Raw genomic sequence first — 59,781 nt, 5'->3', positions numbered from 1 at the left:
ATTGCCAGCAATGGGGAGCCATGCTGTAATCATGGACACCAGGGTATTAATGTTAGCCCTTCTCTGTTGGTTTTTGTACTGTTTATAACACTACTTTGGGGGTATGTAACTTCAAACAGAAAGAAAAGCCTCTGTGAATCTGAGGTTTCCTTTAAGTTATTTTAATATTACTGTAGTTGTAAGTAATTTTATTAGTAGTCTCTCCAATTTCATTACACTTATGTACCTGTATCTTATCTGAACCAGTTAAGGATTTTCAGTTTGATTTTAAAAATAACAAATCATTTAAACTTAAAATGCTGAAATCAGATTGTTTTCCCTGAATGATATGCGTTTGCAGTTTCTATACTCATGCTCATATAGTATGAATTACTCTTACTAAAGAGTAATTATTAAGAGTAATTACTAAGTCTTACTCTTAACTAAAAACCTTTAAAAAAAACATGATTTGTATCAGATAAATGAATATTGTATAAACTAAACTTGAAGACATTTAATCATTGCTGCTTTTGTGAGAAGACATAATATGAGCGTTTTCCAAGTTCCATGGAAACAGCCTTTTATAAAAACAAAGGTTAGATTTGAATTTTCAATGGATTAGTGATCAAGTATCAGATAGTACTAATAATTGTAGTGAAAAGCCTTACGTAGCAAATTTTGAAGCAACAGTAATTATAATTTTATATTGCTATTTGAGACTTGTTGCAAAATTTACATGATACAGTGACTGTTAATGACTGAAATAGTTGTCTATCATGTTACTAGTGAGATTTCTAAATTAATGAGTGCAAACTTAAAAGTAAGAATCCCCATCACTTTTATCATGGATCTAAAGATTCAGAAGCCTTTATACGAAGGTAATATAAATATATGCAAATATATATACAGTAGCATGGCCACCTTTGTTAGAATGCCTGTAATAGAAGGGATTACCCTTTGATTTTGATATAGGTGAATAATTCAGCTGGACTGTACTAAGGTAGAATGTATTTTTATCCATTCACTTTTACGATTTTTTTTATAATTGTCAGATTAATACTTAAGTGAAATTTATCCTGATGCTCATAACCCTGTTCTTACTGAAATCTCCAGTAGCATAGCTAGTAAGTAGTCCTGTGAACAGTAAAACATGATTCCTAGTGAAATGTAGAATTTATTTGCTCTTATTGGAAATTTCATCTTGCCACATAAGCACTGCTTTGCAGCTATCAGTTCACTGAGTTCTTATGTGCACTGCATATCATCAGGGTTCTGGTAAAGCAGATCTCTTAAGTTGCTGCTCATAGTCAAATTTACTTCCAGAGATTATCTTTTCATGAGTTCCCACTGAAAGAAGGAGCAAAAAGAAACTGATTCAACTCTTTTATGGTCAGTGACACAAACAATATATCTATGTGCCAAGGCATGTTTGAAATGCTTTGAAAACATACCATGCCAGTAACTATTGGACTTCTCTGGTCACAAGAAATAAATGCTTCTGTAAAACCAAAATGTCAATCACAGTAGACCAAATAGTGGTATAAACTCCAAAGGAAATAATGTAGTTTTCCCAAAAATGGGGTTAGCATATCTCATACAGTAGTTTCAAACACTACCTCAGGCTAGAGTATAAGAGATTTGTTTTAATAACTAGATGGGGTTACATCAAATAACTCCATGTTATTTTTCTGCAGTTAAAGCAAAATAAACAAATTTTATCACCTGTATTTAAAAACAAAAACACCTTTGTTCATTTATTACCAGTTTAATCCATAGCACTTAATGTAGAAAGTGCCATAGGAAGGCCTCTGATTATAAAAAAAAAAAAAAAGTAAGCAAAAGCGGTGTCAATATACTTTTGAAAGATTCTCCATCCTGAAATGCTTATGTGTTCTGAAGTACTCGCTTGTGTGGGGATCCATGACAACAGAAACTTGACATATGAATTATTGCTGCAAATTCAGTTATAAAACACATTTTCTTTCCTGAAAGTATATGAGTGTCAGTCAATTTCAACAAGTATGCATCAAGAATGTAAAGTCTGTACTGTACATAACATACAACATTTCTAGAATTAATTTACATATTTACACATTAAGCTCATGTGACTTTCATTTTAATTGACAAATGAAGGGATACTGTTATTGAAGGAATTTGATATTGGCCTAGTTATAAACTGTGAATTTCTAATTCTATCAATTTCTTTTTTAAAATATCCCTTTCAAAGTTCTTATTTTGGGGTTTTATTTGCTTCATGATAAAACTTCAAAAGAAAAGAGTAGTAAATAAAAATTGTGCTTATGTTAACCCTAACAAAGAATCCTTCTACTTCCCCTAGAAAGGGTAGCAAGGGAAACTGACAGACCACCTGCTTTGTAATTTTTGCAATTGTAACTATTTGTGATACTGTCAAACAAATGGTAAAGCATATAGCATTCATTTACACTGTATACAAATACAATTTGGTTGCTGTGGCAAAGAAAACTCCTGAATGATTAAACATGATAACACAAAATATTCAGACTGCTCTGAGGCGAAAGCCTTTGTGGGAAGGAGAGGCTGGCTGTGAAACCAATCGCATTTAGTCTACTAAATTAGCTGGCTAATTTTCTTAGTCTGCTTTTACAGTCAGTGGAAAGGGATAGCCCTTTCCAAAGGGCAGAGAGCTAACTGAAGGGCTCCTAATTACTTCCCTGAGGGCCTGTTTCTCTCCACTGAGTGGGGGGGAGGACAAAGCTGGGTGCTGTGAGTGTCCTTTTGGAGAGAGAGACCTTTTCAGCTGTCTGAAATTCAGAGATGCTGAATGCTCCCAGCTGTCATGGACATCACTTGGAGCTGGAGATGGTCAGGCTTTGAGGTGCTTAACTTGTATGTTGGGCCCTTGGCATGTTGTATTTGAAACAGTTGCTTTTTCTCATCTGACAGGTCTTATTTGACCTGACATATGTACCCTAAATGTGCTCTCATTGGGGGGCGGTGGTGGTTTTTCCCAAGACACAATGAAGTGCTAAAGTATTCGGTAGTTTAGGGCACAGTGGCTTGGCACACTGAAGTAAGCTGCCCTTATAAACATTTAAAAAGGCAGCAGTGAGAATACTGCTGGTCTTTTCGTCATTTTATTTCAAAACATATCTAGTGGTCTTGAACGAGAGAGTTGTAATTTGCAGTGAGAAGCTGAAAAAAAACAACCTATAGCACCTTTACTAGGTGCCTGAAGAGAAAGATAGCTATTTGAGAAATAGGTAATAATCAAAGCCTAGTGAGAGATGAAAGAGTTGTTGCTTCTTCTTAGTCTATGTCCTGGTCTTGGTATTTGGCTGTTTGGACTTCAGGAAGCTGGTGTTACCTTGTAAGTGTGAGCTCAAACTGAGCAATTGCAGTGGAAGAATTCTTGCCAGGCTTTGGAGCGTCTCTGAGGTTTCTGCTTGCCTCCTGGCAGGGCTGCACAGAAGTCCTGTTATTTGGGGCTTTGCTGTGGAGCCAGTTGAAAGCAAGTCCCATAACTTTTTTTTTTTTCAGTTACACTTCTATTATCATGTGCTTATTAAAGGTATACTAGGTGAGAGTAAAATCTGAGAACTGTAAAAGACCTTTGGGGACATGCTAGAAACCATGTTTGTATTTTGCTAGAAGCCTCACATCTCCTTGGCTTTTGTTTAAGTCCTGATTCTGGCTCCCTGGATAGTTTTATTTTCAACAGATTTGTATGTTCAGTAAAGAATGTGGATTTTCTTTGGACTATTTTTGTAACATAGATGGATAGCAATGCCACAGCATGCAGAAATTGCACATTTTGCTTGAATTGCTTTGTAAAATACACTATTTTATCGGAGAAATGTGATTTATGTCAAAAAGCGTAACATGCCATTTTACCACTGAATAGGGTGTTTTAGCACAAGATGCAATGTCTTGGGTGGGGAAAGGCAGATGTCTTCTAGATTTAATTGAAAAATTGTTCCGATGCTGGGCTGTCAGCATCCCTAAAGCTGCATTACAAGAGATGATGTAAATTAATCATTCTGAGGAGGGAAGGGATCAAGGAAAATCTCAAGACTTATTCTCCCTGTCCTGTGTGGTGGTTTGTTTTGGTTTTGTTTTTTTTTTATTTAGTAACACGCTGCTACATATTTGGAGGTTCTAGTGGTTGTAGGTCACTGAACAGACATTGAAATCTGATTTATATTGTATACCTGTAACATAGAAAGAAAAAGTATTTATATATTTTCCATAAGAATATTGCATTGAGCTGTGTATAATTTAAACAGAGGCTTGTCCCAAAATGGTATTGCCTGCCAATAATTAATTTTTTTGTGTGATTTTTTCCTTTTTTGTATAGTGTGTACAGTTCATCTCTATGCGCATTAAAAGCCTCCTGAAGCGTAATCTTATCAAAGGGGTGCATTGTTAATAAAATGTACTTAAACTTCTTAAAGTTGTTCTGCTCTCATATGTACCTCTCAGCACTAGAAATGGGTTGGAATTTTATTTATATTTGTAAGTTACTAATTAACTAGAACAACCTGAAGCTTTCCAAATAAACATTTTTTTTTTGGTCAAAAATACATTTTACATTAATGCTTTGTAAGATGTCTTATAAATAGTTTCATAGTTTGTACACCATTTTTATTTTAAAAATTTAGAGTACTGATACTGAGAATTAATCATTTTCCATTATGTGATGCTTGCACATTAAGTATTAGCATTTTGACAACAGGCATGAAAGTTGAATTATAAACAATATGACAGAAATAAACAGTTTTCAGATTTGAAATCATTCAACCATTAATGCAAGACAGATGTCTTAAAAAAAAAAAGTTATACATGCCCCCCCACCCATGCAAAAATCCTTTTCTAATCTTTAATTCTAGTTCTAGTGCCTGGACTGCATCCTTTGGCTTTGGCATTATGCTCCTTGGAATCCTCTGTTTGACTGTGCTTTTAAGCACAGGTAGTTTCATGAAACACCACCTGTCAGGACCAGCAAAGTCCATAGTAGTAGTAGTAGTAGTAGACTACCATAGCAGTTCTTAGCATCAGGCTATGAGGAACTGCTGTGATCTAACCCTCTACATAATATAGGCCACAAAACATTGGCCTGTAAATCTTACATAATGCCTGTAACTTGTGATGAAACCATAGCACACATCATTCCAGTGCACAAGTCAGTATTTTTAAACTAGTCCTGAAGCAACAGCTTTGTAGTGTTAACAGAAGCAGGACAGTTGGGCTTGTGAAAGCCTTGGTCAAAAAGAGAAGTTGTGGTTTCAGAAATTCTTGTTTATATTGTGTAACCCAAACACTGGATGGACTCAATGGAGGAGAGTACATCAAAGCCTCCTCCCTAGGCAGTGCACAGCTGTTTGTGAAATATATCTATCTCAGACTTGCCTTTCTGCCAGCTGTTTCTCTGGGTGATGCGGCAGCATCTTCATTAAAAATATCAAAGTAGTAGTGTGGCTGGTACAGCACTACTGACAGTTCGGACATGCTCGTTTCTAGTATCCCTGGTATTTGATAGGGGTCAGATTCAACTGCAAGATAAGAACAAGCAAAATTTTCAAACCAAGTATGAGTCTGAGGTGTAGATGTGGGTGTAAAGTCTCTCTCTTCATTTTCATTAGGGTAAATCCAGGAAGAGTTGTGACCATCAATCTTATCTTCTGTTGGCATTGAAGACAACTAGCTCCATGGATGTAATTTCTGGGCTTCGGCCTTATTGTCCACTGCTAGCATGTCAGGAAGGCAGTCACTTATTTTCAGTACTTTCTCAGAACCGATATACAGGAGAATCATAAAACAAAAAAAATATTCAGTGAAAGAAGCCCAGAGTAAAGGAAAAGGAGCGATTACTTCAAGCACTTCTAAAATTGTCTTGTAAATTTTTTTAGTTTGAATTTTTCATATAAATGAGCAGAATTTGAAGGAAAACATATGTACACAATGTTCAACGGAAGCTGTTTATCAAAGTAGTTAGAGATTTCTTTTTTAAGTAAGTTCAATATGACTACATTTGAAGAAAGAACCATGTCCCTCTGTTTTAAAGACTTTGCCAGGGTTTTGATCTGTGCAGTTTTTAGTCTGAAACACTAGCAACTGGAAGGCAGCAGCATGGGCTGTTAGATTGTACAGACTCCTCCCTCTGGTGCTAGTGTTCAGTGAACACCAGCAGCAAAAATAGCAGCAGCCCCATGTGTGCCAGGGGTAAAGACATGCTACTACTTTTGCAACCCCCTTGCACACGTCATAGAGGCAGCAGCTGTAGACCCTTTGAACCAGGAGAAGAAGCTGAAGGCCTTTTGCCAATCTTTTCCTCCCTGGCAGTGCCTGGCAGAGCCCCCTACATCCTCCCAAGGGCCAGCAAGTGCATCACTGCTGTGCCCTACAGCAGAGGGATGTGTGGGGCAGGAGGAGTGGGTGGATACAGTTCACAGGCTGCAGCAAAGTGCACTATCATATGGTATGGTCTGTTGTGTTTAGTGTCGTGTCTTGAACAATAATGCTGGAAGAATCACCTACTCTATCAAAAGATTTCATTTATTCTCTGATTATGCTTTCACTTTTTGCAGTAACAGACTGCAGAATATAAACTGATCACTGTAGAGTCACATGAATATTAAAAGGAGAGTTTTCCACTAAATGATGATATTAAATTATGTTAATTTCTGTATAATAAATGTCACTCATTTTTAAATGTAGCCAACAGGAAAAATATTTCTCTGAAACTTTACTAATCAAAGAATGGAAAATTTAAAAATAATAGATTTTCAGTGATCCTTTCAAATTGCAATCCTCTTGCATAGGCAACACATAAACATGGTAACCTCTTACAAAACCAGACTGTGACTCATTTGTGGGATAAGAATCCCAAGATTGTGTTACTGCATTGAAAGTCAGTTCAACTTTTTCAACAATAGGGTCAAGCAGAGGAGCTGGAAGACAGGAAATTCATGTTAAACTTGCCATTATTCTTCAAGAATGTTTATCATCTTCTCACTTGAAAAACTTCTAAATTCCCATGTGGTGTTTCTGTTTTTATATCTTACTTGTATTTAAAAGCTGAACAAAGCCAAAGCGCTCCAAAAAACCTGTCAATTTCACAGGGCCTTTACGCAGTCCACATTATACACAAAGCAGTGACTGCTAATCATAGCTTAGTTTAGCTACCCTAATTAATGTGGGCTCTACCTGGTAACTGCACTAGTCAAACATCCCCTATGTAGGCCATGTACGTTGGTTTATGACTTTTAAATGCTTCACTGATGATACAGAAACAACACAGCAAATACATGTTTAGCTAGTTGCAGGAGGAAGGCTGTGGAATTCCTCTGTTTGTGACAGATGAATTTAGCAAATACACAAACCCTAAATATGTGGTCAACTTATGTAGCTCCCTGAGATAACCAGTCTTCTCCAATAAGGAGGCTCTATTAGCAACAGAACCATAGATGTGGAAGTTGTATCTCACCCCCAGAACAAAAGCAGTTAGAAAATAGTGGAACTGATTACAAAAATAGGTTATGGTTTGTCTTTTGGTTTTGCTTTTACTTAACCGCTTTCTACAGAGGTCTATAATCCATTAGAAATCTTCTTTGTGTGCTATTGTGCTATTAAAGCAACTGAAGAAGATACAGAATAAGCCAATTCTTAGTGTACATAATGTGAATTGAACACATGTATTCTGTCTGAGAGAGAATTTAGGGTTAGTTTTTTTTAAAAATATTGTTGTTGCCCCAGAGTGTTCAAGATGAGCGCACAATAGACTCTGAATGCATCAAAGAGCAAGATAATTTCATTTCCATTTCTGGCACAGACAAAGGTCATCCTTTGGACTGTTTAATGTAGACATATACCCATTGTCGTGGTTTAACCCCAGTCAGCAACTAAGCACCATGCAGCTGCTCGCTCACTCCTCCCCACCTCCGCCCCGGTGGGATGGGGAGGAGAATCAAAAAAAAAGTAAAACTCATGGGTTGACAGAACGGTTTAATAATTGAAATACAATAATAATAATAATTGTAATGAAAAGGAATATAAAAAAGAGAGAGAGAAATAAAACCAAAGAAAGACAAGTGATGCACAATGCCATTGCTCACCACCCGCTGACCGATGCCCAGCCAGTCCCCGAGCAGCGATCCGCCCCTCCCGGCCAACTCCCCCCTGTTTATATACTGGGCATGATGTTCCATGGTATGGAATACCCCTTTGGCCAGATCGGGTCAGCTGCCCCGGCTCTGCTCCCTCCCAGCTTCTTGCACACCTGCTTGCTGGCAGAGCATGGGAAACTGAAAAGTCCTTGGCTTAAGAGAAGCACTACTTAGCAACAACTAAAACCTCAGAGTGTTATCAACAGTATTCTCACACTAAATCTAAAACCCAGCACTGTACCAGCTACTAAGAAGAAAATTAACTCTATCCCAGCCAAAACCAGGACAATATCCACCCCTCATTCTATACCATTTACATCATGCCCAGATCCCCCACTTTCCGATACATTTCCAATTAATCACCACCACTTTTCCTGTCTTTTAATATATACACACAGATATCATTCCCACGGTCTATGGGCCATTTCTATGAAATGTCTTTTGAGTTCATTCAGTCCATGACTTTGGGCTCCATCTGTCTTTCAGGGCAGGAAAGATGGTGTGTGGTGTTGGATTGTTGCATGCTGAAGCCAGTTCTGGTTCCATCACCGCTGCGCTTGTTCGGTACTATCATCGCTGCACTTTGCTCGGTTTCATCAAAGTTCATTCTTCATTAATTTGGGTGATTTTTACTGTAATACCCTTCATATGGCATACAGCCACCACGGAAGTGATGATATACAGCGTTATATAGCAATCAACATCATGCAATTTAATTCACTGGCTATTCTCACCCAAAATCAAATCCCCTTGAGGCACACATCGGACTTCCCCATCCTTCCGCATCACCCACCAAGTGCACCCAGGTCCTTGAGCAAAACCAATCCCACGAATGGGTTTGCCTTTGCTTGAGGCAGGAGTAACCCAGACTGTCTTCCCCAGCATATTTTTTATGTGCACTATGGGGACTTTATCCCCTTCTACAGCACGTAAAAGTTCTGATTGGGCAGGGCCAGCCCGATTGACAGATCCTCTAGTGCTGACTAACCAGGTGGCCTTTGCTAAATGTGTATCCCAATGTTTGAAGGTCCCACCCCACCCATTGCTCTCAATGTAGTCTTTAACAATCCATTGTATCACTCGATTTTCCCGGAGGCTGGTGCAGGATAGGGGATGTGATACACCCACTCAATGCCGTGCTCTTTGGCCCAGGTGTCTATGAGATTGTTCCGGAAATGAGTCCCGTTGTCTGACTCAATTCTTTCTGGGGTGCCATGTTTCCCCGAAGGCATAACGGGTCCAATTGCTTAGGACGTGTACTTACCAGGTCAAATTTTCTAAAACGAATTGGTGCCTTTTAAGGGTCACATATGGGGTAAATATATTCTCCAACATCAGAGATGTTGTCATGCCCCAGGTATAATAATCAGGCACTTGAACTCCACGCACTGCCCACTCAGGTCGCGTCTTGGGTCCATCACTTTCCCGGCGCCTTCTGTTATGACGGGGCACTGAGAAATTGAACACTCTAGAAGGGCACATTGTTGGAATGCCGATGGTACAGCGTAAACCTGCCATTTTGTGTACATGCAGGTGTGAGTACATTTTCCCATTCGAACATGCCCAAAAGGTGCCCTGAGGGGATGGATATCTCGTAGTGGAGCATGTTAATGGGTCATAGGATTTAGTTATTCCGATTTCTCCTTTCCACACAAGGTTCCACTTGGTTTCGTGGGTAAGTGTGACTCCACATTTTAATGCAGTTTTTCGACTGGTAATGGGCCCTTTACACCTGGGATCTCTAGGTTTAAATCCTGGTACCGGAAAACCCCAACAAGTACACATATCCCGAATGAAAGTTCGCAATTCTGAGACATACCATGTTTCTATAGGGTCCCATGTTAACGATTCACAACCAATGGTCCGTGAACAGGTCATTAAGGGGGTGTTCTTATAGGGTAGGGGATCTGTTTCCCGCGCATCAATTATATTGTCTGGATCAAGTAAAGCATGCTTAAGGGACCAAGCGTATTCATAACGAGAACGATTCTGGTGGGCATAGCCACCCCATCTGCGAGGAATTTGAATACACCAACCTGGGGATAGCGGAACATTATATTCATGTTGTAGGGGTTCACCGTGAGGGGGAGGGTCCCACCAACGTACCAGATTACAAGGGATCTCCTCCTCCCGGGGACACCACTTCGAATTCAGTACAGACATGCAAGGGAGGTGCACTTCCTGGGGACATGCTGTCCAACCCTCTCGGGCTGCAAGGGCAGCGCTCGTAGTTCCTGTACAGAGCTGTTGCTTCCAGCATGTAGCCTTCCACATATCCCTCCAGGTCGTGTTAACTGGAAACCTATAGGCTACCCGAGAGGGTATGTAGTCAGCTTCCCACCCTGGAGGAGGTGTGTAGTCAATTCCCCACAAACATTGTCCCTTCCAGAGAGTATTCCGAATACACTTTTGGTTTAATGTTTCTAATTTTGAATTTAGCACTCGTGAGAGATTTAACCAAATAACGGCAAATTTGAGACCCTCTGACGCGGACGTAGGGAGGTCCACGCAAAACCCTTGGTCTGTTCGATTCCAGATTTGGACAAAACCAGTAATCAATTCCCATGCCAGGTTGGGTCGGTTATTCAGATTCCCCGTTGATTGAGACAAGATTATACATTCACAAAGTAAGAATATAAACTTTCCCCACACCATCTTTTCCCTAATAAAGAACAGCAACGGGCCTAACAGGATCAGGCAAACAATGCAAAGAATGACCCGCTGAACAACTGAAACCCTAAGTCCCACGATGGGCTTCTGTCAACCTGTAATACATATACACCAGAAAACTAAGGATTAGAAAGATGGGATTATCCACCGAGTGTGAATGCGATGGTCTTTCCCGTGGGCGTCAGTAGCCACCCATGTGTAAAGATTCAGTGAGGTTTTTAGAGTGAGGGGTACTTCCCCTATAGTTGGCAGATCAACCAAAACTGGCTGTCCCGGATAATGGAGGGGTTTTTCTGGGACTTCGTCTTCCCTTTTTCCCGGCAGTGAAGAGTGGGGTTTCGGACAGAAAGCAGTGAGTTTGGGACATCCATTCTTTCCCCACCTGTTGTTAACCTTTGCTACGGCGTCCAGGAGCCGTGCGGGCCACCCAGCACTGTGCAGCTTGAGAGCATGTTTTAATAGCCCATTCGTTCTTTCTACTATCCCGTTAGCCTGGGGATAGTAGGGGGTATGGAATGTCCATCGAACTCCTTCATCCTTTGCCCATTCTTGGACCACCCCGGCAGTAAAGTGGCTGCCATTGTCAGATTGGATAGATTTAGGTTTGGGTAGGTAACTGAACCATCGCTTTAACACTTTTACCGTATTTTCTCTGGTAGCTCGTGCCACTGCTTCGGCTTGAGCAAGACCTGAGACGACTTCTACCCCGACCAAAATATACTGTTTTCCCTCTGATTTTTTGAAAGGACCTATGTAATCTACTTGCCAAGTTTCCCAGAGGCCCTTTCCGTTCCGTAAGTGGAGAGGGGGTCCTTGCAAGGGATGCCGCTCTAATCGGGTGCGGCACTGACTGCAAGCAGAAATGATCGTGTTACACAGTTCCCGAGTTACCGGCCAGCCTCTGCTACCAGCTTCCCTGAAAAGGTCTTTTACTCCTGAATGACCGCGTCTCACGTGTAACCACTCTAGCAGGCGCTCCCACTCTTCTTCTTCGGCTTCCACTGCCATTGTAGCTAAACGTGTCAGCGAATCTACCTGATTGTTCCAAATATGGGCTGGGTGATCCCCCCTCTGGTGTGCAGCTACCCATCCCACCAAGAAAGTCCCCTGTTTAGCAACCTTTAATATTTCCTCCCATTTTTCCCTCTGCCACATGTGATAAATGACCGAGTCCCAAAATAATACGTTAACAGGAACTTGGTTTATTAGCGAATAAAGGCAAGCAAACAGCGCTGGGTGCGCGGGGAGCCTGGGCTCTACCAACACGCACCCCTACAGACAGCAGCATATAGCGTTTATAGTCTATACTCTTACATATTCAACAGGGTGATGCGATATGCAAATTGTCCTTCGCTTCGTATTAAAATGAGTTTTGCAAGTCCCTTTCACATGCGCACTGCCTCTTGGTGGTCTTGGGCGGGGGTCTTGGGATGAAGTAAGAGTCTTCCTCAGCGACCTTTATACAGATTTTTAAGGTTGAACTCTTCGCCTTCTTATCTCGTGCAGCGTGTGTCTTCTGTCGTTCCTTCTGGTAATCAATCGTCCCCCAACCGGTTTTAAGCTTGTACCACTTAGAAACTTACAACCCCATAGATAAAGGAACTTCTGCAGTTTGCGATTACACAATCTTCCCCGTCAGGGACCGCAGTTGCATTAAAACAATGGTGCTTTCACTCAACTATGTCTTCATATCTACATGAACCAATCCTCCCTCTTCTATTCTGTTTTTACTCACACGAATCACATTCACATTTCTCACAATCCCCCATTTTCTTTTCGATTGCATTGATTCGTGTTTTGGTTTCTAATCTTGTTAATACCTGTTTTATTATAATTAACTCTGGATCTTCCTTTGTTTTGACTATCATTAGGGAATGTGTTTTCCCTTTTCCTTCCTTGGGATCAATAGGCACAGCCAATATTTGTATTCTTTGTATAATCGAGTGTATTAATCTAATAAAACACGGTATTAAACACGGGATAATCAATAATCCGCCAAATATGCCCAAAACTATTATTCCAATCTTGGTGAGCCAATCATTGTTGAAGAGGTTTCCCCACATTCCTTCTAAATTTATCCTGTTCCATGTTTGAACTGGGACATGTGCAATTTTTTCATTTCCCTTATAAGTTCGTTTACAGCTTTCCTTTTATCATCAATTTCTAAACAGTAATTACTGAGGTTAAATTTTCCACACACACCTCTTTCCTGTGCTAACAAATAATCTAAAGCTAAGCGGTTTTGATATAAAGCGGTTCTCATTTTTGTATTTTGTTTTGCAATTAGTCCTAATGCATCTCCAGTCTTGTTTACAACTATTTCTACTACAGCTTGTAATCTTATAATTCTATTAAGCATATATATTGGAGTTCTATAACCCCAAGACCCGTCTTCTGCCCATGTAGCAGGACCATAGTAGGCAATTATTCTTTCGGGTGGCCATTCATTGTCCGCCCAATTCCCTATTTGTAGATTTCTTTTTTGCCGCCTTTGCCTTAACTCATCCGTTTCAGCATACACTCGGACTCCCAATCGTTCTCCTCGGCTTATGGGTAACAGGAAAAAACTAGGTCTTATAGTTCCTAATACACATGATCCTGTCCAATTTTTGGGCAAATATGCATAAGCTAGTTTGCCACAAATCCAATAATGTCCTTCAGGGCTTGGCCAACCCTTCGATATGTCTCGCCCACTAGTCCATTTCGTAAATTGATTATTCATTTTCAGTGGGCTTCCCCACTTATCTCAGTTATTCGTTGTTTCATTCCATAGGTAACCTCCTTCACATTCCAAGTGACCTACTTGCTTTCCATTATCTTTTAGGTTTTGCCAACAACTCCTTCCGATTATACTTGTTTGGAGTACCCATCGTTGTTTCCTGTTACCTGTTCCCGTTGTGTTCCATACTTGGGAATCACTTATGTTGCTCTCCATAGCTTCCCATGGCCATCGTTCACCTTGATTTGTTCCACCGCAAACATAACAGTTAGTTACACTTAATGATTTAGTAATGTTTTCAGCAAGATTTACAAATAGATTTTTAGCTACTGTGGGGATTTCATATTTCACTCCTGTCTCCATTTCATGGTAGAATGAGTTAAATAATAATCTGTGTTGTACTGATTCTTTTGTCTTTTCTTTAATTTTAATTTTAATTATTACACCTGGATCCTCTCCAGGTCCATATATCTTAAGTCCAATTTTGGTTACCTGTTTCTGCTTCCAATTTTTCAAATTTATAAGGGTTAAATTTACCGGATTACAGGTACGAGTTGTGCAATTACTTCCTGTTTCTATCCTCGTTATTAAAGCTTTTAGATCCTTACATTGATAATCATATCCCCAACCTGTAGTATCCCAACATACGCAAGACCAGTCCCTCCTTCCACATAGATGTGACGATTGGTACCTGGCTGTTTGACTTGGTATATAATCAGGATTTATTTGACATTGATGTGCACCTGGGCAAATATATTTTGGTTGATTACTGTAATATCGTCTCCATTCTAAACTTCCACAATTAGTATCTAGATCATCATCTATAACGTCACATGCATCAAAAACTATTGAAACCGGAGTACTCAAATCGGTTATGACCTTACTTGTTCCGATTAATCTACCTTCTTCTGAATTTGTCTTCATTTCTACCCAATATTGATAAGGGAGTTCTGTGGGATCATAGCATACAGTTCTATTTCCTTTGTTACATAGGGCATACTGGGTCGAATTATGAATACAGTTCCCATTTTTTTTTGCCTTTGCAGTCATAGATAGTGTGATAAACCAAGGTTTGGGAGCTTATCTTCCCCCTCCTAGTGGTCGTCACACATAGACTGCAGTTATTTGTCGTGGCCAAAGTTAAGGAGTTTACCCCAAGTATAATCAAAAGAGGTCCGGACAGGGCCATAGTATTCGGCAGTCACAGCCCAAAGGGGTTGCAGCCCTTGGCAGACTTCTACAGCCGCAATACCGGTTCCCACTCCGGTCTTGCCCTCTTTCCTTTTAGTATCAGGTGACTCCTTTAGATTACTTTGAGACCAAAGTTGGGGCTTCTCAAACCCTTTAGTCACTTGTACGCTATGCTCCAATAGTTAGTTTAATTTTTGATTTATAATTTAGAGATTGACCCTGCTCTTATTCTGTTATTTAATATTTTCGCTAGGCCCTCTTCCATGCAAATTCTTTAGCACACTTGGCCAAAACCCGATACCAATCGTTCTCAAATACTTCCCATGTTTCAGGTAAAAGCAATTCCCAGCCGCAAAACAGTTTAAGAATTTCGACTTGTCTTATTTGTTCCCTTGTAGGGAGTGAATTAGGGTTTCTGCACTTTTTGCAGTATGGTTGTTTGTTAAACGATACACAAGACCATTTTCGGTTACAATTCCAGCATCTACAGACTATCCAACATAGATGACCCAAATCAAGGTGTTCAATGCATGGGATTTCAGGTGGGATTATTGATCTAGGAAATCCCAGTATTTCTTTTTTTAAATCACAGGCCAAGGGAAAAATTTTTGGGACTCCCGTGATTTTATAACAGCCTGCTCCCCCTGTTAGTTGAGGTATTCTTTCTTCCCTCCAAGGAATAAAGTATACCTGTTTCACCTTACATCCCCGTGGTATTTGGAACCATGTATAAAGACTTTCTCTAACTTCAATTGACATAAATTAATCCAGACAGAGTTTGCCTGGTTTAAAGGAAGCTGTCCATAGGTCCAGTCTTCTTTTCGTTGTCCGGATCTTCAGGTTCGTCTTATGATTAGCTTAGTCTCTCCTGGCTCCGATGTTACCTTCCACTCCTTTATTGGACCCTTGACTCGCGATACGTGGGTCCACCCTTTTTCCGCAGTTCGGACAGCGGTATTTGTGGTTAACAAAACAAGATAAGGTCCCTCCCAAAGAGGGGATAAAGTTTCTTCTTTCCATGTTTTTATCAACACCCTGTCCCTAGGCTTCAACTGATGGATTGCAAATCCCAGGGGTGGTGTTTGAGCTAACATTCCTATTTTTCTTAATTTTTTTTCAACGTTTTTTCCCAAAATAATTATATATTTCTGAACATCATGATCTTCTACTATATTATTTCCAAGTGGCATCCCCTGAGAGTAGGGCATGCCATATAGCATTTCATAGGGTGATAATCCAGTCTCACTATGGGGTTTTGTTCTTATATTTAGAAGTGCCAATGATAGACATTTTGTCCAAGGCATCTGTGTTTCAATCATTAACTTGGCCAGTTGTTGTTTTATTGTTTGATTCATTCTCTCTACTTTTCCCGAGCTTTGTGGATGCCATGGGGTGTGGTATTCCCACCTGATACCTAAGGATTGACATAGCAGCTTTATTATTTTGGAAGTAAAATGAGTGCCTTGGTCAGAATCAATGTACTGGATTATCCCATATCTAGGTATTAAGTGTTCTAATAAAATTTTCACTACCATTTGTGCTGTAGCTCGTGTCACAGGGTAGGCTTCTACCCATTGTGTTAAATGGTTTACTATTACCAATAGATATTTCAACCTTCCGACTTTAGGGAGTTCAGTAAAATCAACTTGTATTCTCTCAAAAGGTCTATAAGCTGTTCTTCTTCCCCCTGCTGCCACTTGTCGGAACACTTTCTTGTTTACTTTGTGACAAGTCAAGCAACCTTGTGTAATCTGTTTAGCTATTTCAAAGATTCCAATACAGCCAAATTGTTTAAGAAAATGATCACTTAATGCTCTTGTACCCCAATGTGTTTGTACATGTAAATGCTCCAAAATCTGTCTAGCATAAGCCTTTGGCAACATTTCTCTGCCATCGGGCAGTGTCCATTTTCCTTGTTCGAATTTTGCCCCTATTTTCTCAAGTCTTGTTATTTCCTCAGGGGTATACTTCTTTTCCCTTTCTCGTTCCTCCTCACTTGTATCCTCTTTTGTTTGTATTATATTAACCTGAACAATCGGAGCCCTTAAAGCTGCCTCCTGGGCTTCTTTATCTGCGAGATTGTTTCCCCTAGTCTGATAATCTAACCCTTTTTGATGTCCTCTTATATGTACTACTGCTATCTCTTTTGGTTCCCTTAACATTCTTAAAATTTTTATTATTAATTCTTGATGTATTAGATTCTTCCCTTGAGTATTAATTAGGCCTCTTTCTTCCCATATTTTTCCAAAAGTGTGGACCACTCCAAATGCATATTTAGAGTCCGTGAATATTGTTCTGCTTTTTTTCCTTTAATAATTCTAAAGCTCTGTATAGAGCATATAACTCACAAGCTTGAGCTGACCATGCTGGACTTAAAGGTCCTGATTCCACAATCTCTAAATCTTTATTTATTATTGCATACCCTGATTTTCTTTTCCCTTCAACTATTCGGGAAGATCCATCTACAAACAATTTTTCTCCTTTTCTTAGTTCAGTTTCCTTTAAATCCAGTCTCACTTTAGTTTGAACTTCGATTACTTCTAAGCAATCATGTTGTAACTTTTCTGACGGTTCTCCGAACAAAAATTGTGCTGGACTTTGAGCAGAAGTAACTTTTAGCTCTAAATCTGGAGAGTTAATCAATATGGTCTCATACTTTAAAATTCTGCTATCTGTTAGCCATTTTTCAGCTTTTTGTTGGAGAACTCCCCTAACATTGTGTGAGGTAAATACCTTCAATGGGGCGCTAAAAGTAATTTTCCTAGCTTCTTCTATTAATAGTGCTGTAGCAACCAAGGCCTGGAGACAAGCAGGCCATCCTCTACTTACTGGATCAAGTAATTTAGACAAGTATCCTACAGGCTTTTTAATCCCTGCCCAGTCTTGAGTGAGAACTCCATATGCTGTTTGATTGGATGTATTTACAAATAGATAAAAAGGTTTTTCCAACTCTGGAAGGCTCAACACAGGTGCTTCCACAAGTGTCCTTTTAATTTCTTCAAACTTTTTCTCATCTTCCACATACCACTTAAACTGGTTATTAGTCAATTTCTCATATAGAAATTTTACCTTTTCACTATAGCCTTCAAGCCATGGTCTGCAATACCCTAATAATCCCAATACTTGTCTTATTTCCTTTTTAGTTTTTGGGGGTCTCAGGGCTAAAATCCCAGATATTCTGTCAGGGTCTCATTTCTTTTTTCCTTTACTTAATGTCGTGGTTTAACCCCAGTCAGCAACTAAGCACCACACAGCCGCTTCCCCCTCCCAGTGGGGTGAGGAGGAGGAAAGCAAAGGAAAAAAAAAGTAAAACTCGTGGGTTGAGATAAGAACAGTTTAATAACTAAAGTAAAATATAATACTAACAATAGTAATAATGAAATATAATAATAATAGTAATGAAAAGGAATGCAACAAAAGAAGGGGGGGGGAAGAAAAAAAAAAAACCAGTGATGCACAATGCAATTGCTCACCACCCGCTGACCGATGATCAGTTAGTTCCCGAACCGCGATCCGCGCCTCCCGGCCAGCTCCCCCCTGTTTATATACTGGGCATGACGTTCCATGGTATGGAATACCTCTTTGGCTAGTTCAGGTCAGCTGCCCTGGCTCTGCTCCCTCCCAGCTCCTTGCCCACCTGCTTGCTGGCAGAGCACAGGAAGCTGAAAAGTCCTTGGCTTAAGATAAGCACTACTTAGCAACAGCTAAAACATCAGAGTGTTATCAACATCATTCTCACACTAAATCCAAAACCCAGCACTGTACCAGCTACTAAAAAGAAAGTTAACTCTGTCCCAGCCGAAACCAGGACAATATCCACCCCTTATTCTATACCATTTACGTTATGCCCAGATCCCACACTTTCCAATACATTTCCAATTAATCACATCACTTTTCCTGTCTTTTAATATATACGTATAGATATCATTCCCGCGATCTATGGGCCATCTCTATCAAATGTGTGTTGAGTTCATTCAGTCCATGACTTTGAGCTCCATCTATCGTAACAGTCTGTCTGGGCAGGAGGGATGATGCAAAGTCCGCTCAGTCGGTAGAACAGGATTGGGCTTCGGTGTGATGTGGCAGGCAGGTGACATTGGGCGCAGCAGGAGGATGGTGTGTGGTGTCGGATTGTTGCATGCTGAAGTCAGTCCTGGTTCCATCACTACTGCACTTCACTCAGTTTTGTCAAAGTTCATTCTTCATTAATCTAAGTAATTCTTATTATAATACCATTAATATAGCACATAACAATTATAATAATGATGACATACAGTGGCAGGATTATATAGCAATTAATAGCATACAATTTAATCTATTGGCTGTTCTCACCTAAAATCAAATCCCCTTGAGGCACACATCGGAATTCCCCATCCTTCCGCATCACCCACCAAGTACACCCAGGCCCTTGAGCAAAAGCAATCCCACGAATGGGTTTGCCTTTGCCTGAGGCAGGAGTAACCCAAACTGTTTTTCCTAGCATATTTTTTATGTGCACTACAGGGACCTTATCCCCTTCTACAGTGCGTAAAAGTTCTGATTGGGCAGGGCCAGCTCGATTGACAGATCCTCTAGTGTTGACTAACCAGGTGGCCTTTGCTAGATGTGTATCCCAATGTTTGAAGGTCCCACCACCCATTGCTCTCAATGTAGTCTTTAACAATCCATTGTATCGCTCGATTTTCCCAGAGGCTGGTGCATGATAGGGGATGTGATACACCCACTCAATGCCGTGCTCTTTGGCCCAGGTGTCTATGAGATTGTTCCGGAAATGAGTCCCGTTGTCTGACTCAATTCTTTCTGGGGTACCGTGTCACCATAAGATTTGCTTCTCGAGGCCCAGGATAGTGTTCCGGGCGGTGGCATGGGGCACGGGATATGTTTCCAGCCAGCCAGTGGTTGCTTCCACCATCGTAAGCACATAACGCTTGCCTTGACGGGTTTGTGGGAGTGTGATATAGTCAATCTGCCAGGCCTCTCCATATTTGTATTTCAGCCATCGTCCTCCATACCAAAGAGGCTTTAACCGCTTGGCTTGCTTAATTGCAGCACATGTTTCACATTCATGGATGACCTGTGTAATAGTGTCCATGGTCAGGTCCACCCCTCGATCGCGAGCCCATCTATATGTTGCATCTCTTCCCTGATGGCCTGAGGTGTCGTGGGCCCACCGAGCCATGAATAATTCACCCTTATGCTGCCAATCCAGATCCACCTGAGCTACTTCAATCCTAGCAGCCTTGTCTACCTGTTGATTGTTTTGATGTTCTTCAGTGGCCCGGCTCTTAGGTACATGGGCATCTACGTGACGTACTTTCACAACCAGATTCTCTAGCCGGGCAGCAATATCTTGCCACAATGCAGCAGCCCAGATGGGTTTACCTCTGCGTTGCCAATTACTCCACTTCCATTGCTGCAACCACCCCCACAGAGCATTTGCCACCATCCATGAGTCAGTATAGAGATAAAGTATTGGCCATTTTTCTCGTTCAGCAATGCCTAAAGCCAGCTGGATGGCTTTCACCTCTGCAAACTGACTCGATTCACCTTTTCCTTCTGCAGTTTCTGCAACTTGTCGTATAGGACTCCATACAGCCGCCTTCCACCTCCGATGCTTTCCTACAATGCGACAGGACCCATCAGTGAACAGGGCATATTGCCTCTCATTTTCTGGCAGTTTATTATACAGTGGGGCCTCTTCAGCACGCGTTACCTCCTCCTCTGGCGATATTCCAAAATCTTTGCCTTCTGGCCAGTCTGTGATCACTTCCAGAATTCCTGGGCGACTGGGGTTTCCTACTCGACTTCGTTGTGTGATCAGTGCAACCCACTTACTCCATGTAGCATCAGTTGCATGATGTGTACAAGGGACCTTCCCTTTGAACATCCAGCCTAGCACCGGCAGTCGGGGTGCTAAGAGGAGCTGTGCTTCAGTACCAACCACTTCTGAAGCAGCTCGAACTCCTTCATATGCTGCTAATATCTCCTTTTCAGTTGGAGTATAGCGGGCCTCAGATCCTCGATATCCCCGACTCCAAAACCCTAGGGGTCGACCTCGGGTCTCCCCAGGTGCTTTCTGCCAGAGACTCCAGGTAGGGCCATTCTCCCCGGCTGTGGTGTAGAGCACATTTTTAACATCTGGTCCTGCCCGGACCGGCCCAAGGGCTACTGCATGAACTATCTCCCGTTTAATCTGTTCAAAGGCTTGTTGTTGCTCAGGGCCCCATTTAAAATCATTCTTCTTCTGGGTCACTTGATAGAGAGGGCTTACAATCAGACTATAATTTGGAATATGCATTCTCCAAAAACCTACAACACCTAAGAAAGCTTGTGTTTCCTGTTTACTAGTTGGTGGAGACATAGCTGCTATTTTGTTGATCACATCCATTGGGATGTGACGACGTCCATCTTGCCATTTTATTCCTAAAAACTGAATCTCCTGTGCGGGTCCCTTCACCTTACTCTGTTTTATGGCAAAACCGGCTTTCAGAAGAATTTGGATTATTTTCTCCCCTTTCTCAAAAACTTCTTCTGCTGTGTTGCCCCATACAATGATGTCATCAATGTACTGCAGGTGTTCTGGAGCTCCACCTTTTTCCAGTGCATTCCGGATTAGTCCATGGCAAATGGTGGGGCTATGTTTCCACCCCTGGGGCAGTCGATTCCAGGTGTACTGGACGCCCCTCCAAGTGAAAGCAAACTGTGGCCGGCACTCTGCTGCCAAAGGGATTGAGAAAAATGCATTGGCAATATCACTTGTGGCGTACCACTTGGCTGCTTTTGACTCCAGTTCATATTGAAGTTCTAGCATGTCTGGCACAGCAGCACTTAGCGGTGGCGTGACTTCATTCAGGCCACGATAGTCTACTGTTAGTCTCCATTCTCCATTAGACTTTCGCACTGGCCAAATGGGGCTGTTAAAGGGTGAGCGAGTCCTGCTGATCACTCCTTGGCTCTCCAGTTGACGAATCAGCGTATGGATGGGAATCAGGGAGTCTCGGTTGGTGCGATATTGCCGCCGGTGGACCCTTGTGGTAGCGATCGGCACCTGTTGTTCTTCGACCCTCAGCAACCCCACAACCGAAGGGTCCTCAGAGAGTCCGGGCAAGGTGGACAACTGTTCAATTCCCTCTGTCTCCAAGGCAGCTATACCAAAGGCCCACCAGTACCCTTTCGGGTCCTTGAAATACCCTCTCCTGAGATAATCTATGCCAAGAATGCATGGAGCCTCCGGACCAGTCACAATGGGGTGTTTCTGCCACTCATTCCCAGTTAGGCTTATTTCAGCCTCCAATACAGTTAACTGTTGAGATCCCCCTGTCACCCCAGAAATACAAATAGCTTCTACCCCTTTATAGCTTGATGGCATTAAAGTACACTGTGCACCGGTGTCTACTAGAGCTTTATACTCCTGTGGATCTGATGTGCCAGGCCATCGAATCCACACAGTCCAGTAAACCCGGTTGTCCCTCTCCTCCACCTGGCTGGAGGCAGGGCCCCTCTAGTCCTGGTCATAGGATTCTCCACTCACTTGTTGTAAAAATGGATTAGAAATCCTTTTCATAGAATCAGGAGTAAGATCAGCCCTTCCACTTTGTCAGCCACACCGCTCGCAGTGCTCACTGGAGGCTGAAAGCAACCATTTTCCTGGAAGAACCCTCATTTGTAGTTGTTTTTCCTCGCAATTCCCGTACCCGTGCATCTAGGACTGAGGTAGGTTTTCCATCCCACTTTCTCATATCCTCTCCGTGGTCAAGCAGGTAAAACCACAGGGTACCCCGTGGTATATACCTTCTCTCTCTTCTCTCTTGCCCAGAAGAATACCTTCTCCTAATAGCTGAGGTATTGGTCCATACAGGTGGGCGGCCAAACTTATCCTCAAATCGCTGGAACTCTTGGGACCATTTCTCGGCTAGCGTGTCTGGCAGTTTCTCCACAGCCGCGACGAGGGAGGAAGAGAGACTTTCTTCGTATTGCCGAAGTCGGCAAGCCAATTCATCTACTGTTGGTCCCTCCTCATCTTTCCAGTCCACTACTGCCAATGCACTGGCATACGATGGTGGTGTACTTCGTACAAACTTCCGCCACATGGGTCGTGCACATTGGACTTCATCTGGATCTGTGGGTAACTGCCCATCGTCTGGGTCATAATAAACCATCTCCCGCACGGCTAATTCCCTCAGGTACTGGATACCTTTCTCCATGGTGGTCCACTTGCCTGGCTGACATACAACATCTTCCTTGAAGGGGTACCTTTCCCTCACGCCCGATAGAAGTCGCCTCCAGAGGCTGAGGGCTTGTGGCTTTTTCCCAATCGCCTTGTCAATGCCCCCTTCCCTAGAAAGGGATCCCAATTGCTTGGCTTCCTTACCCTCTAATTCCAAGCTACTTGTCCCATTGTCCCAGCATCGGAGCAGCCAGGTGATAATGTGCTCGCCTGGATGACGGCTGAAGTCTTTTCGCATATCTCGCAGCTCACTCGGGGATAGTGACCGGGTGATTATCTCCGGTTCTGCCTCTTCCTCCTGTTCTCGTGATGGCCCTGCTTCACCTTCATCCTTCGCTAAGCGAGCTGATTTTTTTGTATATATCCTCTTCTGTATAGGGGCGATTGATATTGGCACCGGTTGATCCTCTAGTTCAGCTGCATCATCCATCGCCAAGGTTTGAGTTGCCACAGTGCCTGTTGCTGGGGTTTGAATAGCCACAGTGCTTGTCATAGGGATTAGAGTAGCTGCAGTAGCTGTCGCCAGAGTTTGAGTAGCCACAGTGCCTGTTGCTGGGGTTTGAGTAGCCACAGCGCTTGTCATAGGGATTAGAGTAGCTGCAGTAGCTGTCGCCAGAGTTTGAGTAGCCACAGTGCCTGTTGCTGGGGTTTGAGTAGCCACAGTGCTTGTCATAGGGATTAGAGTAGCTGCAGTAGCTGTCGCCAGAGTTTGAGTAGCCGTAGTGCCTGTCACCAGAGTTGGAGTAGCTGCAGTCATGGGAGCTGATCTCTGGGTGGTATTTTTAAATAGTTGTTTAACCCTAGGCAAGATCTGAATCACATTCAGGAACAGGCTGATTCCTAGCAGTACGACCATACTAAGTTCAACATCCCAAGGATATTCAAAATTTACAAACTCCTTCAATGCTATTGCAATTAACCTGGCAAAGAAAAGGAAGATGTGGGAAGATGTCTCCCCAATAGGTTGGCTCCCCGAGGAGAAAAGGTAGAAAGTGCAGTTATTAATATTCTCTAGGAGATAGCACCCGAAGTACGGAGATGTCTCCTCCACAGATTGGTTCCCAGAGGAGAAAAGGTAAAAGGTACAATTATTAATAGTCTCCCATAGGCAGCTCCCGAAGTACAGAGGTGACAACAATGCCGAGTACAAACACCCGATTAGTTTCACGGCCTGCACTTCTATCATATCATAAGCCAGTGTTACAAACAACAACAAGATGATAACTCTAGCCCGGTTCCCACAGATGATAAACAGCACAACAGGGAGCATATACTGCAAGTAGGGCATTACATAACGCAATTTCAAGAACCACAACACCAACTTTGAGAGCAAACGAACCCACATTGTAACCAGTGACTATCAAACCAATACAATGAATACTTATAACAAGTTTGTTTTAACACACTCTGATCAGATCTGTCGTTATCTCGACCCTTCCTTGCCCCACGTTGGGCGCCAAAAAGGCTGTCGTGGTTTAACCCCAGCCAGCAACTAAGCACCACGCAGCCGCTTCCCCCTCCCCCTCCCAGTGGGGTGAGGAGGAGGAAAGGAAAGGAAAAAAAGTAAAACTCGTGGGTTGAGATAAGAACAGTTTAATAACTAAAGTAAAATATAATACTAACAATAGTAATAATGAAATATAATAATAATAGTAATGAAAAGGAATGCAACAAAAGAAGGGGGGAGGGAAGAAAAAAAAAAACCAGTGATGCACAATGCAATTGCTCACCACCCGCTGACCGATGCCCAGTTAGTTCCCGAACCGCGATCCGCGCCTCCCGGCCAGCTCCCCCCAGTTTATATACTGGGCATGATGTTCCATGGTATGGAATACCTCTTTGGCTAGTTCAGGTCAGCTGCCCCGGCTCTGCTCCCTCCCAGCTCCTTGCCCACCTGCTTGCTGGCAGAGCACAGGAAGCTGAAAAGTCCTTGGCTTAAGATAAGCGCTACTTAGCAACAGCTAAAACATCAGAGTGTTATCAACATCATTCTCACACTAAATCCAAAACACAGCACTGTACCAGCTACTAAAAAGAAAGTTAACTCTGTCCCAGCCGAAACCAGGACACTTAACCAATGCCCTAAATATCTCACTTCTTGTTCTGTAAATTGCAATTTTGACCGGGACACCTTTAATCCCTTTTCTCCCAGGAAATTTAATAGTTTAATAGTAGCCTTTCGGGTTTCTTCCTCAGTTTCCCCTGCTATCAATAGGTCATCTACATATTGTAATAACTTTACCTCCCTGGGTATAGTGAAATCTTGTAAAATTGTTTCTAATGTTTGTCCAAACAGATTAGGTGATTCTGTAAACCCCTGTGGTAGCACGGTCCACCTCAATTGTTGTTTTCTCCCCTGGGGTTGTTGATGATCCCAGTGAGGATCCACGTTCGGCCATTTCTGGTCCGCCGGGGGTCCTGCCTGATTCTGTCTTTCCCAAATTCTCATTCCAGCCTGTCTGATCATTCCCTTTTCCTCAGTAGTAAATAAAATCCCTAAAATGGACTGCATTTCTTCCCAGGTATAGGTATTAGGACTTAGGAATTGATCTAGTTTTTCGGCCACTCCTAGAGGATCATCTAATAAAGTCCCCATTTCCTTTTTGAAGTTTCTCATATCTGTAGTACTTAGTGGTACAGCTACAAATCCAATGCCTCCCTGATTTCCTCCAAGGGGTACTTCCCTTAGGGGGTATAAAACAGTTCCTTCAGGAGCGGCAGTTCTACTTCGTGTACATGCAGCTGGTGGCAGATCCGATCTGGGAGCTGTCGGCGCCGGAGGAGGGGGCGACACCATCACCGGGTGCGGAGCTGCCGGGGGTGGATTATACGGTGGTGGTATGTTATCTAGCGGCTCCCATTCATCACTATTTTTTTCTTTTTCTTTCTCTTTTTCTTCCTCCTCAGGCTTTTCATCTGCCTTTAATGCAAGTATCGAGGCGGGAAAAGGACGTGAAGTCCTAATCCATAATCCTGCATAATCACTTTCCTCTTGACTAAAAGGTTCCTTTGTATTAACATATATATTTAAGGCTTGGCAGACCCAGTCCTCAAAAGATCCAAAAACAGGCCAAAAAACATGTGGTTTTAAAGGCTCCTTCGGCCACTCTACCATACAATATTGAACCATTTTTAATTTACTTTTTCCTTTTCTGGGGCCCCTATTATTCCAATTTCTAATCATTATCCCTAATGGACTTTCTAGTGGTATGTCTGGTAATTTGCTCCCTTTCTTCTGGTCCTGAGTCTTAGATTTTATTTGGCCCATCTAGGAATTTTACCGTGGCAATTCCTACAGCCCTTGGTTACCTTAACAAGAGTGTCTTGCAGGGGGCTTAGGACCTATCACCCACCCACGAATCCTATAGGAATCGCTTCGGTCCTTCACCGGCCAAGTCCCTCGCGGGAGATTGGAACCGCGGTTAGAAGACCTCTGCACTCGCTTCGGAACTACGTTCCGTCTCAATCACACTCTTCACACACAGGCAACCGAATCCCACCCAACCAAACGGTATACGCCTTTAATACTCACGACTCCGTCGTCTTCGTTCGGGTCTTCGCGCGCAGAATTACGGGCAAAATCAACTGCCGCAACTGGCAAGGGAGCTCCAAAAATCGAATTCTTTGCTTGCCTCTATTCAGGTTCAAGATGGCGTTGGTCCCGACCCGACCCGAACAGGAGCCACCAAACGGTGGGGCGCCCCTCCTAGATCAAGTCAGAATTCAGGAACCAAGACCATCCCGGACGAGCCCCCAAATTGTGATAAATGACTGAGTCCTGAAATAATACGTTAACAGGAACTTGGTTTATTAGCGAATAAAGGCAAGCAAACAGCGCTGGGTGCGCGGGGAGCCTGGGCTCTACCAACACGCACACCTACAGACAGCAGCATATAGCGTTTATAGTCTATACTCTTACATATTCAACAGGGTGATGCGATATGCAAATTGTCCTTCGCTTCGTATTAAAATGAGTTTTGCAAGTCCCTTTCACATGCGCACTGCCTCTTGGTGGTCTTGGGCGGGGGTCTTGGGATGAAGTAAGAGTCTTCCTCAGCGACCTTTATACAGATTTTTAAGGTTGAACTCTTCGCCTTCTTATCTCGTGCAGCGCGTGTCTTCTGTCGTTCCTTCTGGTAATCAATCGTCCCCCAACCGGTTTTAAGCTTGTACCACTTAGAAACTTACAACCCCATAGATAAAGGAACTTCTGCAGTTTGCGATTACACAATCTTCCCCGTCAGGGACCGCAGTTGCATTAAAACAATGGTGCTTTCACTCAACTATGTCTTCATATCTACATGAACCAATCCTCCCTCTTCTATTCTGTTTTTACTCACACGAATCACATTCACATTTCTCACACACACGGGTATGCGATTAACCTCCCATTGATTTTGTTCCCAGAAGGGGAGCCACTCAGTACATCCTTTGAATACAGCGTATGAATCCGTGTAAATAAAAGTCAGTTCTTTGTTCTCAGCTTCTCTTTTAATCACACTCCACACTGCCACCAACTCTCCCACCTGAGCACTTCCCTCCCCTTCCGTTATAATCCGCTCCCCCGAATCAACATGTAAGGCTACTGCCCGATATTTCCACACCTTTCCCTCCCTTTTTGAGGACGCATCAGTAAACCACACATTTTTCAAATGAGGTTCAAATGGAGGAGCTGGTTTTATAAGGGAAGGAGGGGTATCCTGGTTGGATTGGCCATCAGGTGACTCCTGTATTTGGAGTACCTTAGGTGCCCCTTCTTCTACCCTACCTGTATGACAATAGTGATCTAACTGCGCATACCATTTCCTGACTGTTTCTCGCTGTGCAACCCCTGCCGGGGGTGGGGTCCCAGCCAGCACTGGCTTCAGGACCTTAAAGGGCCCTCTCAAAATAATTGGTTTTTGCTCTGTGATTTTTTCAGCCTCCTGTAGGGCTAGATTAACTACAAAAAGGCCCTTCTCCCAAATTGAATATCGTTTTTCAGCATCTTTGAAGCTTCTCGAGTAGAACCCGACGGGGCGAGTTGGTCCTTCAGGTCCACGCTGCCACATGTGTATTGATAGCCCGTGGATGGCAAAGCCCCATTCAATATGGAGTGGATCAGTCGGGTGTATCGGCCCTAAAGCCTGGTATACCCCAGCCTCAAAGATCAACAGTTTTAAGGCTTCCTCATGGACAGGGGTCCACTCCCAAGAGGTCCTTTTTCTCGTCAGGTCATATAAAGGTCGAGCTATAATAGAAAAGTCCGGAATATGTTTTCTCCAGAATACCAGTAGGCCTAAAGCATGTTGAAGCTCCCTTTTGTTACCAGGTGCTTTCACTTGCTCGAGGGTAGTTAAGGTCTCTGAGGGAAAGCACACTGTTCCTCCCCTCCACCAGATGCCTAGAAATTTCACTTCAGGGGATGGGAGTTGTATTTTCCCTGTTGGAATCTGGAGTCCGAAATTTTCCAAATGGGTAATTATGTCTTCCTGAGTCCGTCCTACCACGGAAACATCAGGGCCACCGATTAGCACATCATCAATATACTGATATATTTTGACTCCTTCTCTGGGGGTAATTTGGGCAAGTTCCTGTGCTAAAGCATAATGGGCAATAGTCGGTGAATGACAATAGCCCTGGGGAAGGCGAGTGAATGTGTATTGTACACCTTCCCACTTGAAAGCAAAACGCTCTCTATCCGAGTCCTGCAGGGGAACCATAAAGAACATATCTTTTACATCAATGGTTGCCAAAATTGGGTGTGCTTGTTCCTGGATGGTTGCGATCAGTTCTGCTATGTTCGGCACCGTGGCGGTTAAGGGGCCTGTATTGGCGTTTAGGTGCCGATAATTGACTGTTAGCCGCCATCTGCCTTGCGGACAGGCCAAACGGGAGAATTATAGGGGGAATGTACAGGGATAATTATTCCCTTTTCTTTCAGGTCTGAAATCACAGGAGCAATCCCTTCTCTAGCTCCTAGAGGGAGAGGATAGGGTTTAACATTCACAACCTTAGAGGGGGGTAATTCCGGCGCGGATTGTAGCAGTCGCACCGTGACTGTCGGTAAACCAAACACCCACTCTTTTCCCTTCGAGTCCACCCAAGCATGCCCTCGGAGCAAATCAAGTCCCAAGATGTTCGTCGGCAACCTCCCCAATATCATCAAAACCTCTATCGGGGATTCGTCCCCAGGCAACCAGCATTTTACTCGAGCAGTCGGTTGGGGTCTGGAATTTCCAAACACATCAGTAACCCAAATTCGCTTTTTATCCGCCACTATCCCGTAGCGGTTAGCCACGTCCTCCCGGAGAGCCGACATCTGGGCTCCGGTATCTACTAAAAAGGTGACTGGATTTTTAAAGGGACCCAGGGGAAAGGTAATTAACAAGTCCCCTTTGTCGTTTTCTGTGAGCCTCCTTAAATAGATCCACCGGCCATCCCCCGGCTCACCGACTGGGGACTGCGGAGGGGGTTTCCCGACTCCGGGATGCTCAGATCGATCAATGCAGTCTCCCCGGGGGCGGACGGGATTATTGTTTCAGGTTCCCGAGATGGGAGGACAAAATCCTTGGGGTTCGAGGGAGATGGGGTTTCCTTTATTTTGTCCCAGCCTTTCACCAAACTTTCCAGATTGGGGGTGGGTAACCCATCCATCACCTCCCTGGGAATCCCCTTTGAGATGCCTTCTGTCCATAAGACATATCTTTTACTATCAGGGGGCCGCGTCGGCCTCAGGGGTGCAGCTTTTATTCCCCCATTGCCTTCCACCCTCCTAAGGTCCGCCTTGGATTTTGTCTCTCCCTGGCCGGTAAATCCCATCCGTCTCCCGTAATTAATCAATTCTTGTGCCACCTCTCCCCATGTCATCTCCGGGGGACCTCCCCTCCTCCGGGGTCGGGGCACCCTCAACCGATCTTGTAGTTGCACCGCATATAATTTCAAAGCATCAGGTAATCCTCTTATAAGGGGATGCAACCTGTCGGGGTCTGCCACATATTGCATGGGAGAGGGCTGCTGCGGAACCAATAACCGGTCATGCATCAACTGGAGACACGCAGTTTTCTGTACACTCTCTAAAATGTGCCCCGCCGTAGGCGTTTCAATCGAGAAGGGGTCTCCCCTTTCCATGGGATCCAATCCACCCGCCCAGTATGCCACTCTTTGGGTCAGGGACCAGGGTTCTCTATTGTCATTTGTGGTTAGAAAAACTCCCGGATCCCAATATCCTCTCGCCTCGTCCTCACTCAGCAAGATACGGTCACCCCCGGTAAGAGACACTCGCCACACATACTCAGTTTCAGTTTCTCGGGGGCCCCGGGAATATTTCTCCTGAATTTCACCCAAATCAGTGGGAGAACAGGGAATGATACGAGTGGTAACTTGTTGGGCCCCTCCTTGACCACCATCCACAGTCTCAGTTTTAATCAAAGGTCGCATTACAGCTCCCTCCCCAAGGGAAAATATTTCTCTTATAGGGTCTAGGTCTTTAAGAGGGTATAACGATTTTGGATTTTTCCCCTCGTCAGAATCGGCATCCGAATTTTCTACACCAATTGGGGAGCAGATTTCATCTAATTGTTCCCGCAATATTCGCTCCCGCTCCAAAGCTTCCGTCAAAGCGGTGTGTAGCCGTTGGTTAGTCACCCGCTCGGCGGTAAGCTGATCAGAGAGATGTCTTGTCTCATTTCCTAATTGCTCCTGCAGAGCCCCCACCAGATCTTGAAGGGATTTTATTGTCTCCCCTTCCACGTGTTGGGCCATGTGTTTATTCCGTTGTGCTGCCACCAGAGCTGCTCCTAAAACCGCACAAACTACTGCCTTCCCCTTTCCTTGTTTCAGTTTTCGATCATTAGCCAAGCTGGAAATTCTGTCGGCTACCGCTTGTGGATTGTGCCAGTTATTGTGGGCCCAAGTCACACCAGAGAGAGAAGGTCGGGCGCTATAGCCCTCTAACCTCTCCAGGAGAGGGGTGCAATCTACAATCGGTCCTCCCAGGGAGGCCATTATGAGTATACAATTATAGGGACCAGATCCCGTACTAGTCCTCAGAGGACTGTCTCCCCTGGTGTATGATTCCTCTCAGAGAGGGGCTTTGGTAAAAGCCTAGTCCCAGTGATCGCTTTAGCACCAATGAGGGGATCCTGCCGACTACGCCAAATTTGTTACGACCCAGACCGGACAGACCAGAGGGTCGTAGAGCTTCTGGGATCCCCCCGGGCTAAATTAAGGTGAAACGACACCAAACGATCACTTTGAACGCTTTATTCGAACATTCCAAACCGTGGAAGGCATAACGGTGGGCAGCGTGGGTTGCAGCAAAACGTTCACAAGAAGAGAGAGAAGAGAGGAATAAGAAAAAAAAAGAAAGAGGGGGAAAAGAAAAAGAGATAGTCACCACCCTTGGATCCCGCGATGTCGGCGACGAGCGTGGCAATCCTCCGGTGATGGGCGCGCGCAGTGGCTCTTTGCAGTTGTGTCTTTTATAGTCTAAATCTCTGTCCACAGTCACGCCTCTTGAAGACAGTTCTCAACATACATGGTAGTGTTCCAGAGGGTTCTTCACCTACTGAGCATGTGCGGCTTATTGGGGTGGTGGTCTTAGGGACTTTCCAAGGAGCTACAAGCCCCCTCCTCAGGTAAGCTTTGTGTGGCCTCTGGCCATATATGGTGGGTTACCAGGCTGGTTCTGCCAGAACACAGGACTGCATACCTTCCAGCATGCCCCCTGTGTCCATGCCAGCCAACTTCTTGCTGATGGCCCTCCCTCTTTGTTATGCAGACCGCACCTTGGTTGCTACAATGTTTGAGACATTGACAGACATTAACTCTTTCAGTCCCTCACACTTTGCTTGAGGCAGGAGTAACCCAGACTGTCTTCCCCAGCATATTTTTTATGTGCACTATGGGGACTTTATCCCCTTCTACAGCACGTAAAAGTTCTGATTGGGCAGGGCCAGCTCGATTGACAGATCCTCTAGTGCTGACTAACCAGGTGGCCTTTGCTAGATGTGTATCCCAATGTTTGAAGGTCCCACCCCACCCATTGCTCTCAATGTACTCTTTAACAATCCATTGTATCACTCGATTTTCCCGGAGGCTGGTGCATGATAGGGGATGTGATACACCCACTCAATGCCGTGCTCTTTGGCCCAGGTGTCTATGAGGTTGTTCCGGAAATGAGTCCCGTTGTCTGACTCAATTCTTTCTGGGGTGCCATGTCGCCATAAGACTTGCTTCTCAAGGCCCAGGGTAGTGTTCCGGGCGGTGGCATGGGGCACGGGATATGTTTCCAGCCAGCCGGTGGTTGCTTCCACCATTGGAAGCACATGGCGCTTCCCTTGACGGGTTTGTGGGAGTGTGATATAGTCAATCTGCCAGGCCTCTCCATATTTGTATTTCAGCCATCGTCCTCCATACCAGAGAGGCTTTAACCGCTTGGCTTGCTTAATTGCAGCGCATGTTTCACATTCATGGATGACCTGTGTGATAGTGTCCATGGTCAGGTCCACCCCTCGATCACGAGCCCATCTATATGTTGCATCTCTTCCTTGATGGCCTGAGGTGTCATGGGCCCACCAAGCCATAAAGAATTCACCCTTATGTTGCCAGTCCAGATCCACCTGAGCTACTTCAATCTTTCTTAGCAGCCTTATGCACCTGCTGGTTGTTTTGATGTTCTTCAGTGGCCTGACTCTTGGGTATATGAGCATCTACATGACGTACTTTCACAACAAGGTTCTCTAGCTGGGCAGCAATATCTTGCCACAATGGGGCAGCCCAGATGGGTTTACCTCTGCGCTGCCAGTTACTCCGCTTCCATTGCCGCAACCACCCCCACAGGGCATTTGCCACCATCCATGAGTCAGTATAGAGATGGAGCACTGGCCATTTTCCTCGTTCAGCAATGCCTAAAGCCAGCTGGATGGCTTTCACCTCTGCAAACTGACTCGATTCACCTTCTCCTTCTGCAGTTTCTGCAACTTGTTGTACAGGACTCCATACAGCCGCCTTCCACCTCCGATGCTTTCCTACAATGCGACAGGACCCATCAGTGAACAGGGCATATTGCCTCTCATTTTCTGGCAGTTTATTATACAGTGGGGCCTCTTCAGCACGCATTACCTTCTCCTCTGGTGATATTCCAAAATCTTTGCCTTCTGGCCAGTCCGTGATCACTTCCAAGATTCCTTGGTGACTGGGGTTTCCTATTTGACTTCATTGTGTGATCACTGCAACCCACTTACTCCACGTGGCATCAGCTGCATGATGTGTAGAAGGGACCTTCCCTTTGAACATCCAGCCCAGCACCGGCAGTCGGGGTGCCAACAGGAGCTGTGTTTCAGTACCAACCACTTCTGAAGCAGCTCGAACTCCTTCATATGCTGCTAATATCTCCTTTTCAGTTGGAGTATAGCGGGCCTCGGATCCTCTGTATCCCCGACTCCAAAACCCTAGGGGTCAACCTCGGGTCTCCCCAGGTGCTTTCTGCCAGAGACTCCAGGTAGGGCCATTCTCCCCAGCTGCAGTGTAGAGCACATCTTTTACATCTGGTCCTGCCCGGACTGGCCCAAGGGCTACTGCATGAACTATCTCCCGTTTAATCTGTTCAAAGGCTTGTTGTTGCTCAGGGCCCCATTTAAAATCGTTCTTCTTCTGGGTCACTTGATAGAGAGGGCTTACAGTCAGACTGTAATCTGGAATATGCATTCTCCAAAAACCCACAACACCTAAGAAAGCTTGTGTTTCCTGTTTACTAGTCGGTGGAGACATAGCTGCTATTTTGTTGATCACATCCATTGGGATGTGACGACGTCCATCTTGCCATTTTATTCCTAAAAACTGAATCTCCTGTGCGGGTCCCTTCACCTTACTCTGTTTTATGGCAAAACTGGCCTTCAGAAGGATCTGGATCATTTTCTCCCCTTTCTCAAAAAGTTCTTCTGCTGTGTTGCCCCATACGATGATGTCATCCATGTACTGCAGGTGTTCTGGAGCTTCACCCTGTTCCAGTGCATTTTGGATTAGTCCATGGCAAATGGTGGGGCTGTGTTTCCACCCCTGGGGCAGTCGATTCCAGGTGTACTGGACGCCCCTCCAAGTGAAAGCAAACTGTGGCCGGCACTCTGCTGCCAAAGGGATTGAGAAAAATGCATTAGCGATATCACTTGTGGCGTACCACTTGGCTGCTTTTGACTCCAGTTCATATTGAAGTTCTAGCATGTCTGGCACGGCAGCACTCAGTGGCGGCGTGACTTCATTCAGGCCACGATAGTCTACTGTTAGTCTCCATTCTCCATTAGACTTTCGCACTGGCCAAATGGGGCTGTTAAAGGGTGAGCGAGTCCTGCTGATCACTCCTTGGCTCTCCCGTCGACGAATCAGCTTATGGATGGGAATCAGGGAGTCTCGGTTGGTGCGATATTGCTGCCGGTGCACCCTTGTGGTAGCGATCGGCACCTGTTGTTCTTCGACCCTCAGCAACCCCACAACCGAAGGGTCCTCCGAGAGACCGGGCAAGGTGGACAGCTGTTCAATTTCCTTTGTCTCCAAGGCAGCTATACCAAAGGCCCACCGATACCCCTTTGGGTCCTTGAAATACCCTCTCCTGAGATAATCTATGCCAAGGATGCATGGGGCCTCTGGGCCAGTCACAATGGGGTGTTTCTGCCACTCATTCCCAGTTAGGCTCACTTCAGCCTCCAATACAGTTAGCTGTTGGGATCCCCCTGTCACACCAGAAATACAGATGGGTTCTACCCCTTTATAGCTTGATGGCATTAGGGTACACTGTGCACTGGTGTCTACTAGGGCCTTATACTCCTGTGGGTGTGATGTGCCAGGCCATCGAATCCACACAGTCCAGTAAACCCGGTTGTCCCTCTCCTCCGCCTGGCTGGAGGCAGGGCCCCTCTAGTCCTGGTCATAGTATTCACTACTCGCTTCTTGTAAAAATGGATTAGAATTCCTTTCCATAGGATCAGGAGTAAGATCAGCCCTTCCACTCTGTCTGGGGAACTGCCCGCTTGAGACTGGAGCAGCAATTTTCCTGGAAGAACCCCCTTTTGTGATTGTTTTTCCTTTCAATTCACGTACCTGTGCCTCTAGGGTCGAGGTAGATTTTCCATCCCACTTCCTCATGTCCTCTCTGTGGTCCCAGAGGTAAAACCACAGGGTACCCCGTGGTGTGTACCTTCTACATCCTCTCTCTTGAGCAGAAGAACACTTACTCTTAATAGCTGAGATACTGGTCTGTACAGGTGGGGAGTAGGACCTATCCTCTTTGTGTTGCTGGAACTCCTGGAACTGTTTTTTGCACTTTTTGGACAGTCTTTCCACAGCCGAGATGCAGGTCCGTACGGAGGAAGAGAGACTTTTTTCATATTGCCTGAGTTGGCGAGCCACATCATCCACCATCGGTGCCTCTTCATCTCTCCAGTTCATAACTGCCAATGAGTTGGCATAAGACGATGGTGCGCTCCATACAAACTTCCGCCACATGAGTCGTGTGCATCGGACTTCGTCTGGATCTGTGGGTAACTGCGCGTTGTCCGGGTCATAATAAATCATCTCTAACACGGCTAATTCCCTCAGGTACTGGATACCTCTTTCCATGGTGGCCCACTTGCCTGGGTGACATATAACATCTTCCTTGAAGGGATACTGTCGTGGTTTAACCCCAGCCGGCAACTAAGCACCACGCAGCCTCTCGCTCACTCCCCCCCCACCCCTGGGATGGGGGAGAGAATCAGGAAAAAAAACCTCGTGAGTTGAGATAAAGACAGTTTAATAGGACAGAAAGGAATGAAAAACAATGATAATGACAGTAATAATATGATGTCCTGGTTTCAGCTAGGACAGAGTTAATTTTCTTCCTAGTAGCTGGTATAGTGCTGTGTTTTGGATTTAGTAGGAAAATAATGTTGATAACACACTGATGTTTTTAGTTGTTGCTAAGTAGTGTTTATACTAAGTCAAGGATTTTTCAGCTTCTCATGGCCAGCCAGCAAGAAGGCTGGAGGGGCACAAGAAGCTGGGAGGGGACACAGCCAGGACAGCTGACCCAAACTGGCCAAAGGGATATTCCATACCATATGACATCATGCCCAGTATATAAACTGGGGGGAGTTAACTGGGAGGGGGGATCGCGGCTCGGGAACTAACTGGGCATCGGTCAACGAGTGGTGAGCAATTGCATTGTGCACCACTTGCTTTGTATAGTTTAATTCTTTTAGTATTGCTATTGTCATATTATTATTATCATTATAATTGTTTTTCATTCCTTTCTGTCCTATTAAACTGTCTTTATCTCAACTCACGAGTTTTTTTTTCCTGATTCTCTCCCCCATCCCAGGGGTGGGGGGGCAGTGAGCGAGCGGCTGCGTGGTGCTTAGCTGCCGGCTGGGGTTAAACCACGACATATGACAATAGTAATACTAAAAGAATTAAACTATACAAAGCAAGTGGTGCACAATGCAATTGCTCACCACTCGCCGACCGATGCCCAGTTAGTTCCCGAGCCGCGATCCGCCCCTCCCAGCCAACTCCCCCCAGTTTATATACTGGGCATGATGTCATATGGTATGGAATATCCCTTTGGCCAGTTTGGGTCAGCTGTCCTGGCTGTGTCCCCTCCCAGCTTCTTGTGCCCCTCCAGCCTTCTTGCTGGCTGGGCACGAGAAGCTGAAAAATCCTTGACTTAGTATAAACACTACTTAGCAACAACTAAAACCATCAGTGTGTTATCAACATTCTTTTCCTACTAAATCCGAAACACAGCACTATACCAGCTACTAGGAAGAAAATTAACTCTATCCTAGCTGAAACCAGGACAGATACCTTTCCTTCACGCTTGACAGGAGTCACCTCCAGAGGCTGAGGACTTGTGCCCCTTTTCCAATCGCTTTGTCAATGCCCCCTTCCCTAGCAAGAGATCCCAGCTGCTTGGCTTCCCTACCCTCTAATTCCAGGCTACTGGCTCTGTTATCCCAGCATCGGAGCAGCCAGGTGATAATGTGGTCACTTGGACAACAGCTGAAATCTTTTCGCATATCTCGCAGCTCACTCGGGGATAGGGATCGAGTGGTTACCTCTTGTTCTGCCTCTTCCTCCTGTTCTTGTGATGGCCCTGCTTCATCCTCCTTTACTAAACGAGCTGACTTTCGTGTCCATTTCTTCTTGTGTATAGGGGTGACTGATACTGGCACTGGTTGATTCTCTGGTTCAGCTGCAGTGCCTGTCACAGGGGTTGGAGTAGCCGCAGTGCCTGTTGCTTTGTCGTCAGATCCAGAGACTTTCTTTTTCCCTTGAGGGTACTGAATAGTGTTGAACAGGGCTGCTCAGTAGGCATGGGCCAGGCCCCAGCACGTTGCAGTGATTTGTGTCTCTCTGGAATTGCCAGGGTGACAGCATACTTTTTCCAAATATTTTATTAGTTTTTCAGGATTCTGCACTTGTTCATTGGTAAAGTTCCAAAACATTGGAGGTGCCCACTGTCCTAGGTACTTGCCCATACTATCCCACACACCCTGCCACTCATAACTGTCCAGCCTGGGGGCAGATCTCGGGGTGATATTCTTAAATAGTTGTTTATCCTTAAACAAGACCTGGAACACATTCAAGAGACATAGCAATAGGAACATGCTGGTTTGAACATCCCAAGGATATTCAAAATTCTCAAGAGCTATTGTAATTTGCCTGGAGGAGAAGGGGAAGATGAAGAAATGTGTCTCCCCCATGCATTGGCTCTCCGATGAGAAAAAATAAAAAGTGTAATTATTAATAGTTTCCGATAGATGGCTTCTGAAGTATGGAGATGACGGCAATGCTGAGTACAAATACCAGATTAGTTTCACGACCAGCAATTCTATCGTATCATAAGCCAGTGTTACAAAGTACAACAACATGATAACTTTAGCCCAGTTCCCACGGGTGATAAACAGCACAACAGGGAGCATATACTGCAAGTAAGGCATTACATAACGCACCTTTAAGAACAAGTGCAGCAACTTTGAGAGTGAATAAATCAACATTGTGACCAGCGACTACTGAACTAATATAATGAATGCTTATAACAAATTTGTTTTAACGCGTTCCAGTCAGATTTGTCGTTATCTCAACCCGTCGAGCCCCATGTTGGGCGCCAAAAAAGGACTGTCGTGGTTTAACCGCAGCCGGCAACTAAGCACCATGCAGCTGCTCGCTCACTCCTTCTCCCCTCCCAGTGGGATGGGGAGGAGAATCAAAAAAAAAGTAAAACTCGTGGGTTGAGAGAAGAACGGTTTAATAATTGAAATAAAATAAAATATAGTAATAACAATAGTAATGAAAAGGAAGATAAAAAGAGAGAGAAATAAAAATCAAGAAAGACAAGTGATGCACAATGCCATTGCTCACCACCCGCTGACCAATGCCCAGCCAGTCCCCGAGCAGCGATCCACCCCTCCCTGCCAACTCCCCCCTGTTTATATACTGGGCATGACGTTCCATGGTATGGAATATCCTTTTGGCTAGTTCGGGTCAGCTGCCCCGGCTCTGCTCCCTCCCAGCTTCTTGCACACCTGCTTGCTGGCAGAGCGTGGGAAACTGAAAAGTCCTTGGCTTAAGAGAAGCACTACTTAGCAACAACTAAAACATCAGAGTGTTATCAACATCATTCTCACACTAAATCCAAAACCCAGCACTGTACCAGCTACTAGGAAGAAAATTAACTCTATCCCAGCCGAAACCAGGACACCCATGCATCAGGATTCCATGTTATCCTCACTGACATCCACTTCCATTCACATTAACCAAGCGCAACCCACTGACAAAATGGATGGCATTTTTTTTTCCATTAAGGCTGTTGCCACACTCTCCTTCAGTGAGGAGGCAGGCTCCCATGTGTTCGTATGAATTGAGGTGCGGTTTCTTTATTGCATATTGAAATGCGTTCTGTCAAATTTTGTTCAAACATGTTTCATTCCAAAGTGAACTCTCAGCTCGAGAGATTCCAGGAAGACTATATTCCTGCAGCTGCAGAAGTATATCAGAGCAACTTTTACACAGCCAGAAAGGATTTAGGTCTAATGGCCACCACTGGGATAAAAAACACACAACTGGTCCTAATCAAGGACTGGTGCTGAGACACATTCTTTGTGGCACACTGAGAGCACTAAACCTCCCACTGCACAGTGGGTGTTAAATTACCCGAATCTAAACTTCTGACCCGTGTTACAGATAAGGTAGAGTTCCATTCTGCATCTCTCCTGCTAAAAGATTTTGAACTCCTTCATTAACTTCACTACCCTCCTTCAAGATGTTACTACAAGCTACTCAGAAGAGGTTCTGCTAAAATACTATGCTGATTTCCAAGGCTTAATGGTGCTGGCACATTTGTGGTGTCTAATTCATCTGCTAGGCAAAACATGATGCCACATGCTTTTGAAGAATTACACTTGCACTGCACAGACTTCAATATTCCACAGGATTTGTTTCCTAAATTAAATTAATGCCCACAGCATAAAAGATTGCTGCATAGACATCAGAAAGAAAAACTGTTCGGCTTTCACCTGAGTCGATCAGAGCACTGGAAGTGTTGGGCCCAAATCTCTTCCACTGCAAATCACAAGGCTGCAACATCGGAAAGTTACACCAGTCGATAATGTAACTGTCATATGTATGTCTGGGCTCCAAGGAAATAAAAATGCCATCATCTGTACCATTAACCTGTTCTTTAAGCTCTGAACCACTGAGCTATTTTTCGGTGCCTAGGAATGAACAAAACAGAGTCTCTATTATTTTCCTGAATGAGACCTCAGATTCATAAATGAAGGTCAATATAGTTTCTGTGCTAAGCTGTTAAAACAATAAAATAGTTGTGTTCCTTCACTATCAGACATATGGGCTCTTTCACATGCTGAAAGCTGATCTCTTTGTATGCTGAAAGCTGACAGCTCAAAAAATATCCAGTAATTATTACTATATATTCATAAAAAGAACTCGACTGCAGAAACTTGGAGTCATAAACAGAAAGACACAAGAGGCTAATCACACACAAGAGTTCCCTGCAAGGCATTGGCTGCACCTTCATGGCACTTGCCACAGGTCTGAGGCCCTAATTTAAGGCTAAATGTGTTTTGCTCTGCGGAGACTCTCTGTGGAAAACAGACTTTCTGTTGCAAGGGATGGATCAAGGCACTTAAGCTTAATATACATACAGTTACTACCTTATAGGCAAAAATACAGTAATAATTTCCAGATAGCAGTGATTTGAGTTAACAGGCCAGGTTAATTTATTCCCCCAAGATGATAAATTATCACTTCACTTAAAATATGTGGAAACAAAACTCTCATAACAGAAATCTAAGTTTAACTGAAAATACTCCTACTGTTATCTGTAGCTCCAGGGATGATCAACACCGAAGGAAGTGAATAATTAACTGTTGTTCTTTGCCATGATACTGATTCTGTAGGGATGGTTACCAATGGAAATCCTTGTGCTATTATGGACTGATGAAAAGGAGATGTGTTCAGGCTTAGAGCCATCTTCTACTATTTCCCAGGTTACTTCATATAAAATACTTCTTCCATTTGCTTGAAAACTTGGTGCTTGCTGGGAAAAAAAATTATGTGGGTAGACACCAATTACTTACTAAATATTGCTGAAAAAATATGAGAAGAGCAATTAGAACTTAAAATAACTACTTTGATGTATTATTTCTGTAACAATATAAACACTTGTTTGCATACATGCATACATATACTGGTTGAAATGCAAATGCAGAAACTTCAGTAATGAGATTTGTCTTGTTAAAATGCTTAGAAAAACAGAAGTATACATGCCTGAAATGCCAGGACAGCATACCATCATACGGCTACATACATTCTGAAATACGTTATAGATAATATTTGTCTTAGATTCTTAAAAGACATTTCCATACCGAATTACTATTAAGTGCATACAAACTTGTTAAAGTTCATGGGAGTAGTTTCCAACCCCTTTATGAAGGGTTTTGCTTCCGTTTCTGTACCCATGTCTCACCTTCCAGAACAAGGTGACATTACGCCCCCCCAGAACTAGCATAATTTCTCTCCAGATGTTCAGTTTCCCTGATGGAGCTGCAATAAATACAGCAAAACAAAGATGCTCTAGGTGCAGAAAGGGTAAACTGTTTAATTGCTTCCTCCCGTTTGAAGAAATTCAACCCCCAAAACCTCTCTTTCCCCATCACTCCCAGGTCTTGCCAAAACATTATCCTTTAACTTCTTGCTCCCTTCATTCTTTTTTCTGAATGAATGCCTGGTTCATTTCCCTAGAAAAATCTTTATTTGCTTGCAGTTCCCAGGTGCTTGTTCCCACCTCTGCACAGTTCCTCCAGCCTTCACAGAACACTGTAACTCAGTCTGTCCATCCTCCCAGTCATCTGGATTTCCCACGGCCTGCACTGGATGAAATGGCAGAGACTGGCGTGTAGGATGAGAGTTGTTTAAGAAGCCACCTTCTTAAAGTTTGCTTAGTGTGCTTCTACTTTTGTGCATGCAACAGGCCTCTGCTTTAGCTACACAGCAGAAGAGTAGCAGCAAATAGAGATGGCAAGCGAAAAATATCCTTCAAGCTTCCCTTCTCAGTAGGCTGGACATACTTGCTTCCTTTGTTCTGATGGTTTGGGCTTTGCTCCATTCACTCCACCTCCAGAAATGCTTAGCTGCCCCACAGTGTACTCTAGCTGTGTATTCGGTGTATGGCTGCAGTCCACCCAGGGTGATGCTAGCATAATGGAGATGTGTGTCTGAATTGTTGTGCTGCAAGACAGAAAAACAGAACAGTCAGAGCTCAGTTTCGCTTCATGAGCAAAAGGCTTTTGTCTGAAAAAAATAGTTCTTCCTCTAGATCCTACGATAGCCAGTTAAGCTTGACTTGGAAAAGATAATCATGGAACAATAAAAAAAAAAAAAAAGAAAGAAAAAAAGATATGCACAAGATCCAAAGACTGGGAGATCCAAAACGAGGTCTGCAAGCCAGCTCTGTGTAACTGTTTGAGTAGGAGTCACTCATAACCTGTCAAATAACTACTTTTTACATCAAGGAGGGAATTTATTGAGACCTTATCTTCACCCAATCTGGATCTCTTACTCAGTTCATGTAAGTAGGATGCTGTTCTAGATGTATGCACAGCATCTACAGCTGTCTTTTCTTTCCATTTTTTCCCCAACCTTTTCCCCCCTCCCTTCTAAGAGGCAGGGTGAGTTCTGGCAAGAGTCAAAAAGTGAGCATGCTTTTAAGCATCTCCTCTAAATGGTCTCCTGCAATGGTCAACTGCAGCAGCCATTTGATCAAACAGCTCTTGGGCAATACTTAAGACAGAACACAGCTTGCTCCTGATCTTCATAATGCCTTTTAATATGCTAGAGGCAAGCTGCCCTCATAAGAAAAGGGCTACAGAGAAACCACAGTACGTATGCAAAGAGTCAATCAACCTCACCATTTGTGAAAGAGGTGGAACAAGACAAGGAGTCTACTGAAATAATCTTCAAGGATGTGGAAGAGGATGGGAAGAAAAACTGTTCTGGGGTTCCCTCACTAGAAATCAGACACACTACCATCAAGTACAGTCAACAGTACACAGAAAGCTCCTGGACTAATATCAAAAAAGCCTTCAACACACCTCTCCACCATTTGTGTGTAAGATGATATGAGTCATAAAAACATGACAAATAAAGATTAGCAATAGCTAACAGCAATTATAAGGCCCATAAGTATTTTCATATATTTCAACAAATCTCAGAACCCATCCAGCAGAGGACAGAGCCACATATGCAGACCAGTCACACCGTATACTTTAGCCAGCAGTATAACTGGTGTTGGGAATACGAATTAGTGCTAGCAATGGCTGCCCATGTGGACTACATGATCAGTGTAGAGCTTGGGAGCAAACAAATCCAGAAAACAGACGCATCAACATGCTCACAAGATTTAGAGTGTATTCATATTGCTGGGGAATTATTTTTTAATCTCAAGTCAAAAAGATATTTGGTATGCTTTTGTGTATGAAATTCAGGTTTCATACCAGTTCTACTTTCCCATCAGGTTGGAGCGCTTCAGTCTGACAAAAGAGTTCAATTCCTTTGTTTCAATGTTTCCAATATAATTTCTATATCTGTGCATTCTTCCCACAGCTGGAAAGGTGCAGTGGGATAAACTGCTAAGGGAAAACCTGAGTTAGCTCTTGTAAAACATAAGATACATGCAAATGTATTTTAGCTGAGTAGTAAAAGCAAATAAGAAATACAGTCTAAGATTTTTTCTGCCAGTCTAGGAGAAGCAGATATAGATTAGTAAAAATTAATTTCAGAATGTAAACGTAAGTAAATATTATACAAGATTAAAAAAACCCCTTGTGCTGACTTGGAACTATTTTAGAACATCATGAACAAAAGAAAGAGTCAGAGACTTATTGCAAATGCAGCAAAATTCTCTAATCCAGGACCTGGCGGAGGCTCCTGATGTAGCATGGTGAGTAACATTTGTCACATTTCTACACCCCAGAATCCAGCCTCTTCACCAGAAATTTTATTCACAACTCTTACATTGACTCCTACCAGTAGTTACCCTCTGGTAAACAGTGCCAATGCTATTTCTTGCAAAAGATTTCTGAGATCCTTTACTGCTATGTAAGCAGTATTCAGTGAGAGCAGCAGATCTCAAACTCTCCCATATTATCAGCCCAATTGTAAGGAATAAGACATGCCAATGCAAGTGAGTGGTATGTTTACAGCTTTGGCCATTATCCTAGAACTTCATGGACCATGAATTACAATCTGAGGACTTTCAGACTCAAAGGAGCTTGTGTTTGATACAGAATGTCCCAGCTACCACATGCAGAATTGGAAACAATGGACTTCAGTTTTCCTTTATTTGCTGACATCCTTTAAGTAAGGAAAATTCTACTGTAAAAATTTCCAGGATCAGAGAAAACATAAAGGACTTTATTGCAATCACTACTTAAAAGGTTAACTCATCATAAATATTATATATAATTTCTGTAACTTCTAACAATCACTAGAACTGGAAAAAGAAAATTGTAGTGAAACTTTAATGTACTTAGCACATTGAATGTAACCTATTTTAGTCTGATTTCCCATGAAAACTAAGTTTATAATATTGTGTTGTCTCACTACAACCTGTCAGTTTACTCCTCCACTTTCTTCCTGCTCCATTTCTTCCACTCCCAAACAATCAAATAATCAATTTTTAGAATTCGCATGCCTCTCTGAGACAAAATTAACAGAGACAGACAGTTAACATATGTTCCTACAAGTCACATGAAAAACCGGGTCTAGCAAAACTGTAATCAGTGCCTCTAAGGAAGGAAGCGCTGCCAGAATGCAGCAGTTACGCCAGCAGCCTCCCAATCCATCAGCCTGTCAGCTTCAGAACCAGTTGGCACATGTTGCCTCCTGCTTCTTCAAACAGGTAAGGGGACCACAGGACCTTGGGAACACTAAGGTGGATGTGGTGGGGCTAGAGGACACAAGGAGAACTGGAAATACTGCTGGAGACACAGGAAATACTGCCTGTTTTGAGGCAGGAGTAGGTAGGAACTTATAGGACCTGGGGCACGCTGTGATAAAGAACACAGACTAATAGGGAAGAAGGAGCCACAGCCATCAGTTACTGCTCACAGAATAACCTGTTTTATTTCACTGATGCTGGACTACTCTTCTTCCCTTACAGTAGCAGAGCAGATGTTACTGTCCCACATTAGCACCAAGACAGGTTAGCACCATCACTCCTCTCCTGGCAATATCTGCTTACACTTGTATAATATCTCATTTGGAGAGGTGTTTATCATTTTATTTACCTACTTTTCAAAATGGGCATTTCCATTTTATTTTGGAAAGACAGTAACATCAGCAATAATATTCTGGAGAAAGGACTGGATTTCCCAAGTTACCTACACAGATATTTTTCTTGAACTCCCCATTTTATATCCTTGTATAATGTTGCTTCCTATACTATGAAGCAGCTTCAGCAAAGCAGCAGATTTTGAAGCCATAAGGGGTCATTTCAATAACCAAATCTGACCTTTGGAATGAAGCTGTTTTCTACAATTAACAGAACTTTGCAAAGCTTAAACTGAAGAGACAGCAGATAACTATAGCACAGGGACATATATTAGATAACTAATAAAAACTGTGAAGAAAAAAATCAAGGACTTCTATACTTTAAACTGGCACCCAAGTATTAAGATCAGAAGGAGGACAAGGCCTTCAACAAAAAACCCTCAACAAAGAAATAGAAAAGGCCTTACTTCTGTGAGTTACATCAAAAATATCCATGGCAGTTTTCTTTCCCAGTGGGTTTTCAACAGTCACTGTGATATTACAGATCCTCTGCTGGCCTATATCCCAAGAACACAAGCACTGCTCAGAACAACTTACTGTGCACGGAACCATGTTTTGGGAAAACCTATCAATCAAAGAAGAGGGGGGAGAAAAAAAGAAAAAAGAAAAAAAAAAAGAGAGAGAAAGACATTTTTCCATAATGTAGAATCGAGATAGATGTTGAAATCGTTGATGCCCAACTAGAATACAGCATCATAGAAAATAAGGCTGAAGAGGACTATAAGAAGCCACCCACTTCTTTCCCTTAGCCTAAAGTAGGATGAATATAGGTATTCTTACAATTAGAAGAAAGTTTTCTTCAAAGTCTAAGTTTACTTTATCCTTTTAAGATACAGCTAAATTGCTTTTAGCAATTTCATCATGGGTTTGCAGCTTTCTAAAATAGGGACTTGATTTGCCAAGAATTAAACCATTCACATGTCTACTGTTATGCTTTTAAATGAAGCGGTAATTTCAATGCATCTTCTAACCTTCCATTTTTAAATCACCATCATAATATCTTAATGGAAGTGAATGATGCAGAGACCATGAAGGTATACGCAATGATGACCTGCCTTCTGCTGAGATCCTTTGATGAAAGTTTGTTGTGATGATGAGGCATCTGTCCTGTTTTATGAGTTCCCCTTTCTCTGCAGTCTCCTCGCCGTTTAGATGCCTCTGTAGCAAGGAGCCAAGACCCAGGTCTGATATGCCACAGCTATGTAACCTTGACTCAGACTGCTAAGATAGAGCTGTGAGAAAGTCTGCAGAGAGATTAAAAGAAAAAAAAAAAAAAAGCAGCTGAAATGATAGACAGAAGTAGGATTGTCAGTAGCTCAAGGACTCAAGAAGGAAAACACCAGCATGGAAAGTTATAAAATCCTAAAGAAAAAGAACTAGGAAGGCTCATCAGGCTAACTGGGGGCTAACTGGGAATCATCAGTTTGACTCAGCATTAGTATCAATGGACTGTGAACACACTAATACTCAGCCTACCAACTGATTAAATCCTTGTTATCTGTTGTGTATGTTACCCAATAAATAATTATGTTATACTTTTAAGTTATGTATATCCTGATTGCAGGGTTTCTACATACCTACTGAAAGATATCCAAACAAGTTAACCCAAAAGAATGGTTATAACATGCTTTAGTAAGCAGAAGCTGGTCTGACGGACCAGCAACTTTTTTATAGGTAGTCTAACTCAGAGCAGTTCTGCACTGCTCAAACTTTGTTAACTAAGCTGATCAGTGAGCTGGAAAGTGGCAGGCAGCTGATTGCAACAAGGATAAAAAACATTTCCACAGATTTTAAAGGACAGAAAGAACCTGACTGTTCTGTACTGCACAGGCCAGAGTTAATATAACAATGAGCAGACTTACTCTTCAGATATGGTGTATTTTGGTGAGTGACGTCCATAAAGATAGGTGTCTCCTCCTTGGCTCCAAGTACATGTTACTGTTCTCATGTCTTGAGTTTGGCAGGAAAAATCATTAGGTGTATCAGGTGGTTCTCGTCAGAGGGAATAACCAAAAAAAACCAACAGCATAGAAGTCAAGGCAAAAGTCATCAACCTTTTTACTATATTAACAAACTAGAAATAATGGATGTGTACAAAGCCTGGTTTACCACAGATGCTATTATTTCACTTATACTTATTCAGTGACCACTCTGCAGAGAAAATCAGGACACCACCATAAATTAATTGCAATCCAAGCACATTATTATTTTTTGTTACATTAATACATTCATTAATTTAATCTGTATTGTTTTCTATCTGTAAAAATTGCTACCAGCCTTCGAAAGGGAGACTGTGCTGAGTTTTTATCACATGCACACAGACAGTGAAGCTGAACTCCTAAATGGGTAGGTATATTCAAAAAAATCAGTCACCTGTCCTAGGATCAATTAATGAGATGAATCTGAATACATTTAAAATGAAGGCTTCTATTCTATTCTATTGACTGGCAAACTGGTAACAACAGACGAGGAGAAGGCTGAGGTACTCAACAACTTTTTTGCCTCAGTCTTCACTGGCAACCTCTCTTCCCACACCTCTCGAGTGGATGGACCGCAAGGCAGGGACTGGGGGAGCAAAGTCCCTCCCACTGTAAGAGAAGATCAGGTTCGAGACCCCCCGAGGAACCTGAACATACATAAGTCTATGGGACCCGCCGAGATGCATCCCAGAGTCCTGAGGGAATTGGCTGATGTAGTTGCCAAGCCACTCTCCATGATATTCGAAAAGTCATGGCAGTCAGGTGAAGTCCCCGGTGACTGGAAAAAGGGAAACATTGCACCCATTTTTAAAAAGGGTAGAAAGGAGGACCCTGGGAACTACCGACCTGTCAGCCTCACCTCTGTGCCTGGGAAGATCATGGAACAGATCCTCCTAGAAGCTATGCTAAGGCACATGGAGGACAGGGAGGTGATTCGAGACAGCCAGCATGGCTTCACCAAGGGCAAGTCTTGCCTGACCAACCTAGTGGCCTTCTACGATGGAGTGACTACATCAGTGGACAAGGGAAGAGCTACGGATGTCATCTATCTGGACTTCTGTAAGGCCTTTGACATGGTCCCCCACAACATCCTTCTCTCTAAATTGGAGAGATATGGATTTGATGGGTGGACTGTTTGGTCGACAAGGAATTGGCTGGATGGTCGCATCCAGAGAGCAGTGGTCAACATCTCGATGTCCGGATGGAGATCAGTGACGAGTGGTGTCCCTCAGGTGTCCGTATTGGGACCATGTGCTGGTTTTGGCTGGGATAGAGTTAATTTTCTTCATAGTAGCTAGTATGGGGCTATGTTTTGGATTTGTGCTGGAAACAGTGTTGATAAATACAGGGATGTTTTCATTATTGCTGAGCAGTGCTTACACAGAGTCAAGGCCTCTTCTGCTTCTCACCCCACCCCACCAGCGAGGAGGCTGGGGGTGCACAAGAAGTTGGGAGGGGACACAGCTGGGACAGCTGACCCCAACTGACCAAAGGGATATTCCATACCATATGACGTCATGCTCAGCAATATAAAGCTGGGGGAAGAAGAAGGAAGGGGGGGGACACACACGTTCAGAGTGATGGCGTTTTGTCTTCCCAAGTAACCGTTCCGTGTGATGGAGCCCTGCTTTCCTGGAGATGGCTGAACACCTGCCTGCCGATGGGAAGTGGTGAATGAATTCCTTGTTTTGCTTTGCTTGTGCACGCGGCTTTTGCTTTACCTATTAAACTGTCTTTATCTCAACCCACGAGTTTTCTCACTTTTACCCTTCTGACTCTCTCCCCCATCCCGCTGGAGGGGGGGAGTGAGCGAGCGGCTGTGTGGTGCTCAGTTGCTGGCCGGGTTTAAACCACGACAGTCCTTTTTGGTGCCCAACGTGGGGCTCAAAGGGTTCAAGGTAATGACAGATTTGATTGGAATGTGCTAGACTGAATTTATAGCTGTTATTGCTGTTTAGCTATTAATCGGCAGGCTCCTGTGCTTGTCTTGGGGCTTGCTTGCTTTACTGTATATTAGAGTCTACTGCTTGTTAGTGGCTGCTTTTTGCTTTTGCTGCTTGCTGTACTGCTTATCATCTTACTCTGCTGTGCCTGGGAACAGTTTGATAACAGCAATGGCGATGCACCTGGGCTAGCAGATGGCCAGGGCATCGCTGCTGTTTCTGTGCTGCTGTACTGGACAGGCTGGAGCTCCAATGTGAACTCGAGTCAAAGGGACTGTGACCTGTGGATGAGTCCACGCGGGAGCAGGACACCCCGAAGCGTCTGTGGCCGTGGATAAGCCCATGCCGCAGCAGGTATACTTCTGAGGGGATTTTGGCCCAAGGATAAGTCCACACTGAAGAAGGTACACCTCGAAGCATCTGTGGCTGTGCATGAGGTCATGCTGGAGCACCTCAAAGTGTGTGGCCATGGATAAGCCCACGACAGAGCAGGTACACCCCTGGAGGGACTGCAGCCATGGGTAAGGCCATGTTGGAGCAGGTTCACTCCTGAAGGGACTGTGGCTGTGGGTAAGGCCACGCTGGAGCAGCTATATCTCTGAAGGCATTGTGGCCCATGGAGAAGGCCACGCTGGAACAGGTGCACCTCAAAGCAACTGTGGCGGTGGATAAGTCTATGCCGCAGCAGGTATACCCCTGAAGAGACTGTGGCTCATAGATAAGGCTCCACTTGGAGCAGGTACGCCCCTAAGGGACTGCAGTCTGTGGATAAGCCCAAGCCGGAGCAGGGGCAAGGGGAGGAGTTCATTGCAATGTTAAACCCGATGGCCTGGTCCAAAGGGACCAGGGGTGGAGATTGTAATGGAAATACCTTTAAATTGTTGTAACCCAGGATTTGAGTTGCATGTTATAGGAATTACTATAGCAGGAACCACCTGAACTAATGGAGGACAAGCCTTACAAGAAGCAGTGCAAGTGCAGCAGTGACCCAACCTGAGCTGGCTTTGGTGCCCAAGAACTCCACGCAACACACCACCTCTCCTGTCCTGAGTGACCACCATAACAGATGGAGCCCAGAGTCATGGACTAAATGAACTCAGTGGACATTTTGTGGACAGTTTACAGACATTTCACAGGGGTGGTCCATAGACTAAGGGAATGATATCTGTGTGTTATATCAAAGGATGGGAAGGGGGGTGGTGGTTAATGAGGATGTATTGGATAGTGTGGGACCTGAGCATGACATAAATGGTAAGGAATAAGGGGTGGAGAATGTGCTGGTTTTGGCTGGGATAGAGTTAACTTTCTTCACAGTAGCTAGCATGAGGCTATGTTTTGGATTTGTGCTGGAAACAGTGTTGATAAATACAGGGATGTTTTCATTATTGCTGAGCAGTGCTTACACAGAGTCAAGGCCTTTTCTGCTTCTCACCCCACCCCACCAGCGAGGAGGCTGGGGGTGCACAAGAAGTTGGGAGGGGACACAGCTGGGACAGCTGACCCCGACTGACCAAAGGGATATTCCATACCATATGACATCATGCTCAGCAATATAAAGCTGGGGGAAGAAGAAGGAAGGGGGGGGACACACACGTTCAGAGTGATGGCGTTTGTCTTCCCAAGTAACCGTTCCGTGTGATGGAGCCCTGCTTTCCTGGAGATGGCTGAACACCTGCCTGCCGATGGGAAGTGGTGAATGAATTCCTTGTTTTGCTTTGCTTGTGCACGCGGCTTTTGCTTTACCTATTAAACTGTCTTTATCTCAACCCACGAGCTTTCTCACTTTTACCCTTCCGATTCTCTCCCCCATCCAACCGAGGGGAAGTGAGCGAGTGGCTGTGTGGTGCTCAGTTGCCGGCCGAGATTAAACCACGACAGAGACTAAATCCACCTCACTGCCTCTCACTTAGGGGTAACAAAGAGTGTGCATTCAAGAACCACCTTTACAGATGAACACTGCCTCCTTCACCTATGAACAGGCTGATTCTTACAGCCAAAATGCCTGCTCTTGAAGATTTTGAGTAGGGGGCTAGAAAAACATCATGTTCTGAAGCTCATGCAGAGCTCAGCTAAAAGGAGTCAACATTGAATTAATCAGATCAGTAAGGGGATACTCAGCTTGGAATGAGACTCCTATGGCTTTCAATGTTGGACTCCTTGCTGGATGCAAAAATTAGTGGGATTTAAGTGACTTACAGGCTTTTGCACAGGTTGGAGATAAAAATCTACTCTCAAGAATTTGATCCAATATCTGATGAAGTCTAGAGTCACTACCTTTCAGAGAGCTCTAAATCTGGTCTGTAATACAGAATCAGTTTGAGACAAAGAAATAGTATTTTTGATCCCTATCCAATTTCAATTAAAAAAAAAAAATAATCTCTATGATTGAGGTTAGTGAGAAAGAGAGTCTTGCATCCTATCTCCCATTATATAAGGTTAGGGAGATGGGCAATTTATGTGCCACAATCCAAGTATACGGACCTGTGATGCTTCTACTACCCATGATTTCTCCCATAACTAAAAGCCCTTGCTGCTCCAAACAAGAATAGTGTTTCTTTACAAAAATCACTGTAATTTTTTTTTTTTCTAAAGCAGTTACATATTTCATTTAAACCAAATTCTCTGGAAACCAAACTGTTCTAGTAAGATGCTGTAATCTGAAAAAGCTGTTCTTTGTGATATCATTTGATTACATTATTGGTCCACTCCCTGGTTTACTCTCATACAATTCACAGAAGTTCATTTCAAATGACATAAGGAGATGACTTGCTCCTCTCTCTCTGCTTCTTTAATACTAACGAAAGCTATGATCCCAAGACAAAAGCAACACATGCATCAGATGATGTAGCCATAGCTATGCACTTCTCCTCTCCCCCAGTCTGGGCCAGGGCTGCGTCTGACCTGATGATAGGCTATGCTAGAGCCAAGGCTGCTGACTTGTACAAGAGCTTGTGTGAAGAAAGGAGGCCAAATTCTACTCAAATCCAAATTCCCATACCACTCAATGTACTGCATTGTTTTAATGTGCGAGCAAGAAAAGCTAAATCTTTTAGTCTACTAGCTTAGGAAGATAGTCTGCAAATTAAAACAATGGCTGAAGCATTGCTATTATTGCCAGCAAAAAAAGAGTTGGTTAGTGCTTAGAGATTAAAGAGTTCAAAATGGATTCTTGATTTGATGCTGTCTCTTCTGAATTGGACTTTAATGGTAAAGTCACCAGCAAATTAAAATCTAGCTTTGTACTAGAAAAAAATAAAACCAATATTGCAAAGTCTTGTTTTTCTTACCCAGGACAGTCTCCCACAGACTCCACTGACTCCAGATTTTTGATGCTTCTGCTTTGCTCCTGATTCTCAGAGTGTGACATGCACTCCAAAGGTAAGTCTGAATCCCATATCCATTGAAGAGGCTTTCCTGATTTATTCAAGTGTGACATTATGAAACTCCTACAAACAAAGGTCAGTAAGGCAAAGTATTGAAAACACAGCAATGTGTAGATACTTTGGAAATACAATCAAAAGCAGAGAGAGAGAGAGAGAGGGCTCAAAGGAGGAAAATGCTTTTGAAAAATGAGTCTCTGAAATCCTACCTGCTACACGTGATCTCACACTAAGTAACTAGTAAGCTAAGTAACTGCTTACAAATCTGCACTAGCAGCGGTGGAGTGACTGAGATGCTGGCAACATAGTTGTGTCAGGCCCTGCTTCTCAAGAAATGGATTCACTCTCAGAGACTTTCAGTGGGTTATTTGTGCCTACTATTATATCAGTCTGCACACATGCTGCTGCCTGCAGGTGCACCTTGTCTGATGCTCTAGGTTAAATATCTCTGGCTTTGGATTACAGCAGGCATCTGCACTGGCCAGTAAGGAATTACGCAGATATTATCTCAATCTAGTTCTGAGGCACAGCATTTGAGGACAGCACTACCATCAGCAACAGGCAGAGTAGGAAAAATAGCTGCTGATTTTCCCAAAATGCTTGACCGCTGTAATGCACACATGCAGGAAACATGAAAAAAATACATCTGAAAGTATTAGAGCTCCATGAAGGTAACGGAAGAAGGATGGCCTAAAATATAAAATGGAGTTCAAAAATCATGAGAGCAAAATGCTCTGTAATTTGGCAAACATTTTTATATTGAATTATATAAATGCAGACAAACAGCAAAAAATATAAAATATTCTGCTGCTCTTTAAGAGAAGATATCCTACAAATTTCTCTCAGCATGTACCTACTAAGGCCCACTTGGGCACTCAGTGGGCTGTACTAATACATGGCACTGCAGCTCAAACTAACCAGGGCACCATGTAGTCACACAGACAGACAGATGAAAAGGTACCCCAAGTGTGAATCTCCCCTGGCATGAGAGCCCATAAGAAGCAGGAAAAAATGGCTCAAAAATTATATTAATCACCTGTAATTATGAATACATTTTATTATGAATACATTTAATACATTGTGGTGGGTTGACCCTGGCTGGATGCCAGGTGCCCACCAAAGCCGCTCTATCACTCCCCCTCCTCAACTGGACAGGGGAGAGAAAATATAACGAAAGGCTCATGGGTCAAGATAAGGGCAGTTTAATAAAGCAAAAGCAAAGGTCACACGCGAAAGCAAAGGAAAACAAAAGATTTTATTCTCTACTTCCCATCAGCAGGCAATGTCCGGCCACTTCCTGGGAAGCAGGGCTTCAGTACACATAGCGGTTGCTCTGGAAGACAAACGTAAACAACAAATGCCCCCCCTTCCTCCTCCTTCTCCTAGCTTTTATTGCCGAGCAGACGTCATATGGTATGGAATATCCCTTTGGTCAGTTTGGGTCAGCTGTCCTGGCTCTGTCCCCTCCCAAGATCTTGCCCACCCCCAGCCTACTGGTGAGGGGGGGGCAATGTTGGAGAGACAGCCTTGATGCTGTGGGAGCACTGCTCAGCAGTAGCCAAAACCCTGGTGTGTTATCAACACCTTTCTAGCTACCAATACAGAGCACAGCACTATGAGGGCTGCTATGGGGAAAATTAACTCCATCTCAGCTAGACCCAATACACAACAGAACATATATTTCAGTACTTCTTAAAGCAACCGTACCAGATTCTCAGCATGTAGATCCGTGCTGCTCCAATGAGTTGTACCAGAGCCCTGACTCACATTGACTAGAGAACTGCTCTCCATTACTGCTTTCCATCAGCAACACCTGCACTTTCATAATACCACCACTCTGAGAAAAACTCTGCAATCAGTTTACAATTTAATTTCTCAGTTATAGCACTGAGGAATGTAGTCACTGCTTTGGAAGTTATATAGACTGTACGTGCTTTGGTATGAGCAGACTCACAGAGTTTCTTTATTGGTACACATTCTTCAGAAAAAAACAGAAGCAAATATATTCCTGTGTGGCAGTGACATCCAAAATATCCTGTTTATTTTCCTTGTCTTGTTTATTATGAGTAACAGTACAGACTACATCCTTGGATTTGGAAAAAAAAAAAATCTTTCTTTCTTCCAGTAAGTTAACAAGAGTTTGTTGGAAGGATACTCCAAAAACCCACTTAATTGTTTGGAGCTATATGGCCTCAGTTTCGGACTTCAGGGTTAGATCTACTCATGGGGTGTTAAAAATCCCAGCCCATGTATAAAAGTGGTCAAAATCTTCTGAACTGCATAGAGTTCATCTGCAGTGAAGATGTGGTTCTTCAAACTCCGAGACAAAATACTACCAACTTGGCTGATCAGCAGTAAGTTGTGACTCTTAACAGTGCCCATCTTATTTTATTGACTCCTGGTTTCAGAAAAATAAGCCCTTCTCTGCTTTATGTGCTTTCTCACAAATAGCAGCTTTAAATGAGTTAGAACAGTTTTCCAATTTTACTAAGTTTTAACATGTGCATTTAATATTATTCCATAGTTCAATCAGCAGATGACTCATAATAAGCTATAATATCCCTAAGACATGCATTTAGTTCCCAAAAGATTTTGTCAGATCCAAAGGAGAGGAAATTTTCTTAGGAGACAAAAGTTCTCACACTGAAGTCACGGACTGGGGAAAAAATCAGGAGCAGGCCTAAGCCTATGATTTGGGTGATCATATCTCCACCTCTTCAAAAAATTTGGCTGGTTTAGGTGTTAAGAAAACTAGCAGGATAGGGACTTTGCAAAAGAGACATCACTACCTTCTTCCCTAACTGGAAGAGGTGGGTATAAGGTAATTGCTAACAGGCAATTGCCTTATTTGCCAAGCACAGGGCTTAAAAGGCTTCGCTCACACTGAGACTATCCTGGTTTTGGTTCGTAAGGTGAGAGGAGTTGCAGCAACATGACTCATGCTCAGTTAGTCCCCAGTGAAAGGTAGTCATCATGCTAAAAAAAAAAGCCTGCCTTTAGGAGCAACGGAAGGGATTTTTCTGGGAGGCTGCTTAGGGGACCTGCACCTTGGAAGGGAAACAGAGGCCTTTAAAATCAGATCTCCTAAGTCTGCCCACCACAATCCCTCAATGAGGGTACGCAAGGCATATCTACATTCTGCACAGGTGGAAAATACTTCATCTGAGCCAATATTTTGTTTTCACAGAAACTGGGCATAACATTAGACCAAGTCTGTCACCTAGTGAAATATGGAGGTATTTCTAGTACAGTTTTGTAAATACTATGTTGTAAATCATAAACCTATACAGCAAAGCTATCTGCATATGCATCTGAACATTTGATTTTCCTTTAGCTTCCTTTATATTGTAAATAATTAATATATCTTTTTTTTTAAATACACTTACTCTCCATACAGTAGTAGTTTCATCTGTTCGACGGACTTGTATTTCAAAAGACATTGCCAGCTCAGCATCACGCGCTGACTTGCCAACATCCCATTCCACCAGCAGATGCTGAAGAGCCAAATCCTTGGTTAAAGGTACGTTACTGGAAATACAAGGGATCCTAGGAGCACAAAAAGGACACAAAAATATTAATGTTTATGTATGCTTTAGTCCTTCAAATATGGCCAAGTTGCAAAGCAGATCTGAAACAACAGTGGTTAGAGGTAAGATAGGTTCCAGACAGTTCTGAAGAAAAAAAAAAAGAAAAGAAAAGAAAAGAAAGGAAAAAAAAAAGAAGTGATCGAGGTCCATGCCGTTGATATCAAAAGCAAAGATAATCTTTCATCTTAAGGCATCAGCAGGCTAGAATGAGGTTCCTGAATCTACTCAATAGCCCCCCACCATGACATTGGGTATGCTATTTAATTTCTTTATGCCCTCAATTTATTAGCTACTTTATGGGAATATTGATCCTTCCCTTTATAGTCTTATGAAGAGGAACAACATAATGTATTAACAGGGACTGAATCTCAAGAAATCCCAACCCCCAGCAACCCTTCTAATCATTAGGGCAGAAAATCCAGGCTCATTTTTGCTCTCTGACATAATTAAGATTAAATTAGTTAATGTAAATCACGTATTTGAACAGGATGGCTTAAGAGTTTCCCTTCACTAGCTAGCTCAGATGACAGTCTAGTATTAGGCACATTCCTGGTTGCTCTACACAGAGCTTAGGTACTTTAGTCAGGGCTGTGGATTCTTCTACTGGAATTAGACACCTAGTTAATAATGGCACCTCCATCCTTTTGTGGGCCTGGGTTTAATTCCCAGGATAAACTAAAGTTTAAAAGTCAGACTGAAGTCCCTTTTGGTGTCAGGAAAGGAAAGGCTCCTTAAGAAGACTAGCCTGCTGAAAACTACAGATCGCCTTATGAGTGGTCCCTCTTTTTAGATGTCTGCTCTGTCACCCTCCCAAAAAAACCTAACTCTCGGAAGAGATGAAATATGGCACTCACTGATGTGTATCTTCTCTCCTCCCTGAAAAACAACCAACCAACCAACAACAACAACAAAAAAATCCCACAAAAACCCACAACAAACAAACAAAAAAACCCAACCCTAAACTCAATCTGGTTGTTAATGAAGCCAGGGAACTGAAATGGCCAAGTAACTAGACTTTTTCTTTTGCCACAGTTGCTTTCCAAGATGCTTCTGCTTGTTATAAATGGCAGGGTCAGAATGCTGATACTGACCAGGACACAGAAAAGAAATCACAGAAATAACTGTATGTTTTAATAAACCAGAACTCATTCTGGGCATTCCTACCCCACTGCAGCCACAGTCCTCAGGGACAGCCTGGATTGAGAGCCCTCAGCAGCTTCTTCTCACAAATCCACCACCTCCAGTCATTTCTCCCAGATGTGCTTCACCCACTGACCCAATGATTATCTGACACTTTTAGAGAATATTACTGTTAGAAACACAAGCATTCAGGAAATTTAGTTTGAGAATCTACATTTTGATAGATGCTCCTGGCAGCAATCAGATATCCAAATTGTTTTGCAATTAATCCTGCAGTGCCTGCTGTGCACTAACTTCTGTGCAGCAGTTTCCCTACGTATGGATCTTTACATTAACTGTAGGAAATTAAAGGCTTAAGAGAAGCAGTATTTGTAACAATCCCTGATCAATCAAGGGAAGCAAAAAATACTTAATAAGCATATTTATTAACTATGAGAATACAGACACTGACACAGCATAGTTGTTTATACAAGTCCAGCCTATAATTAAAGAATAAATGGAGCAAAATGTATATTGTATCATTAGTAACAACTTATAAAAAACTGCTGGAAGAAAGGATTGTTTCTCTTTTAGCAAATCATCTACAAACTCTGTTGGTATATTTTTAATCCATTCCATTTTGAAAGGTACTGGAAGTCAAAGCAAAATGAAAACCACATGCTTTTGATCTAGAGGAAACTACTGGCATAGGCTTCTTCAGATATGCTTGGAGGGAGAAATCAAGGTTTCATTGTTCAAACACTTGGTCTCAGAAACAGGATTGCGGTATCCTAAAAAGTTTTTGAGGAAGAAGTATACACACACATATATGCACACGTACCTTCCTCTTCTATCAATTCTCACTGCAGCCTTAATATATAATTACTGGAAAAAGATGAACATGTGTAATTACATGAAAGCAGAATTTGACAGCATTGGTGTCTCCTGTAATGTTTCACATGCAGAAGTAAACTTCTTTTTTGGCCATGGTTATGACATGGTCCTTAAAAAACAGATCTGCTGCTTGACAGTTGCTTTTGAACAGCAAGGAGTAAAAAAAATAACGGCCATCAGTTTTACACTACCACGAGGAAACCCAGCACCTATGACAACTAGTAGATGTCTGGAACTGAATAAACAAAGTGGAAGGCCTGGGGATAAATTTCACTTGCCTAAATGATGAGGGAGCAGCAATTTTAGGTTTTACTGGAAAACAGAAATATTGTTAGCTTCACTGCCAAGGACTAACCAGGCAGGGAGCCAGAACAACCAAAGCAACGAAGTGAGCCGTAAAATTAACTGTGGAAGCAGAGTATCTTATGTTATGGGAAGGTATGACAAGACACGCTTCATCTCCCCACGTTCTACAGATTTTCACCATCAAAACAAGATAAAGGCTGTTAAAATTCCACTTATGCTAAGGAATTGACTGTAATGTTGTTCCTCTCCAGTATGTAATCTTAGCTGCTCATTTTTTGGTCAGCCTTACCTGTACCTTCATCATCTTGTTACCTGAAGCACCATGTACCAAGCCTCTGAGGGGATCTTATTTTGCATATGCAAATAGGTGGCTGATCTAAAGCTCTAGACCCTTGCCATTCTTGTGTTTTCTTTCTGCAGTGCTGAAGACAGATGGGCCCAGCACAAATAAACAAACCTAAAGGAAGGGACCTGGCTAGTCTCTCAGTGAAACTCATAGGTGCAAAATAAGACTCCCAAGGAAAGGAAACAAATATACCTGAAAGAAAAGCCAGCCAGTTGGCAGAAATCCCTTCTTTTTTCAGGGTGCACCATTAAAAGAAACCCCTGCGTATCTTCTGAATTACCCTATCCTCTTTTCCGCTCCTTCTCTGGCCAGTTCTAATTGCAAGCGTCATTATTGCATTGCCTATTGCATTGATGATGAGCTTGCCTCTCTTCTCTACATCTGTCTCTCTGTCTAAGCTAAAAGCTCATCCTGTTTCTCACCATGGAGAATAGTTTCACCTGCCATATTTAATTAACTTGACAAAAAACCCCAAAGGTCTCATTGGTTTCTGTTTTTTCTCCATCTGTACGAGCGTCCCTCCACTATCTCCTTTTATTTAGATGACATATCACTTGGGACCTCACACAATTTTGTTTTCCTCAGAGCCTGGCATAAGAGAGTCTAGATCACCAGTCAGGGCTTATACACAGTATCAACAAACAGAAGAAGCAATATAGCTAAGGATATAACCAAGATCTTGAAGACCACTGAGTTACAATGTGGGACTTAAAGACTTTTGTAGTATAATTTACACATGTAGAAATATTTGTAGTATTCACAGTTATAATCTTCCCCTCCTAGCGAAGTTAAATAACCAAGGCATCTTAAGACTTGTTTTAACTTGAAAGCTAACTCAGACTATATGAACAGCTTTATGATTAACAACAGAGACTAATTTTATTCCTGAACAACTGCATGTGAAAGCAAGTGACCGAGTTACTGTAATGCAGTAACTGTTTGGACTTGCCTACATTACAAAGTTTTGCCAGTCTAGGGGCATTGGTAATAGAGTCTCAAAACTGAGGAACTGGCACCTTGGCTGAATGGAGCATGAACACATGAATTTCAAGGTTGAAGAGAGGCAAAAAAGTCTGAAACAGATATATCACCCCTTTGGTATGATACCAAGTACATTCATACAAAAAAACCCCAAACAAACAAAAAAACAACCCCCAAAAAACCCCTCTCCCTCCTTCACCAACTTAATTAAGGCAATACAACTTCTATAATGCAGACTATAGTTTGGCAAGTTCTGCCTTCTTAATGGTGGTCACAGAAAATTCAATTAAAAATATTCATTCTTTTTTTTTTTTCTTTTTTCTTTCTTTTAATGGAGTCATGCCCAATGCTATTGCCAGCAGCAAGTGTGCAATCAGTACTTTTACCTTAAAATACACAGCCTTCTGGAAAGTTATCCCTATATTCAATTTTGTTCCCTTGGAATATGCATA

At 43.2% G+C, this 59,781-nt stretch overlaps 1 pseudogene; it reads right to left on the bottom strand.

The window, feature by feature from the left end:
• Nucleotides 1–6,726: 6,726 nt before the first annotated feature.
• On the bottom strand, nt 6,727–55,642 carry LOC127028022 (oncostatin-M-specific receptor subunit beta-like; annotated as a pseudogene).
• Nucleotides 55,643–59,781: the final 4,139 nt, after the last annotated feature.

This window comes from Gymnogyps californianus, unplaced genomic scaffold, assembly GCF_018139145.2.
Source record: "Gymnogyps californianus isolate 813 unplaced genomic scaffold, ASM1813914v2 HiC_scaffold_138, whole genome shotgun sequence".
Lineage (NCBI taxonomy): Eukaryota > Metazoa > Chordata > Aves > Accipitriformes > Cathartidae > Gymnogyps > Gymnogyps californianus.
Note: the sequence above shows the minus strand (reverse complement) of the source record. Positions and strands in the feature narration are given on the sequence as shown.